The sequence below is a fragment of the Suricata suricatta genome, chromosome 16 (assembly GCF_006229205.1).
Source record: "Suricata suricatta isolate VVHF042 chromosome 16, meerkat_22Aug2017_6uvM2_HiC, whole genome shotgun sequence".
NCBI classification, from domain to species: domain Eukaryota; kingdom Metazoa; phylum Chordata; class Mammalia; order Carnivora; family Herpestidae; genus Suricata; species Suricata suricatta.
In genome coordinates this window covers 20,022,834-20,094,922 of record NC_043715.1, presented here as the reverse complement: position 1 = coordinate 20,094,922, position 72,089 = coordinate 20,022,834, and the positions used below count along the sequence as shown (strand labels likewise).

Genomic DNA, 72,089 nt, shown 5'->3' with positions numbered 1-72,089 from the left:
CTTAACTCTTTTGCAGCTAAGGCATCTTATCTATAAAATGGGAGCAGTAGCTTCTCACTTTCTCTCTGGATTCTTGCAAGTATTAACTAAAACCATGACAATCAGCACCAAGCTGCAACAACAAACTTGCCTCTGTGTGTGTGTGTGTGTGTGTGTGTGTGTGTGTGTGTGTGTGTCTGACTCTGACATTCAAATCAAATTAAGTAGCAGTGAGTTAGATACCCAGGCAAGTCATGCTGTAATCAGGACTGTGTTTTCAGACTTCATAATTTTTCTGAAATTTTTACAAGACGGGGAACTGGGGATCAACCAAAGAGCAGAGTAAATACAGTTAAACGGCTTTGAACAGATTCGGCTTGTGCGCCTGTAAGTAGCTTATCCACTCTAGTTTTAGGAAAACAGGAAGTAATAAGATTAAGGATCTAAAGCTCAAATGAAAACATAATGTCAAACCTAGTCCAAGTAGGATTTGGGTTCAGGAAAGAGATTGAAATACTCCATAAAATTAAAGGGCAATGAACAGCCTTTCAGTAAACCTGATGCACACGCTCTCCCTGTATTTTGTAAACTCCTAATGGAGCACTCCATGAAAAATAATAAATTGAGAAGGTTTATTAAGAAAGTCCGGGGCTGAGCAGGAAATACAGGCCAGGAATTTTCAGGATATGCACACTAACGATTTGTATGCAGCTTTTACCAGTAGGGACTTAGCAAGGATTAGAGAAGTGACCTGCAAACTTTATGATCAAAGGGCACTCAGTAGGGCAAAAATCTCTAGCCCTACTTACCCAGTTCATCCCTGTTTGAAAGATCTTGGTTATACAGTTGGAGGGAAATAGCCCCCATGGCTTATAATGTCTATCAGAAAGTATAGGTGATGGGGTGCCTGGGTGGCTCAGTCAGTTAAGTGTCTGACTCTTGATTTCAGCTCAAGTCATGATCTCGTGGTCTTGAGATCAAGCCCGAGTCAGGCTCCCACTTGGGGTGGAGGCTGTGTAAGATTCTCTCTTCTCTTTCTCTCCCTCTCTCTCTCCATCTCAATAAATAAATAAATAAATAAGAGTAATTGAAAAAAAGATACCGTTTTGTATATATGATTTAGAGTGCAAAACAGTGATTCAGGCTTTAAAATAACAAATTCACTTTATTTATGACATAAATTTTTAAATAATTAAATTTCAGAAATAGTGCATTAATAAAAAATCACTGCACAAGCATGTTTAAGGTAGTTGTAGTTATTAGCTTTAGAAATGGGTATAGATCATAATATAGTTAAACTGCAGCTCATACACATTATAAAGTCCCCTTAAAATAATGCTATAAGCATGTTTTCACAAATATGCATTATTCTCCTTCTAAGGACAACTGAACACAATAAACTAAATTGCTAGTTAAGAAAGTAAACCTATAGTGACTTGTAGTGAAAATCAAACACAGCAGAAATTCCCTCACCAATTGAAAGCAAACCTGATGTTACATCAGTGAAAAAGCCTTTTTGATCAAGTCTTAAAGTTCTCAAAGTCTCTTTTATTTTTTATGCTTATTCATTTTGAGAGAGAGAGAGGAGAGAGCACAGGGAAGGGGCAGCAAGAGAGGGAGAGAGAGAGAATCCTAAGCAGGCTTTCCTGTGTTAGTGCACCTGAGCCACTAGTAGGAGTCAGACACTTAACCAACTGAACCCCACCAGGCACCCTCGAAATCTCTTTTCTAAGTGTGCACGTATGTGCTTTAGAACTTACAAAGTACTGCATGTTAGTCAAACTTCTTAAGACACTACCAAAGACTCCTCAGGAAATTCTAACTTTTATGAGACATTTCAATTTTTATCAACTACTATTCATACATTGAGTGGGTTACTAGCAAATAATATCTAATTGATTATTTAATTTTTAAAAACATGCAAAAAATAAAGATAACAAATACAATAAAGATCACTTATCAACTTAGTAGGTCAATGCACTCACAGAATCAGGACTAGAATGAATGAAAGAATGAATGAAGGGATGAACAAACATCTGGGACTCATTTAGCATTGAGTATGAACCACACACTGTTCTAAGTACTTTGTGTGCATTTATTAACTATCATATAATCCTTCAAATTCTTCTAACATATCGGTGTAGTAGATATTAATATCAACTCATTCAAAGATAAGGGAAGTAAGAGGTTACATTCCCTAATCTAGACTGAGAACTTCACGGTTTCCAGTTCTGTCTCCACCCATTTTCTGACCTTTACAAGTCACACAATTTTTCTGGCCTCTGTCTCCACCTGTGTGAAGTATCTGAGTTTTACACAAATAACACGTGTACAATTGTTTCACCCAAGTGCATACTAGCTATTGAGTAAATGTTAATCTGAATCTTAAATTGAATTTGGCAAGAAAGAAAAAGAGCTATTCAGATCCTTTAATCTGTGGCTTTTATATTTAAATAAATCTAAATAAATTTTTATCATATGTGTTTCTTGAGACGTTTTACATTATGCTTTGCAATATCTTTATTTTACTAACGAGCACTAAATATATGGATATTAGCAGTCTATCCTACTGAAGTATATACTTTAAATGTAGGAAAAGTGTTTCTCCTTTTTGGATAAGATAAGGAAACTGGATAGAATTTAGCATTGATTCACTTACCCAAAGACATATTGAAAGTATTGTATATTTAATTTTATATTCACCATGGGAAATCCAAAGGAGATTTTAATAGGGGTATGTATGTGATTTGAATGGTATTAACTGCCATTCTGAAAGGTGGGTAGCAAGAGATACAGGAGTGCTGATGCATAAGGGCACATGTACCCCAATGTTCATAGCAGCACTTTCAACAATAGCCAAATCATGGAAGGAGCCTAAATGTGCATCAACTGATAAGTAGATAAGAAGATGCGGCTTATACATACAATGGAATACTACATGGCAATGAGAAAGAATGAAATCTGGCCATTTGTGGCAACATGGCTGGAACTCGAGGGTGTCATGCTAAGTGAAATAAGTCAAACAGAGAAGGACAGATACCATATGTTTTCACTCATACGTGGAACAGGGGAAACTTAACAGAGGACCATGGGGGAGGGGAAGGGGGAAAAATAGTAGGGGAGTGGGAGGGAAGCAAACCATAAGAGACTCTTGAATACTGAGAACAAACTGAGGGCTGATGGGGGGGGGGGGGGGGGAAGGGAGGTGATGGGCATGGAGGAAGGCACTTGTGGGGATGAGCACTGTGTGTATTATGGAAACCAACTTGACAATAAACTGTAAAGGGAAAAAATAAAAAATAAACTACTTTTAATCAGTTTTTTAGAAAGAAAAAAAAATCAAAACTTAACGGTGTCCTGGGAGGCCTCCATCTTGGGCTGATCAGGGCCACAAATATGCCACAGCAGTGTTCCCACAGGGATCCCTAGAGAAACTGCTCATTAGCCTCTCAAAGGGAAAAAAAAGAAAGAAAGAAAGACGGGTAGTATTTGTGATGATGTCTTTAAAGGAAAGCACAACGTAATAATCATCTGGGACAAGGTTGCTGCTGAGACAAGACCCAGATAGGAATATTGGTGGATATTGGTGATTCTCACTCCATAGTTGGCATAAAACCATCTTAGCAGTGCACTCAAATATAATCAGACTCCAGGGGACTGTCCCTCATTAACCAAGTGCCTAAAACACTGACAGGAAAAAATATTCCATTATATTAACTAAAACTCAGCATTATCATTGCCAGGGGGTCTTGAATGCAAGCATTTGTGTTCCTAAATTTAATTCCCTGATTATAGTAATTCTTTTGAATAACAAACAATAGGTATCTTAATTTAGTTATTCGTTCATTCAAGACATTGAGATATGTACTTGGTATATAATTATAACAAAAGTAGATACTCTCCTTGGTCCTTGTCCTTTTAAGATTTACATACTAGTGAAAATGATAGATGTCCACAAAAATTTACACAAATTATTGTGATCTGCCCAAATCTACAAAAAGTAGTACATGATATAATGTAGTGTGAGCCATAACACTTTATAGTCAAACAAGTGTAAAGGCATTGACTTCTCACCTATAAAACCCTGGTGCCTTTATGCCTCCATTTTTGTAGATAAAAAGTCCTCTGATCAGGCTTCCTTTCAGCTGAAGGAGAAAGAGCATTCCCAATTCTGCATATATTAAGCATAGATTTCTACATTTCTGCACTGACCACTCCTTTTCTCTGATCATATTCCCAACTGAGATGTGAATGAAATAAATTGGACTAGAGTTTGAGAGTCACCCCTGGCTGTCCCTGCTTCATCAATGTGTCTTTTTCAGGCACTCTACAGAAAACTGGACTCAGCCATAAGATGGTAGTATTCCCAGGGTCGCAGATGTCATGCTCTTTGGCAAAGTTTCACTAACTGTGTACATATAGAGATGACACATAATATGACCTCCAAGTAGAGAACCATGACTCTTGGCCCTTCATTTTTTTTTTCAGCTATGCAGTGAGAAATTTGATCAAGAAGGGTTTCCAAGGACCATTTCACAGAATCTTATAGGCCCTTCCAAGGACTGTTTCCTGGTGTAAAGCACATTACCTGGACCATCAGGTCATGAGGTAAAACAATACATAAGCAAGCCTCTTGAAAAAAGGCAGGTAGCTAAACTCCACAGAATTCTTAGAAGACCACACCTGCCTTCATTACCTTTTCGTCTAAACCTCTGCCACTGTGGTATAGCCTGAAGAGTCAGTGGAGTAGAATAAATAATGATCAGGGTTGGAGGTACCTGGGTGGTTCAGTTGGCTGAGCATCTGACTTCAGCTCAGGTTATGATCTCACAGTTTGTGAGTTCGAGGCCCACATTGGGCTCTGCACTGATGGTACAGAGCCTGCTTTTGATTCTCTGTCTCCCTCTCTCTGCCCCTCTCCTGCTTGTTCTCTCTCTCTCTCTCTCTCTCCTCCTCCCACCCTTCCTTCCTCCCTCTCCTTCTCCTCCCCCTTTCAAAAATAAACATAAAAAGGAAAAAATGATAAGGGTTGATGTCCATGAATGTGTTCTCCTATCAGTGGACATGTTTACAGAAGCTAACCCTAGCTATAAAGAAGGAAGAGTGCTTGATGTGTTATCTAGTCCACACTCACAACTATCACTGTAGAGCCAGCTGACACACTTCTGTAGGTTTTCATTTTTGTAAAGATATTTTAGACCCTAAATTAAAGATATAACCAATTGTAGGCTTTTGGGAAATCAGTTTGTAACCTGGAGCCTGCTTGGCTATATGGCAAATGCAAGAGAGCAAGAAAAAGTTATGTCTCCTTTTACAAAGATCTAGATACTTGAAAACTATCCCTTGCTGAAATTCATCATGGAGCCAGCCATGCCATCCTAATTAAGTTTACAATGTCTATTGTTAAAAAGAACAGTTCTTACTGTGTGGAAGAAATTATACCCAGCAATTCCAGCCTGTAATAGTCTGCAAAAATAACTCCTAATTGACTGTTGAGAGTAATGATAACATGATTTAAAACAACGTCGGCACCAGAAAATTTAGTGCAGAAGACCATCTGAGTGTTGAGCTGTCAGGAAAGCAGCCCATTGAATTTTTCTAAGTTAATTCAAATGAAAATGCTAAGATTAAAAGCGATAACACAGTGCCAATGAGATAAGAATTTCTGCAAAATTAGATTACAGCCTTCTCGTGGCCATAAAAACCATATTATCCTTGACACTACTAAATCAATCACTGCAAGAAAATTATCTTCACAAGTTCAACTCATGCTTCTTGTTTGAACCTGAGGAGTTTGGTCTGTTTTCCTGCTGTTTGAGAAACAGAAATGGTGCTTTCTGTTACATATTTCTTGTCTGAAGAGGGATGGATGTTTCAGAACCAGCTGAAATCACACCATTTGCCTAGAGTATCACCAAAGCTATCATTTAGTTTAAAAGGGGGATAAAAGAGTTTGCAAAGTATTAAATTGTGAAATGCAATAACTTTTACAGCTTGTTATTTAGCGACCTACAGGCAACCATTCACAACTTGTTAAAACATAAGTTTATTTTTGTGTTCCTCCAACATAGGTAGCCATTTCCTGATACTTCCATTAGTTTCTCAGCAACCTCAGACATCTTTGATGAATAGGTTTCATTTAGGATATTGTTTTCCCTGTTCAGGAAGTGTTCATTTTATTGAGAAGTAGTGGCCCTGGCCTAATTCTTCAGCAGGACGACAGAGAACAAGTAGGACTCTTGCATGGATATAAAATAGGCAAATTCCACACAACATGTTTAGGGCCATGACATCCTGACCATTGGCTGCTCCAGAGCAAAATGTAGATAATAAGAGCACAGACTCAGAATTAGAGAAAACCAAGGTTGAATTTCAGCTACATTGCATGGTAGCAGTATGAGCTTGAGCCACATAATCTCTCTGCTCTGAGTTGCTTATTAGTAAAACTGATATAATAATTATTGTAGGGCTGGTATGAGAATTAAGTACAAACTATGATGCTTGATATATAGAGAACATGATATATCAAATCATTATTATTATTAGCATTTCATTATTACCATCATCAGTATTTTTTACATCCAACTTGTTTTCTTGTTTTCACTGGGTATAGTAACTACTGGTTGGCTTCTCTTTTAACCTAAGTTTTAATTTTTCATGGATAAAGATCTATTCTAATTCATGTTTGTCTTAAAGTTTTATACAACTACAGAATCTGGCATATAATAGGTGTTCAGTGTTTGCTGAAAATGTGGCTGTATGGAATTCTTTCTTTTTAATTTTTTAAAATGTTTTTTATTTATTTTTGAGAGACAGAGAGAGACAGTGTGAGGAGGGGGAGGTCAGATAGAGAAGGAGATACAGAATCCGAAGCTGGCTCCATGCTCTGAGCTGGAAGCATAGAGCCCGAGGTGGAGCTTGAACTCACAAACCATGAGATCATGACCTGAGCCAAAGCCGGACACTTAACTGACTGAGCCACCCAGGCCCCCCTGGAATTCTATATTTTTAAAATACTTTATAATTAGGGCACCTGACTATCTCAATTAGAGAAGCATGCAGCTCTTAATCTCAGGGTTGTGAGTTTGAGTCCTGTGTTGGGTATAGAGATTTCTAATATATATATATGTATATGCACATGTATACATATACAGTAAAACCTTGGATTGCAAGTAACTTGTTCGGCAAGTGTCCCACAAGATGAGCAAGCATTTCTAAATAATTTTAACTTGATAAATAAGCAATGTTTTGCAATGCAAGTAGTGTGATACCAAATGTCACATGATTACAACTGAGCAAATAGTTCTTCTCTCTCTCTCACTCGCTCGCTCGCTCACTCGCTGTGGCATTGTGGGTGATCATTTCCCATGCTTGGATGCTCAGCCAGGCCATGGTGTTTGGCAGAAATCAGTGATTTTTCAAAATCTTCAAAGGTGTAGTAACACTAGTATATTGTTTGTCACTTCAAAGCACCCGTGGACAGTCCTTTGCTTTTCCATACAAGGATAAGTTTAGGAATGCTTTTCTTCACTCTAGATCAGGCTCCTTTTCCTCTGCTGCTTTATTGCCGGTTATATTAAATACATCATATGACAAGTGTTTATTAATACTGTACTGTAGTCAACATCCAGGTGAGCATACACAATGGCCCCCGTACAGAAAAAGATTACATTGAGCCAATAGATTCCAATTGCAGTGATTCCATTAGTGATAACGCAGGTCCTTCTTCACAATAACCCTCTTCTCTTGTTTCCCTCACACCAGCCACAAAGGTTTTCAAAGGAAAGTGCAAACTATTTTGTCTTTTTTTATACTTTGCATTTTCTTTATGATCCTGTATTTTATTACAGTATTGCAATCATTTTTATATGAATAGTTATCGGTTGTGGAACAACTCCTCTGAGTTTCCATTGTTTCTTATGGAGAAATTTGCTTTGATATACAAGTGCTTTGAATTATAAGAATGTTTCTGGAACAAATTATGCTTGGAAATCAATGTCTGTCTGTCTGTCTCTCTCTCTATATATATATGTATATGTATATGTATATGTATAATTTAGTGGAAATTTAGTGGAAAATACAAAGAGTTCCCATATCTGACCCCCCCTACTATCAACATTCTCCACCAGAGTGGGTTTTTTGTTGTAATTGATTAACCTACATTGACACATTGTGATTAACCAGTCCATAGTTTGCATTAGGGATCGCTTTTGGTGCCGTATATTCTATGGAGTTTGACAGATGTATAATGATAGGTATCCACCATTACAGTAGTATGCAGAATAGTTTCCCTGCCCCAAATTCTCTCTACCTCACCTACTTATGACTCCACAAACTCCTGGTATCCGCTGATTTTTTTTTACTGTCTCCATGGGTTTTCTTTTTTTTGGAATATCATACCATTGAAATCATACACACTGTAGCCTTTTCAAATTGGCTTGTTTCACTTGGTAATATGCATTTAAGTTTCCATATCTTTTCATAGTCTTGACAATTCATTTTTTAGCACTAAATAGTATTTCACTGTCTGGCTGTACCACAGTTTGTTTATCCATTCACCTACTCAGGGACAGCTTGGTTGATTCCAAGTTTGGGCAATTATGAACAAAGTTGCTATAAATACCCATGTGCATATTTTTCTGTGGATATAAGTTTTGAACTCATATGGGTAAAGACAAGGAGTATTTTTATTGGATCATATTGTAAGAAAATGTTTAGATTGGAGGAAACTGTCAAACTGGCTTCCAGAGTGTCTGTACCATTTTGTATTCCTTTTAGCAATGAATGAAAGCTCCAGTTGCTCCAGCTCCATCATTGTCAGTCTTTTGTTGGTCTTTTGCACTTATAGCCATTCTAATAGGTGTGTAGGAATATCTAATTTCTGCTCTAATTTGAAACTCTATGGTGACATCTAATTTGGACATATTATCTATCTGCCATATTTGTATCTCCTTGGATGAGGTGTCTATTCAGGTCTTTTGACCTTTTCTTAATTGGATTGTCTTGTTTCTTATTGTTAAGTTTTACAACTTCCTTGTATACTTTGGATATCCATCCTTTATAAGATGTATTTTGCAAATATTTTCTCTCATTCTGTGGTTTGTTGTCTCTTGTTGTCTTTCACAGAGCACAAAAGTTAATTTTAGAAAATAAAATTTTAATGTTAATTTATTTTTGAGAGAGACAGAGACAGAGCGTGAGTGGAGAGGGGCAAAGAGAGAGACACACACACAGAATCTGAAGCAGGTTCCAGGCTCTGAGCTGTCAGCACAGAGCCCAACATGGGGCTCAAACTCATGGACTGTGAGATCATGACCTGAGCCAAAGTCAGTTGCACCACGCAAGCACCCCAGAAAATTTTAATTTGAACGTAATTCAGCTTATCAATTATTTCTTTCATAGAACATACCTTTACTTTTATATCCAAGAAGGCATTGCCATCCTGAAGTCATCTAGATTTTTTTTCCTGGTAGGTTTTATAGTTTTACATTAAATTTATGTCTATGGTCCATTTTGAACTAATTTTTGTGAAGGGTATATTATGAACTGAATGGTATCTTCCAGAATCCACAGGTTCAAGCAATTACCTTCAATGTGGCTATATTTAGAAATCGGACCTTGTAAGAAGTTATTAAAGTTAAGCATAGTCAAAGGGTGGGCCCCTATTCCAACAGGAATAGTATCCTTATAGGAGGAAGAGCCACCAGAGATGTGCACACACAGAGAAAAGCCCATGTGAAGATGCAGCAAGAAAGAAGTAATCAGTAAGCCAAGGAGAGGGGTCTTAGAAAAGTTAATTCTGTTATCACCTTGATCTTGGACTTGCAGTGACCCAGTCTGTATCAGACTAATGCTGCCCTATCAGACTAATGAAGATTGTAACGTCTGTTTCTAGATTTTTTTTTTTTTGCCTGTGGATGTCTAGTTGTCCCAACACCGTTTGTTGAAAAGACTGCCTTTTCTTCTTTGTATTACGTTATCAAAGGTCGGTTGACTTTGTTCATATTGGTTTCTATTTCTGGAGTATCTATTCTGTTCCATTGATCTATATGTATATCCTTATGCCAATATCACACTGCCTTGTTTATTATAGCTTTACTAAGTCTTGAAGTGGACTAGTGTCAGTCCTTCCTCAATATTGTGTTGGATACACTAGGTTTTTGCCTCTCTATATAAACCTTATAACCAGTTCATCAATAACCACAGAATAATTTGCTAGGACTTTGGTTGAGGTGTCATTGAACCTCATGTTTAATGTCATGTTGGGAAAAACTGTCACCCTGATCATCCTGATCATCTTCATGAACATGGAATATCTCCCCATTTATTTATTTCTTTAACTTCTTTCATCAGAATTTTATTGATTTTTTTATATAGATATCAAATACATTTTATTAGATTTATATATAAGTAGTTCATTTTGTGGGGTACTAATGTAAATGGTATTGTGTTTTTAACTTTAAATTCCATTTGTCCATTGCTGGTGTATATGAAAGCAAGGGACTTTTTTATGCTAACATTTTATCCTACAACTTTGCTATTATCGCTTATTAGTTACAGGGTTTTTTGTTGTTGTTGTTGTTACTTTGGATTTTCTACATAGGCAATTATGTCATCTCCAGACAAAGGCACTTTTATTCCTTCCTTCTCAATTTGTATATATTTTCTTTGCTTTTCTGTTCTTAGTGCGTTAGCTAGGACTTCCTGTAAGATGCTGAAAAGGAATGCTCAGAGCAGATATCCTCGCCTTGTTTCCAAGCTTATCAGGAAAGCTTCTAGGTTCTCATCACATTTTAATTTTTTATAATTATTTCACGTGTCAGAATCATACGAAGCCATGGAAAATGTTTCAAATTAAGTTAATTGCTTGTGCTTCAAAAGTATATGTTTAACCATAAATTGCTGCATATTCTTACCTGTCATGCACTTAGAAAGGACCACCTCAGTCTTGACTAGAGTTTTTTCCCTAATGAAACTAAAATGTATTCCAGAAGTAGAGAATATCATATTTTTCCTTACCACTTAGTTTTACAAATTCTTGGCTTTAAGAATCTGATCATTATATCTTATTTGATTTATACTCTCACTTTAGTCCTGTCCATTCTTCTACAAGGAGGGTACAACATAGAATCTGAGGGTTCCTTAACCCCCCCCCCTTAATTCTGCCTTTCTTAAGATGTAAAGCAACACTGCATTAAATTATAAATGAAATTTAAAGCAAATGCAACGGCTCTGGTTTAAACGTGTCTTTCTTGTAGACAAATGGACAGTTAGGTTAAAAATTAACAAAACAACTTTAGTGCTATACACTTGGGAAATAGTACTGTAGGCTTAGGTAACAACAGCAAAGAAGAGAGTGAGATGGAGAGAAAATTATTTTGATTTAAATTCCAAGATAGCAAAATAATTGAAAAATTTATAAATTATTTTCGAGTTCCACATAATAGATTGGGCATTTAATCTCATTTTATTATATGCAGGTCACAAGTTGGAGGCTGCAGTCTGCATTACTTATAGCCATAAAGGGGTTGATCGTGTATTCCATATGTGGAAACTAAAACATTGTGATAAATCTTGCAAATTATTTTATTTTTTAAAATACAATTAATGATACTCTTAGATTGCAACTTGGTTGTGTTACTAAAAGGTACCAAAAAAACTTTACGCTAACATTAATACAACTAAAGTAAAGAGATACTAAATTAGAAACCTAGAGAAGACTTTCATGACTCAAATTTGGTTGGTTATATGAGAACAAGAAAGTGTACCTAAGTTCCACAGTGTGAGCAGAGCCTCAAGTTTTCATTTCAGAAAGAAAAAAAACAGCCCATAAGAAAATTAATATTTTTAAAAAAAATTTTTCATCCCATCTTTCAAGTATGATTTTAAGCCTTATTAGTCTTTAAAAGAATGGTGTTTATGCCTTATTTGTGCATATACCAGGAAAACATAGGAAAGTAGCCCCACAGTGGTTAAAATATTGAAGGTGTTATTTGCTTTGAATGTTTCTTGTGTTCATTAAACTTTACTAGATAGGGTAACCTTGAGCGGTGTCTGCATTTGATTGCTTAGAATTCCAAATCTGATCTGTAAAATCACCTCCAGTATGTGACTGGGTTTACTATGTAATTTTTCTTTTCAAATATGCCATTATTGTAGTCTTCCACCTAAAGCCTAAGAATGCTGTTATTAACTTGCTTTTAAGGTCCTCAATAAAGCAACATTTAGGATGTACATAAAAACACTGCATTTTTATTAAACAACCCTAGAGGAAGGAAAGGTTATTTTAACAGTCACATCAACAGTACAGTTCTCTGGTTCTATTCAATTAGCATTGACTTGCCAACCTCCTTAAGTACTGGCACCAGGTCCAAGTGTACTTATTAATAGGCTTTTCTTTCTTTACATTTTTCCCAATATCACAAACCTGTGGTAAGAACATTTCCTAGATTTTTCAAGGTAATACTATCTCTATCCTCAATCCCTCTCACTGTCACTATCTCTCTCACCCCTTTCTCTTCATTCCCTCTCTTTCTTAACCCTTAAGGATAAAACACACACAGAGGGAGGAATAGAGATGATAGATACATAGAAAGAAAGATAGATAAGAAAGACAGATAATAAATGGAACCATAAAATTATATCAACTAGGGAAAATTTAATGGTTAAGGGAAAGAGAACAGATTTGAAAACTTTTTAAATTTAAAATTAATAGAATTAGATGATTGTTATGGAGGTGAGCAAATGTAAGAAGTCAAAAATTAGTAATATAAATGAATTAGCAGGTTCAAAGGAGATGCGTTTAATATAGCTCAGTTTCATTTAAGCAGTAGTATGTGTCATATACTGTACTGAATGTGTTTTTATATTCTCTTCCATTGATCCACACAACCTCTTAGTAAAGAAACTGAGTTCCAGGGAGGTTAAGAAACTTTCTGAAGGTCATATCTAAAAAAAGTGCTGAGTAGAAATACACAGACAGACATTCTGAGGCCAGAGACTACTCTGTTAATAAACATCAGCTTCTGGCATGCTGAGTTTGCGATGCCGAGCTCACCAAGGTAGAAATGTCCAATAGTATGTTGGGTACAGGATTCTAAAACCAGAGAGGATGGGTTTTGTCATTTGATAGAGTTTCCCAGGGGGCAAGAACATGGTTAAAGTCATGGTGCACAGGATAGAGTGCTGGGAAATATCAACATTTAGTGAAGAGAGAAAATGCAGTAATGAGACAGAGAAGTAATATTCACAGAAAAGAGAAGAGGGGTCAGAGAATTCAGAGTAAACAATGTCAAGGGTGGTAGGTAGTTTCTAGACAATGTATACTGCAACATCAATGCATCCTACAGCATATAACAGAACAATTAGTTCTAAGAAAGGAACCTCATGTTTATTGGGTATAGAAACCTAGAAGACCCTTTCCAACATTTGCCAAGGACAGTTCTAAAGAATTGGAGAAAGATGAAGGGAATGAAGAGAGTAGGTTGTTGGAGAAGAATTGTGAGGTTTTAGAGGACTAAGATTATGAGAGCCCAGCAACTGCTTTTACACAGTGTGATTATCATAAGCATTATTATGTTCAGACATATTCGTTTTTTGCGGTAGAGACTGTGCTTGGAGTATCATGCAGAAAGTTCATGCGGAGATGCCCCAAAAAATAACCTAGACTGTGACCTCTAAACTTTGAGCATTGGGGGCATGTTTTAATGGAATCACATTTTGAAGATTTTTTTTTTATTTAAGCCTCAGAATATGCAAAAGATATATTTCAGTCACCAAAAGAACTTCAATTTGGTAAAGCAAAAATGCCACAATCTTTTAAAACTGGTACTTTTCTAAAACTGAAAACTTCACACATTTTACATTTCATTTGCTAACTTTCACAGCAGGCCTCCCAAAACCCAACTTCCTACTGAAGTGTGTTTCCAAGCAATTTAATTTGGAAATTGAGAGCTGTCTTGACCTTTTCATGGGTTTTAAACTCTGTCCTGAAAGACTTCAGAGACAACACTCCACAGGTGACCAAACATTCCAGAATAATAGTGCTCCTATTTTTAGACAGCATTTTCTATAACTAAGAATTAGTCAATCATTTCTCTTTTAAAAGGTCTTCTGGACAAGCAGTTTATACATTTGAGTTTGTATGACATTTACCACATTGTGTGTTCCATTAAGTATTATTGCAAGGTGTTTTACATCTATGAATGCATGGCGCAGAAACAGAAAACTCCAGTTGTCCCCTCTGGATTCAAGGCTCTGAATCAAGAATCACAAAACTCTAGAAAGTTAGCACTTTAAGATGCTCTGTGCTGTAAGGATACTTAGCCCTTCTCAGATGTTTGCTGAGGTTCTGCTCAGAGTAAAATAAGCTTTACTAAACAGTAAAGATTTGAGCTGAGGAAACCACTCATCACTTCCACATGTTTTATTTATTCAAGTTTTCCAGAGCTCATTTTTTAAAGAAAAAGTTTTGTTTTATAAGTGATTTAAAAATATGAATCTGGATAACTAGCCTCATTTGAGGCACAATGAGACCTAAAGACAGAAGACGGCTTGCTGTAGGTCACATCATCAGTTAGTAGCAGAATGTGTTTTAAAAAAAAGTTTTTTGAGCTGCAAGCTAAAGGAACCAACTTTAACCTACTCAAGAAAAAATGACAATTCCTTGGGAGGATACTAGAGTAGCTGACAGAATCAAGAGAAAAAATTAACAACCATAGCATAGGTGGGAAGAAACTAGGGTGGCTGCAGAAACAGCAGTTGTCAGACCTTCTGTCCAGAATATGGCCATTAAGAGACTCTGCCTCTACAGCATCCACCGATGTGGTCCACTTTCTGCTTAAGCTTCAAGGTTCCACATGGAAAAATCTCATTGGCCAAGCTTTATTGGCAGGCATATCTGCTCTGTGTCTCAGGTCTGTGGCCTGGGATTGGCAGAGCAATGCCCAAATTCTTTTAAGTTTCATACTCAACTATGGTTCACATGTGGCATGGTGTCCATATTGCCTGGTCTCCTTCTAGCATTGTCTTTGCTGATACAGCATCACTTGTGGGGCTTTTAAAAAATATTAGTACTTAGGCCCTTCCCCCATATATATATTTCACTTACTCTGAGTAAGGCTGGGACCTGTTCATTTGTCTGAGATGATCCTGCCTCCAGCAGAAGTTAAGGAAAAAGGAAAGGAGTAATGATTGAAAGAGGATGACCTCTGTTGCTTGACAAAGAACTCAGAGACCATCCAGCCCCTGTGTCTATAGTGCAGGTCAGATTAAACAAGGGAACCTGTTTTAAAATTCTGATTGCAAAGTCCCATTCCAAACCCACTGAGAAAGTGAATATGTAAGAAGCATCCCATGGAACCTGTATTTTTAAAATTCTACGTAGGTGCTTCTCGTATAGACCTATCTGTGGTTTACCTGTAATGTAACCAGCCCTGGACCTGTAATTCTGAGGTCTAGATCCAGTACTGTGATCATTCTAGGCCAGTGGTGCTTACATGTGAGCACCCATCAGAATCGCCCACATGGCTTGTGAAAACACAGCTTGCTGAGCCTTGCCCTCAGGATTCCTGATTCAGTACATCTGAGAATTTGCATTTCTAGTCAGTACCCTGGTGATTCAGGGGCTGCTGGCTCAGAAACCACATTTTGAAAGTCATACCCTTAAGAGATTAGAGCTTATTCTCTCATGGAACCCTGATTGGAAAAGTCTTCTAAAGTCAAATAAGTGACAGTGATCCTGGAGGAAGGCAACAGGAGGGAGAGCTCCTGCAGAAGAAGAGGAGGAAGCAGCAAAATCAGTGAAAAAAATAAACAGTTCATGCATGTTGAAACTACTGTTCCATTGCACACTGTGAGGCAGTACTGAACCCACAGTCTTCTAAGCAGGCATGTCTTGAATGCACCCAACATGGTTGATGAAAATACTTGGCACACACTTTTTGAAATGAGTCCTGCTACACAGTTCTAGATCTTTCTAAGAGAAGACCAGTGCTTTTGGACACTGATCATACCATCTCTTTCCAAATGTATATCATGAGTTTTTATCAATATCTCAATGGGTATTCATTAAATTATCCTAAATCATTAATTTGATCATGACTCATTCATTACTTCTCCATTTCTCATTGCTCTGAATGTAGATTCTGCACTGTGCTGGGCACTGAGAAAACACCATGAAAATGAGATATTGTTCTTTTAAAGATACATCACCTATATAAATACACACTTCTGTGTGACACACATTTTTTATATACCTGTGCAATGAAGTATAAATAAAGGACTGGTCAATACTATAAAAAGATGCCACGTATCTGGAAAGGTCAGAGAAGCTTTCATATAATTCAGTATTTAAATGTAGGTAAGTTGATATAGTGGATGAAGGGAATTATCCCAGAAGAGGTTAACAGCATAAATAAAGTCAGAGACATCCAGACAGCCAACAAACACATGAAAAGATGCTCAACATTGCTCATCATCAGGGAAATACAAATCAAAATCACAATGAGATACCACCTCACACCAGTGTGAGCTTCAGCTTTTTACCAGTCTGAGCCTCAGTGTGCTCACTCTTACATTTGGAAGAAGATACATGTGTCTGGGGATACTTTTAGAGACAGAGTAAGATGTCTGATGTTACAGCGCCCCCAGCCCTCGTCCCTCCACACCACACACTCCATCACTTATGAAATTCTGAGCAGTGATTTTGCTTTGGTTCCTGTTGGGTCTGCCATATCTGAAAAGGACATCTTCAATGATGGAAGAAATGAATTTGTAAAACACTTATCATGTATCTGAAACCTGGTATGTGGTACTTACTTCTGTATTTTTATCTTTTGCATACTTAATTGTAAAAGTCTCTAAGGACATGATTTTATAGTCTACTTTGTCTGGCAGACACAAATTTCTCTAGTAACCTCAGCAGAAATCAAACACATGGATTGACTGCACATCCATGGGGGACAGCTGGTATCTGAGGCAGTGCATAAATAATAAATTTAGCATTTGAAAATCTCACATAGGTCTTCTGATTATATTAACCTAGACAACTTATAATAATTATGATAAACAGACATTGTCATTTAATATAGCAGCCATTTGATAAGATTAAGCATAATGTAATACGTCTTCCTTTCCTCCCAGTTCAGTATAATAAATTACCCTTAGGCTCCTAAATGAAGCATTTTATAATTGAGCAAAACAGATCGATTTTTAGGGGTCCTTATTTATATGCAAAACAGACTTTTTGAGAATGGTAAACTTGATTAAAATCTCTCTAAGTGCAAATCACAAATAACTTCTTCTCACAAGCCATAACTATCCTATTAATGTATAATTTATTGCATACAAGGATAGTAAAATTCTAATGTGTTTATGATCCAGATGGAAGAAAGAGTTAAATAGAGAAAATAACAAACATTACAAAATGGGAAGAAAATTGAATTGAAATTTGACAAATATTGCACAAGATAGTATCCCAGCTGGTACAGATGCTATAGAAAAACAGAGACTGGAACAGAATATCACAGTCAGGTCAATGTCAGGAGAATGTATAAAGAGGGAAGCTTCCACAGAAGTTCTGGACTTAGAGAGGAAAATTAGATGTGGAAAACAACTTAGGAAATGTGTCCTCTCTGAGTCTGTTTGTGCCTCCTTAAAATCACAGGTCCCCTGGGGTGCTTGGGTGACCAGTCAATTATCTCACAGTCTCACAGTTTGTGAGATCGAGCCCCACATCTGGTTCTATGCTGACTACATGGAGTTTCCTTGGGATTCTCTCTCTCTCTCTCTCTCTCTCTCTTCCCCCCCCCTCTCTCTCTCCTCTCTTTGCCTCTTCCGTATTTGGTCTCTCCCTCTGTCTCCCTCTCTCAAAATAAACAAACATTAAGAAAAATAAAATCACAGGTCCCTTTGGCAACTACCCAACAACTAAAAGATGGTGTCCTAGGTGAGTAGACTTTTACCCAAGTGCACGCCATTCATACACAAAAAAAGGAAATATATGGCTTTTAACCAAAAGCACTCATGAGTAACAGGATTTTCCCATGTCTCATTAAAAGACAAGCCTCAATTTGTGTCAGTCATGACCTGTGCAAATACCCCCATTAGACCAATATGGCTATCCTGGGTCTTTCTTAAGAAGTGAATCCAAAGGAGGTGTTCTGGAAAGAAGACTTACAGATTCAAACTATCTGATACATGGCCTCTAACCAGCCTCTTCATGGACATACATGTTATACTCACATAAAATTAATTCTATTCCCTATTCAAAAACAGGAACTAACAACAAGCATACCCATTATTGAGTCAGAGCACATAATACTATTTCTTCTCTAATAAAAGTGTGCATTTGAAAAGGACCTTCAGATTCCCCCATGCTTGTGGGCACATGTTCACAAAGTGGGATGGCTTCCCTTTCTGATTTGCCTTCATCAGTGCTTGAAATCCTTGCACTGTTCGCAATTCAATATTTATCTCTTCACTCAAAAATGCTTATTTGTCAACAGTGTGTGTGGTTTTTCATCGTGTATGCTAAGAGAATTTTTTAAATTATTTCAAATAGTTTTAAGTTATGATACATTTCAACTGTACACAAAGAACTAAAATCATAAATAAGACCTACAGTTGATACAAATCTATTTTATTTAATACGCATTTGTTAGGCCTGTGCACTGGGGGGCTGTGGGGGAGGGACTAGCTCTGGGGATGCAATGATGAGCAAGAAGGACATGGCCCCACCCTTAAGACAGGCAGTTGAAGATGATAGGCAATAGCTTCTTCTCAGTGAAATGACACTCAAAGCCCAGGGCAATGGGACCATATGGCAGAGTGAAGGAAGGCTGCCTGGAGGGTGAAACAGGAGTTAGTCAAGCTAATATATCTTTCTTTCATCTGTACTCAGCATAATAGATTGCACTTAAATTGTAGAATGAAGCAGTTTATAATGGAGCAAAACAAATCAATTTAGAGTCTATATTCCAAAGGAAAAGTAGGATTTTTGAGACTGATTAACACTGAGTTAGGGCAATCTTGCATGCTCCAGGAGGATGGAATGAGGTGTGCAAAGGCCGCTGCTCTTCTCACCCCAAGATGACTCAGGTAAGCAGTGATGGAGGAAGTGCTCAGTGTTGTGTCTGGACAAGGAACCCCTATACAGAAAGGGTACAATGCAGGTACAGGTGCTGTCAGCCTAATCACGATCGGTTCTTTTCAAATGAAATATCTTAGAAACATTTAACCCCCTGACAAGCTCAGAACAGGATATTTTGATAAGATGGATCTATTTAAATTTAAATGTTATCCCAGAACACTCATTTTTCTAGCTAAATAGGATTGTTTGGGCTCACTGCTTCTATTTTGATAGATGGCAGTGGAGAGAAAGGATGCTTGATGCTACATGTCTTTAAACAGTTTTAGGTTTGAACAGCTCCGCAAAGGGTAGGTTGTAATGGCTTTAGCAAGTGTATGTAGGAGGCGGAGAGAGAGCTGGACTACAGTTGGAATGCTTGGGTTTGAATTCTCAGCGATGTATTTTATGTGGTCTTTCATAGCCGCCATTATGAAAGTTTAGTTTGCTCATTGGTAAGGTGGACATAGAAATGCATTCCTGTCGGAGGGTTTATAGCAGCACCAAACAACACAAGGCCTATAAAATGTATTTGTGCTCTAAAAGTAGTACAAAAGTTTTGGATCGTTGGGTTCAAGTCAGAGCTCCTGAGAGAGCAGGGTTTTCCAAGCTAATTCATTAACCTGTAAATTTGCACTATGGACAATTCCCAATTGAGGCCGTTTTGCACAACACCTAACCAATCTTTCAAATTGTCAAGTTCATCAAAAACAAGGAAAGTCTGATGAACTGTTACAGGCAAGAGGAGCCTAAAGAGACATGAGGAGTAAGTGTTATGTGGTGTCCTGGATGATATCCTGGGACATACAAAGGGCAGAAGATAAAATCAAGGAAATCTAGCACAGCCTTTGGTTAATAATAATGTCTCAATGTTGGTTCATTCATTTTACCATATGTAACGTGACATAAGATGTTAATAATAGAAGAAGTGGTTGAGTGGAGTATACGGGAAGTCCAGATCTTCATAATTTTTCTGTAAGTCTAAACCCCTTTTTAAGTAGAAAGTTTATTTTATATTTTATTGAATTGTTAATTTTTTTAGATATATTTTTGAGACACAGAGACAGAGGTCAAGCAGAGGAGGGGCAGAGAGAGAGAGAGGGAGACACAGAATCTGAAGCAGGCTCCAGGCTCTGAGCTATCAGCATAGAGCCCGATGCAGGATTTGAATTCATGAATTATAAGATCATGACCTGAGCCAAAGTCAAATTCTTAACTTATTGAGACACCCAGGCACACCTAGAAAGTTTATTTTAAGCATTTTTTGAATAGGATTATGAAGAATACCCGTTCAGTGATTTAGCCAACAGATGTGTATTGGGTAACTACATGTCCCAAACACACTGTCCTAGGAGCTGCTGATAAATAAGTAAAGTCCTTGCCCTCCCAAAAAAGTTTATACATCAGTGTGGGAAGGAAAATAAAATATAAATATAAATTATGTTGTGTAGTGCTAAATGGTGTGAGAAAAGAAGCAGCATTAGAGTTATAGGGGAAAGAGATCGACAAGGTGGGCAAGACCACAGGGTATGGGATGGGGTGAGGATGTAGGTGGCCGTGCCAATTCCTAGGAGGAGAGCATTCCAGGCAGAAGTAACAAGAATTGTGACATCTCTGATACCAGCACAGGCCAGGGGAGACCTAGGAATAGGAAGGAACCCACTGTCACTGAGAAAAAGGCCAGGTAGGGTCAGAATGTAAGCAGATGAAGTCAGAGAGGTAGCCAGATGCCATTATTGTGCAGGACCTTACAGTAAAAAATCAGTTACTTTTCATTCTGAGTATGCGGAGAAGAATGTAGATTTTGCACAGGAGAGAGAAGTGGTATTTCCATTTACCATTATTTCACTATGAAAAATGTCAATCGCACCAAAAGTTGAATAAATTTTACAGTGAATACCCAGGTATCCATCACTAAGATTCTATAGTTGTTTTGCTATAGTTGTTGTAGCACATATCTATCTATCCATCCGTCCATTCATCCATCAATCTATCTTATTTTTTGATACACCTCAAATGAAGTTTCAGACATCAGTACAATTCCTCCCGAATACTTCAGCATGATACCATTAACTAAAGTTCAGCATTTGTTTATGGCATTTTGTATCTGGAATAAAATTTACACATATTAAAATGCACAAACCTTAGGTATATCAATTCCATGAGCCTTGACAAATGTAGACATCTGTGAAATCAAACTCCTTTTCATATATAAAATGTCACATCACCCCAGAAAATTATCTCAAGCCCTTCCCACCCATCTTCATCCCCACTCACATTTTTGTTCCAGATTTATTGACTTATAATTGACAAGCTATTTAAGGTTCACAGTGTAATTATTTGATACACATATACATTGTAAATAGACTCCCCCCATCAAGTTAATTAACATATCCTTCACCTCATGCATTATCTTTTCAGTTTTTGTTGTTGTTGAGAACATTTAAGTTCTGTTCTCTTAGCACATTTCAATTATACAATACAATATAATCCCCATAATATACATTAGATCCTCAGATATTATAACTGAAAAGTTTATACCTTTTACCATCTCCCTATTTCCCCCAACACCCCTCCCCCCCAACTACTGGCAACAACTTTTCCAGTCTGTTGCTATCACTTCATCCTTTTTTTCCAGATTCCATATATAAGTAATACCACATGGTATTTGTTATTCTCTGGCTTATTTTACTCACCACAGCGCCCACCAGGTCCATCCATGTTGTCATAAATAGCAAGATTCCCTTCTTTTTTAAAGTTGAATATATTCCTCTGTGTGTGTGTGTGTGTGTGTGATTTTATTTACTCATCCATCACTGGACATTCAGCTTATTTCCATACCTTGGCTATCATGGATAATGCAGTTGCAGTTGTGAACGTGGGGTGCATATATCTCTTTGAGATAATGACCTCACTTCCTTTGGATGTGTACCCAGAAGAGTAGTAGCTAGATCAGATGGTAGTTGTGATTATTGGTGTACTCTCCATCATGTTTTCCATAGTAGCTGTGCCAGTTTAGAATGAGTGTAAACTGACAGTCTACAAGGATTTCTCTTTCTCAGCATCCTCACAGCATGCATTATGTCTTATCTTTTTGATAAAAACTATTCTAACAAGTGTGAAGTGCTATCTCTTGATGATTTTGGATTGCATTTCCCTGAAGATTAGTGATGTTGAATACCTTTCCATGTACCTGTTGGCCATTTGTACATCTTCTTTGGAAAAAAATATCCATTCAGGTCCTTTACCCATTTTTAACTGAATTAGTTGGTTTTTCCTATTGAGCCGTATAGGTGCCCCCTCCCTCTTTTAGAGGCAACCGATGATACAGTAATTCCAATTATGGGTATTTAACCAAGAGAAATGAAAATATAGCCACAAAAAGATGTATTTGAGAAAGTTTATAGCAGCCTTATTGATAATATTCCAAACTATAAACCTCCCAGTTCTACTATCAATAGATAAATCTATACGAATGTGGTATATTCATACAATGGAATGCTCATAATATTAAAAAGAAACAAACTACTAAAGCAGAGAATAATCTCAAACACATTGTACTCAGTTAAAGAAGCCAGACAAAAGAATACATATACTGTGCAATCTTTTTTCAGTGGAGTTTATGAACAAGAAAAGCTATTTCAGAGTAAAAAATTAATTAATTAACCAGAATTCAACTTTGAAAGAAACTTTTCACAGCTTTGGGCAGAAAAGACTTCTCTCCAGATAAATGAAAGTAAAATTGCTTCCTGTTTTTAAGCAACTGCCTTGATTCTGCAGAATGGTGCTCAGTACTTGTAGAATAAGTAAAGGAAGAGCTAAATAAAATGACCTAGGAACCAAGGCATTCTTCTCTAAAGATGACAGTCTTTAAGATAAACCTAGTTTTCCATCCTCAGGCAGAAATTCTCCTCTCTGAAACCCTTGAGGCAGCAGCTACACACTGCCCTCTTTCTTTTCTCCTTCTCCTCTCAAACCTTTCCCCAACATTTGTTCATTGACCTGAAACACACATGCTGATTGCCAGGCAGTGCTTTTACAGGCTTCTTCTTCATCTCCATCCCAGGCACTAAGTTACAACACTTTGTGTTTCGCAGCATGTATGACACTCACTACACACTCAGTCCTGAGGCCAGGTGTCAGGGAGACAGAAGGAGACCATACAGGATCTCTCCTCGAGAAGGCCATATTGGGAGAAACACAAAAATGATATTGTAATAACAGTCTTGGTAGAAGTAGGAACAGAGGCATCTAAACCAGACTGGAGCAGGAACGTAATCAGATAAGCCTTTTTGTTTGGGAATCAGTACAAAACGTTTTAACATCATTTAAAAAAAATATGATACCCACGTAAGAGTTTGACAAGCAAGCATTCAAGTCTCTTATTACAGGTGTTATGGGAACTCAGAAGTATCCTTTGTGCATCTCCGGTAAGATTGCATGTAAGGCTCAGGCTTAATTAGATCTTCCTTTGTTCTTAGACTAAGTTGAAGATTTATATTTAAAAAAATGTTCATTTACATAAACAAAAATTCACATATAACTGTACCACCCAACCATGTATAACCACTGTCAATATTTAATATCCACCTATATATTTTCATTGTGTATATGAGATTATATTCTATAGGTATTTGGGGACTTACTTTTTGGCATATATTTAATATTACCTACAATTTTCCAAGCCAGTTAATATGTCTACATTGTCACTTTAATTGATTACATAAAATTCTATGGCATGAATATTATATGATTTATGTCATCAACCCCTTATTGGTGAACATTTAGGTTATTTCCAGTTCTACTTTTATGACATGGGCTTCTTAATTTTGCCTGGAAATGAGGCTTGGCTAGATGATTGGCCCTGTATTACTTTCAGAATGCCATTAAAGTTTTTTTCCTTGTTCCCCTCTAATGGAAGGTTATAAATGGCACTGCTTAGTGAACAGAAAGGGTTTCTAAAAGCTCAGGTGCTACCTAGCAGCTGATGCTTGCAGGATTTCAGCTAACCTAATGCAGAGCTCATTAATCAAGGCATAGGGTACAACCCATGAAAAAGCACTTGGAGGAGAAAGTCATCTGGCCTGAGTACAGGTAACTGGTCATGTTAGCTCTGTGACCTTCCATAAGTTATTTAGCCTTTCCAAAGCTTTATTTCCACATCTATGAAATGGAAATAGTAATCCTTGATTCCCGTGTAGCTGCTGAGGGAATCATGAAATAAGGACTGGATAAACTTAAATGAATTTCCCAAGGCTATTTAGTGTTTATCTATGACTTTGTCCACATCTCCTGACATTCCAGTGAATATCTACCACATACAGTAAAACTTTTGCAAATGTTAAATTGTTTAATAAACAAAAATCCATCAAACTATATTACGTAAATCTAATGTAATAATAGTTTTCATATAGGTGTTCAGATTTCCTAGGGAACTTCAGCATGCAAAGGCTGTTATACATAAACAGGAAGCTTGCCTACACCTCACTCACCTCCTGATGTTGGTTAGGCCAGGTGTGTGATGAGGCAGGCTTATCTCTTACGTCCTCCAAAGAAGGACCAGACATTGACAAGTAGGATGTGTGATGGTGTACTCAAGACAGAGAACTTTTATTTTACTCTTACTTTCTCCTTCTTGCTAATGGCCATCATAAAACCATTTATGTTTACTCAGTTATCAAATTGGACCACCAGAACTAGCATGGATGGCCATACAGAAATTAAGCTGCTTCCATCCACCTCCTTAAACTTAGCACCTAGCTAAGAAGAAGATCAAATGACCATGTTGGGCGAAGCCTGCTCCAAATGTGGTGCAGGAACAGTAAAATGTTTTCCTCATTATTGACTTACTTGGTTTTCCTTAGAGTTAGCCTCACATATTGGCAACCTAGAGCTTTATGGTTTACAAAGAATAGTGCAGGCATTATTTCATTTAATCCTCACTTTATATAAAATACGTGTTATTGGATTCATTTTAGACATTATAATGTAATGTCCAGAGTGCATGTACCAGCTGGATCAGTTCTCTGCATCAGAGCCTAGCATTGCTGAAAACTTTTCATACCATGTATGTGGGAGAATGTGATACAATGATTCCGTAGAGGGAAGGAAGTGATTTCCCTCTACCCTTCTAGGTTCTTGGCTAAGACTCCCTTGTAATGAAAGATAGATTAATAGGAGAAAAATAAGCTTAATTACATATACACATATATTCGTAGGTACATATGGGACCCACAAAGACATAAGACTTAAAAGGTGGCTAGATATTTGAAATTCATATGCCATCCCAAATGAAGGGAAGCTTTAAAGGGTCTGGGACTTCACAGGGGAAGGTGAGAAGGGGAATGTTTGTTAAAAACAAAGGTTGTCATGCCATGCTCCTGAATCTCTCAGGTGAAAAGTTTACCTCTGGTAATAGCTGTCTTCCTGGTACTAGCCAGCTTCCTAACAAACTTCCCCTACAAAGGATAACTTCCACTACATTTTAAAAGTTTCTGTGTCTGCAGTTTTTCAAAACAATCCTTTTGCCAAAGAGGCTCCTCTCGGGGTGGGGCATATTCTACCCTTCAAGTGTCTGGAATCTAAGTGAACAGATAGTGATCAGGGAGCCATCCTGAGCCAAGTGCTGCCCCAGACACTGGGGATGAAGTAGTAAACTAGATACAGTTTCTACTTTCGTGGGGAAAATGTCCCTTCTCACTGCCCTCCCCCCTAAATTAAGGGCAGTCCTATCTAGGCCATACTGCTTAGTCTGCCCCCGCTCTCCTTTTTGGTGGAACCTCACCAAAGAAAGCCACAGATGCATGACACGGCCTGAGGATGAACACACAACACACACCAGGACAACCAACTTCTGTCTTAGGAAATCCAACCTAAGAAATGTAGAAATCATGTAATTATCCAAGAGAGAGCGGGCCCCGAAAGACCTGGTTAGGGCAGTATGGCCAGTGAGGCTTTCGGGTGTGAACAGCCGTTGTGTGGGCAGAAGAGCATGAGAGCAAGAATGTGTGGAAAGAGAGGAGAAGAGGCTGAGTTGGAGGAAGAGCCCCAAGGGGAATGTCCACTCCTTCTAGTTCCTAGGGTCCTGTGAGCAGATTTCACTCCAGAGTTAATTGTCCTGGAGGAGAGTCCCTACAGTTTCTGGGACCTGATTGATCAGCTCTTACTTGATTCCTCAACATGTGTATACTGAATGTAACTCCTCCACTTGTTATGTGAAATAATTTGACTGAATTTCAGTTTCTTATATGCAAAAACCTTAAATGCTAAATTATCTACTCATGTGCCAATTGCAGCATTATTTGATACACCATTGGGAAACAAATAGCCATCATTATCGGGCTGGTCATATAAACTCTGGTATTAACTTTCTAATGAATACAGTACAGCAATAAGGAAATTGTATTTTCTTTTATTGCTGTCATGTGTTATGTTCCATAAAAATTTCATGTGTATGTATCAATATACAAATACATGGTATATATGTATTAATATGTAATATATATAATTGAGTTTTTGTATATAAATACATACAATGTAATATGTATCATATTCCATAAACATATATAATATTGTATAATATAATATAATATTGTTAAGTGAAACAAATCATATGCTCAGTGCACACATAAAAAGAAAACCTATGAATTCATGTGTATTTTTATTTATTCATTTATTTATTATTATTATTTATTTATTTTTTAGAGACAGAGAGAGACAGTGCGAGCAGGGGAGGGTCAGAGAGAGAGGGAGACACAGAATCCGAAGCAGGCTCCAGGCTCTGAGCTAGCTGTCAGCACAGAGCCCGACGCGGGGCTCGAACCCATGAACTGTGAGATCATGAGCTGAGCCGGTGCTTAACCGACTGAGCCACCCCAGCATCCCTATTTATTTATTTATATAATGCATATAAATAGTTTGTAAGGACACATATTAGATTGAAAACAGGCTATCCTGTAGGAGAAGGTTACAACTGTAAACAAAGAGTCAAAGGGAATGATCTGTATGTATATTTCTTTTATCATTTATTTTTGTAATTAAACTGATCCAAAAAAAATATTTTAAAAGAAAACCAAGCAAATGAACCACCAATTACCACTTTCATGTTTTGTTCCATATTGTTTGGATTTTCCTCCTCCTAGCCACACTGCTCAGTATGGGGTGAATAAGGTCATTTAGTGTCCAATTTCCACTTCCGTGTTTTAAACCAAGAGGATAAAGGAGAATATTAAGTCATAGTGAAGTCTGTGCCTGCTGAGATTTTTTTTTGTAATTTCAACAATATAGACATGGATAAAAGTACATTCTAAGGCTTGAGCATTTGAATTTTTCATTAAAATAATACCAGTCATAGGCTACTTTGCAAACCATTTACCGAATGACCCAGAAGATGCTTATTTCAACTTGCAAATAGTAATTTTTATAATAATCTTTGAAAAACTCTCTTAAAAATAGTGTCACTATAAATCTATTTTGAATGTTTACTACATATCTTTTTTATGAGAATGTGTCTTCCTCTTCATGAAAATGAACATATTTTAGTTAGCAAAGGAGAAATCCTCTGGGTCTAGAATGCAACAATTGAACAAAATTTTAAAATTTAAGACTGTTTATTCTTGTATATAACCCTATATGCACATGGACATCGAGCTTTTGAAAACTCATCCTCTGAATGTAGAAGAGTTCAGATATTCAAGTAGGTGTGCATGTGAGCAACATGCAAAGGTCAGGGGGTTAGAACAGATACACGACGTGGAAGAAGGGCCTCATCAATGAGGGCATCACAGATATCTGGGACCACTCGTTAAGTCAGTTGGTAAAAGCAGAGTCCTGAGTGAATTTATAATAATGGGGTCCAGATAAGGGCCAGAGAACTAACAGGAAATGGGGAGAGAGTCCAGATTCTGGCAAGACCATGGCAGAGGACAAGACCTCTGAATCGTAGAGGGAGAACTCAGATAATGACCTGAGAGCTATCTTGCCTGGGCCTACAAAGTGGACAGCAGGACTCAGCATCTGGGGTACGACAGCAATGGTCTAAGCTCACAATTATCCAGCCCATCTCAGGTTCATGGGGAAAAAAGTCAAAGAAACAAAAATGCTGATACCAAGGACCACACACTGATGTGGCAGGAGTGCCTCATGCACCTCCTCCTTGGGTCAGGAATATTTTAATAGCTGGCAGGGGACAGGGCTTGATGGTTGGTACCAAAGTGGGCACTCAGTGGAAAAACTGACTGCCAGTTTTGGGGGTGCAGCTAATATTCCTTGTAGACATGTCATATCTGCCATTGTCTTGGTACTTTTTATATTCACTCAGAAGGCCTGTAGTCTGGTCAGTAATAAAAATAAAACTCACTTCAATGTTCTGTTACCATAATGGTCCCAACTGTCTCCCCCTTCAGAGTCCTCTCAACTTGCAAGATCTCAATCACCATTTTGCAGAGACTCAAAGGCACTTGTTGGCATAACATACTAATGTTATAAGAAGAATAACTAAAGTCCAGAGTGGTTAGGAGACATGATCTGGGCCACACAGCCAGTGATGCTAAACCCAGAACTTGCATGTAGACCTCATCTCCCAAGGGAAACTTCCTTCCACTCTACCTTGTCACCTTTCTGTAGGATTTTTTTTTTTATCACCTCCCTCATTCGGTTTAATTCCACCTGCACAATATTGGTAGACTCAGCTCACTGTTGACAGCTGATTATTTTTTCTAAAGGGAAAAAACGATCACCCAAAACCGAGAATCCACTTCCCGAAGCTCCATCAAAGTGATCTGCATCTTGTGTGATATTTGCAAAAGCTGCCACTCTACAAAAGGTCACCAGAGAAATCTAGTTTAATTCCCCTTGTGGTGATAGGCATACTGCCACCCATATGCCCAGCCCTTGTGTCTGGATTTTAAAAGGCACTTAGCAACAAGCTTCTCATTGACCTACATGTTCTTATAACTATTGGTTCTCTACAATTGAGATCATTCTTTTTGAGTCACCTCTTGTATGTACTGAATATTTTTTTTGCAGCTTCTGGATACCTAATGAACTTGCGTGGAGACCAGGTGAAATATATTTTTGGAGCATGATCACCCTGTACTTTGCAGGTCATGAATTTCTTTATTATTTCCATGGCAGGCGTTGCTACCCAAAAAGTTATTATCTACTCAATCTCAGTTCTAACCTGCAAGCAGATCTGTCTGAGGAGCCAATTTATTACTGATGTAACAGCACCAGCGAAGATGAGTTTGCTTGTTTAAAGAGATGAGCAGCATTGGCAACGCTATCAATTTTCACATGCAGAAATCCCATACATGGGATTTTTGTAGTTATTAAAAAATCATGCATAGCAATGTTTCTATCCTTCATCGTGCATTTGTGGGACTTGAGCATCCATCATAGCTTGTTGCTCTCTTAATGGGCTTGTCTCTCAGAAATTGGTAGCTTTGCAGGGGTTCTGCCAAGCAGTAAGTTGTGGGACTGGAAAGGTCATGATTCCATCTACTTTTGGCTCTGTGTTTGCCGTGAATGGCACATATGTTGCCCTTTGCATGAAATGTAACCTCTTTGGTTATCAATTTTGTGTCCATTCATTCATTTATTTAATGGCATTAGACTTAGGCTAGGCTTTCCAAACTGGGAGAGGGTGTGGGATATTGGATAGCATTATGGAATAGAGATAACTGTAATATTGGCTAAAATCACACACACACACACACACACACACACACACACACACACAACTAAGACAGACATGGGTTGTAAACCTGCTTTCTATTCACTTGCTGTAAGGATTTGGATATATCACTTACCTTTATTCAGTTTATTTTTTGTTTAATCTATAAAATGGAATAATAAACCCTCCTTATAGCATATTTTAGTTATTAAAATAACTAAATAGCACATACGTATCAGTTAGCACAAGTTATGGCATATAACAAGTATTAATCACAATATTAATGATAAATATTTAAGATGCTCCCTTTTGAAATAGATAATCTAACACTAGACAGAAGGTGGGCACAGACATGCATTCAATTAACCATAAAACCAGTCAGTAAAAGAGAAAACCTCAATAGAAGGGGAAGAAAACATACTCTGTTGGTGTTCCACGGCTAAAGAAATCAAAGATGATATGGGGAAATATAAACTGAGGACGATTTTGAAGGACTGAGTATTTGGGACTTTTTGACTTGGAAGTGAGAGAAACTGAACTCCAACCAAGTAAAGCCAAAAAGGGAAATCTAAGGCTCAGCTTCAAGCACAATTAGATCAAGTGCTCAAATTAAGTTTAAAAGGCTCCAACATCTTTGTGTCTGAGTTCCAAATCCCTCTGTGTGTCAGGAAAACCATGCCATACTTAAATTTTGACTCACTATCCCAAAGAAAAGAGAATGTTTCTCTGCCAGAATTCATATACTAAATCTTAGAGAAGGCTGTGATTGACCCTTCCTGGGGCAGTGTCTTCCCGAGCCCAGTTGCTATGACCAGGAACGATAGAGTGCTCTGATTGTACAGCCCGGGTCGTGTTCTGATCTCTGTGGGGGGAGGTTGTGTGCTGTGACTCACAGGCCCGCCAGGGCTACCTGTGGTGATGACAGATGGCTTCTCAAAGAAGAGCAGGGTTCTTAGAGGAGAATAAAAAGATATGGGATGAGGAGAAAAAGAAAACATAAGATTAGGAATACTAAAATTATAGGTCCCTATAGTAAAGGAGACCATAAGACATGTAGAGGTTCAGGACGTGGAGGACCTATGAGGGAAAGCTACTGAGGAAGAAAATTTGCATAGAGAGAGCACAGCCAATCATTGATCACATATTCTACCAAGCTGGGCATGCTCACCTGTCTTCCCTCACTGAATCAAACAATGCTCAATTCATAAACCAGACAGAGTCAATACTTAATTTTGCTCAATGAGTGAATACAAGAATGGATACGGGGCCAAAGGATATCTACCGTTTTCACCTTAGAATTCTATTATTCCCATTTTACAGGTAATGAAACTGAGTTGGGGAAGTTTAGTGGCTCACTTGAGGCTATGCAGCGAAGAGCTTTCAGAACTTGGTTTTATCTCTGTCAGTCCTGGCTCCAAGCTGGGTTTCTTGCCACCCTCCCACGACTTTCTTTTCTTCCATCTGTTGCTGTTTCTCAGGCTGACTCAGACACCTGTACCCTTGGGACTCATTGGCCAAATTTTATTTCCAACACATTTCTGATGTTCCTTAATCTCTTAGTTAAGGCCTTGAGCTAAGTTGTGTTTCTTTTTCTTTTTCTTTTTCTTTTTTTTTTTACATTTTATTTATTTTTGAGAGACAGAGCATGAACAGGGGAGAGGCAGAGATAGAAACAGACACAGAATCCGAAGCAGGCTCCAGGCTCCAAGCTAGAGGTCAGCACAGAGCCCAACGCAGGGCTCGAACCCAGAACCGTGAGATCATGACCTGAGCCAAAGTTGGACGCTCAACTGACCTAGCCACCCAGGTGCCCCGTTAAGTTGTGTTTCTATCCCAGTAACTCACAGACATCTAGGCACATTAGTGTTGGAGGGGACCTTGGAAACCATCTAGTCCAAAGGACATCACACAGTAAACTGCAGTTAAGTGACCATTTGAATCAGAGAGTGTGGAGTGGAGAGCTGAGTTCACTCTTTTCTGTTTTCCAGTGACTGAGTTACTGCTCTGACTATCCGAGTGATTTCCCTCTAACAAATGCTCAACAGGCTCTCACTTGAATAGAGTTGCTGGAGTTCAGAGAAATAATGAAGAAACAGCAAGCCTCTCCTCCTAGCGCGAATACGAGAACACGGTTCCCCTGGGTACAGGGAAGCTGCCGCCCACTGGGACCCGACATATGGAACACCCACATTTAAAAATAACAAGATTGAAGACTGCTGTATTGCTTTTACTGCCCCCATACCAGCCCCCTCTTCACATCCCTCTATCCCCTTATCATTTAATAAAGACAGCCACCTATTTGGCTTAACAAAGTGAGCCAGCTGGGCTGAAGAGGAAGAGGGTGTGTGTGTGTGGACAGGGAGCTCCTCTGTGTGTGGTCTCTCCCATTTTGCTTTCATTTTATGCTGAAGACAGAGGCAACCTGCTTCTTCTACCTCTTCATCCTCAGTCCTCACTCAGTTTTAAGGAAATTGTCACATTTTTGCCATGAATAGCATGATTCCACACCTCCAGCTTCAAATGGAGTTTAGGGTAACCTTTTGTTCTCTCTTTGTGGCAGTGTTTATCCAAGCATTGCATGGCCCTCCCCTTCCACTGAAAACCCCTGGGTGCCTGTTAAACATTCAGACTCTAGAACCCCTGCCAAACTTACTGAAATACCATCTCTGCACACCCCAAAGTATTTTAGAACTCCCTGAGAGATTCGTAGACCAACTAGACTGTGAGATCTTTAGCCTCTCATTGCCCTGCAATGTCTTCACTTTAGATGAACCCTCTCATACATCAAAAGAGGTGAGAAGACAGACCTGGAGAAGCAGAGTGACAGTGAGAGATGTATCCTGGGGAAAGGGCTTATGGAAAAGTCTCTCCCAACAACCCCTGGGGTAAGCCTAAGACCAAGGAGAACTTCAAGTCAGTTGTGGTGCAGCCCTTTTCATTAGGGCAGGAGAATTTACAGGGATGTTGGAACAAAGCTTAGATGTAATGAGAATGCATGTGGAATGCATTGTGTACCATATATTGATCTCCAGCAAATTTTTTCAATTTTCCGGTCGAGACCCATTGAAGGCAATGAAATCAGTTTAGTAGATCATGGCCATTTTAAAATAAAAATAAGTCATAGTCTAATGTTTTACTTTGAATCTTTAATTATAGGACATCACACTCTCAATTTTAAAAAAATAGGAGAATACATTGTGCACTGTGAGAATAAGGATTGTTTTCTGAAACTTGTGTGTCAAGTGTAGGTGTGTGTATGTCCTGAGTTAAGAACTACTTCCAAAGTTTGAGCATCATTGAGGTAGGGAATCCCAGTGCTAGGTGATTCACTATAAGTTTCTAAGTTTATTATTCCCATTTTGTAGATGGGAACACTGAGGCTGAGATACAGTAGTAAAGACAGAGAGACAATCAATACTGTCTCATTGTCACAAGTCCACCTAGGATCTTATTTGCCATTTAGCTATATCACTTAAATAACCATATCATTTAAACTTGTACCCCTCATTCTGGCCTTTACCCTGTGGTGTCCTAAATATATCATTGAGGAGCCATTCCACACCATAAAAGATCTGCACATCAATTGCTATGCAGTGTTGCGCTTTTAATGCTGTTTAACAGGAACTTGTGAGGAGTTGATAGAGTCTTGTTTGTTAGCTTTTACTGAAGGTCAGAACCAAGATTCACTGCCCTCACTGGAGAACTGGCATTAATATTCAGATGCTCTCTCTAATATCAAAGGCTCCTTGTTAAGGGCTCTTCCACGGACCATCAATGGCAGCTTTGTTTATTGCCTTGAGAATCTCTTCAACAAATTAACCAATATCTACTTAACACATAAGACTTGGTTGGTGGCAAGTGACAGAAAACTAGACTCAAACTGGTTTGAGCAGAGACAAGAACTCTATTTTTTTTCAAGTAAGGTAAGCAAGTGGGCGGATGGGAAGAACTGAATAGATTCAGGTTTGGATCCAACTGGGCACAGTTAAACGGAATAGGATCATTCCCCCTCCGTGTTTCAGTTCTGCTTCTCCTGTGTTGAATCCATACTGTGAGATGATATCTCATGGTTGGAAAAGGATTAGCATCACATCCTTGTTAAGACGTGAGAATCAGATTCTCTCTGAAATCGCTGACTTCAGTTGAATGACCTGCCTATTCTTGAACCATCACATAATTACTGGACTATGCAGCATAATATGTTGATTGATGGAATCCTACATAAAGAAATTACAGTTAACCAAGAGGAATTCCCACCTTCCCACCCCAAAGGAATATTAGGTAGCAATTACCAGCCTAAATAAATTCTAGGCATCAGTAGTTCAGGCCTTATGCTAGGGACTCTGCAGTAGGAACCCCTGCCCTTGGAAAGCTTACATTCATGAGTTCAGTCACGTCGGGGTTACTGTGTGTGTGTGTGTGTGTGTGTGTGTGTGTGTGTGTGTGTTTGTGTATGCACACACGCACACACACATTTCCTGTGCACATTCAGGTGCAGAGCAATATGAGAGATCTCTAGATAAATGGAAAGTGTTCTTCCTAAGACACCTTGCAGTCTAATGTCAAAGAAAATATGTGCAGACATCATTAGTAGTCTAAATTTAATGAAGAAAAATTAGAAATTTCCATTAATTCTTCTATCTGGGGGAAATTGTGGAAGGCAGAACATATAAGGCACAGGGCACAGCTTTCGGTACAGGTGGGATTTGGATATTAAGGGAAGATCCATGTGCATGGATTGGCCAGGCGTGGTGAGTGCAGCAGGGAGCAGAGGGCTGTGACACTTGGTGCCTATAGGAAAACATTGCCAGGGAGGAGAAGGATTTGAAAGGGGAGGGGCCAGAATAGAGAATGCCAGGCCTTGGTGTTGGTGCATAGGTTTGAGATCACTGTGGAGTAAGTCCAGCTTTACAAGAGGGGACATACAGAAGTCACTTTGATGGCAGTAATAATGATCCTCTTGAGGAGAGCATATTGTCAGTAGGGTGGTTACTAATCCACACTAGAGATTATGTGAGCATGAATTTAACAGCTGTGACAGATCTACAAAGGGAAAATGGTCATAAATATGACAGAGACACATGACAGGACCTCACAGTACCTTAGGTGTGAATAGCACCTGGAAAGAGGTGAAATCTGGGCTCAATGTCCATCTTCTTTGATTGCAAAAAAACATGGTCCTCTGAGTGGTGTCTTCTTGGGAGGAGGGCATTTGACAGTGGATGTGTCTCCCAGGTTTATAACCAGGTTTCTGGGACTGGAGGGAGGCTAGAGGGACTTTGCAGGCATCCCGGAAGAACTGCCACATATGCAAGTCAGTCCTTTAGGTTGACAGACTCCTGAAATTTGAAGACCATCAGACCCGAGTTCAACCCTGATTCTGTTGGGCCAGTCATCTAATATCAGTGTCTATCCTTGAAAATGACACCAACTCCCTGGGATTATTGTGAGGTTTGAATAGGAAATGGATAAACAATGCCCAGTCAATAAGTGTTAACTCAGTAACATATATGCAGAGCAATACTCAAATAAGGTATTACCAATACTTTCACTTGAGATTATATAAGAAGACCAGGGAGAGAGAATACAGGAGAATGAGGCATTCAGATTCTTTACAGCTAGCAAGTGGCAAAAGTAGGGTTCAAACCTGGTGGATCTGAGTGAAAAGTCTGAGCTCTTTCTGTTGCTCTTTGCAGAATTGCCTTCTTAGTTATGTTTTCAAACATCTTACAACTGACTATATATCACCAGTGAAAATGAACATGATATCTGTATGATGGTCAATAAATTATGTAGCCTACATATCTTTTAGGCCAGCTCGTGTTTTGTTTTTTTTAACATAACATAAGCATTAGCAATATTGCTTGATTACCTTAGTGGATGTATTATGGGAATGGCAACTCTTTCAGTAGATGTCAGTTAGCATCTTTGTTACACAGATGTTCCAGGATTGAAGGAGAAATATACTGATTAATATCTCTCTCAAATCCTGGGATAAAGATGAAAGTATTATATTATCCGCTTGCTGGCCAGCACAACAAATGAGATTAAAGAAGAAATGAGAAGCCATCCTCCCTCCCCGGCTTAATGAAATATGGGTTTAGCAGAAGAAGCTGGCTAGGGCTGAGCCTCCTCAAATAGACATCTGTTTCCCAGCAATGTTTTTGTTTTGTTCTGTCTTCTCTCTGTGTTATGATTAACCCTGATGGTGACCCAACCTCCTTCTTGCTGGCTTTGGGTTCTAAAGATGTAAAACAACCAACATAGAATAGACGTAATCCCAATGATTAAACTATGCGAAGAGAAGGGAGAATAAGTTGGATCAAGTTGTGGACAGGGTGCAAACTCATAATGCCAAAAGGAAACATGAAAAAGATGACTACAACCTAGGGGAGCTACAACAGCACACAGCACATGCACTCTCCCAGGAGACAAGGGATTGGGAGGCTCCTGTTTGCTTATAAGTGGCTACTTTTTTCTCTGCAAAGAGAATTCACTACGAAGACTGTAGCTTCAGTAGGACTTGAAAGACATTCATGGGTATTGATGTTAAAATATAGTCTTTTATCTTGCTACAAATATGTATAATAAATGCAGTTCAAAGCATCATCTATGTATCTCCCTTAAAATTCTAACTTTCTTACTTTAAGAGGTAATAGTATCCTTTTACTAAATGAAATTGCAGCAAAAAAATTTTTTACAATGGTCCAAAAGACCCTAAGTATTGTGACCTCAGCCCACTTTTTCTGTTTAATGTTGCCCCACTTCCTGCTCACTTACTCCCTCTCAACTGACCCCTTTCACTTCCTTCAACTGCAGGACATTTGAACATATTGATTCCTACATCTGACCATTCCTTTTCCGCATCATTTGCCTGCCTTTCTCCACATCCAGCCACTTCTCAGAGGTACCATCCTTAAACATCTCGAATCCTTACATTTCTTCCCATCCCCATTCTATGGCCAATGATTCTCCTAGGGACAAAGCTGTGTACCTCCTTTGTATAAATTACTTCTAGGTGTGCATAATCAGTTTCCTTTTCACACTAGCTAAAATTGAACACTCACTATGTGTCAGCAACTTCTGTGTATTTATGGTTATTAAAGCCTTTGACCATCATACTAGAATGAAATTGGTGACATACTAGACCCCCTTTCCCGAGGCCAAGAAACAGATTTCCTGAGGTTGATTTATTTACCAATGTCTTATAACCAAATAGAGGAGTCAGAATTTGAACTCAAGAAGACTTGATCCAGAGTGTATGCTCTTAATTGCAGTCCTATATGCCTCCCAGTCCTGTGTATCATTCATCTCCCACAACTGAAAAATAAACATCTCAAGGATTATTGTACACACATGCACTATTTCACTATATCCTTATTTAAAATGTAGACATGCACATAATGATTCACAGACTTCGCTTTTCTCAATTGTTAACATGTATCTACAAACTCACCTGTAGCTAAATATATACACACATACATATACACACACACATATATATATACATATATGTAAGAAAATATATACTTACATATAAAACATAACTATATATCAGGCACAGTTCTGCTCACATTAATATTCATAACCCAGGACTCAAAGTCACATTAAAAAAGGGGAAGAGCAGAATTCACTGAGGAGCTACAAATGACTATAAACCCATAAGCAAATGTTCAGCCTTACTACTCATTAATGAAATAAGATACCATTTCCTACCTCTCTAATTAGCAAGGATTAAAAAATAAATAATACTCACTGTTGGCAGGGGTACAGGGAAAGGACTTTGTCATACATTAGTGGTAGGAGGAAAAAATGTTTACAGCCTCAGTGCAATGCAAATTTGGCAACGTGTATCAAAGGATTGCAACTTTACCTTGGCCTTTGATCCAAAAAATCCACTTCTAGTAAATTAACTTAAAAAAAAAAAAAAAAAAGCAAAGAGCCGGACTAAGATTTGGGTTGAAAAATGCTCCCTGCAGGGCTGCAGCTCTGCATCTGTATCTGTGTGTGAGCAACAATGGCGATGCTATCTAGCTACGGCCAGTTGGCAAACATTTCCTGAATATCTACTATGTGCAAGGCCTTGAGTGAGGGGCCGGGGATGTGATGGTAAATGAGGAGAAGGGGGTGTGGTCCTTACCTCGTTGGAGTACAGACCCACCTTGGACTCAGCACATACTATAAAATCTGCAGTGAGGATCACTAATTAACTATGGCAATGACATCATAATGAAGACATCCCAAACCATGTTTTTGGAGAATAAATACAGATGACTAAAGACCTGTAAAAAAGAATCGTAGTAAAGTTAGATAGTGAAAGAGGCTACTTTTCAGAACATGGAGAACCAGTAGTGCATACAGATACCTAAACAAATTCGGAAAGAAAACCATAGATTAAAAAAGTCACCAAAATGTCAAAGGTGACTATTGCTAGGAAGCTGAATTAAAGGCATTTTTCTTTTCTTTATTTAAGTTTTCCATCATAAAACGTACAGATATTTTATGAAGGGAAATAATACTATTGATACCAAAAAGTTCCAGTGTGAAAAAAATGTTATTAATAGTATTCCATAGAATTTGCCTTTCCCAAGTTTCTGGCTCTCTCTGTAGAAAAACACAGAAAGCCTATTTCTTCTTCTGTTCATTGGTTGACAGTTCATTCCTCTGAATGTAGGAAAAGCATAACTCTTCCTAAAACCACCGCAGAGTCCTGTGTATCAGACGCAGTCAGGTGGTGTCACCTTCCAGGCTTCATTGAAGCTGGTTTGTTCCTCCCACTCCCCTTCAACGGGAGCTCTGGAAGGGCACAAAAGCACCCAACTCTGAGCTGGAACTCAAGAGTGCATAGAATTACTTATAGCATATTAGTTTATTAATAACATAAAAGATTCAGGCCAAGGAAATGCTGGTGATTAATACAAAGTAACACATCATTAAAAGGGAACCAGCTCTGTATTGTAAAAAAGCACTTCAATATGTCACACCTGGGGCTCAAGCCCACCCATGGCACTTTATCTGTAAGATTTCAGACCCCTTGGAGCCTTCACTTCCTCCTACACAAACCATGAGAGAATGGTGGGAACATCCCAGCAAACTTGGAGTCAGTATTTGTCCTGTAGGAGTCGAGAGTGCTCTAGTAGAATGTCCTTTTCTAGTTTATATTCAATTCAGAATATGGTCTACTGTCTTTTTTCACTGCCTTCTCTTTGATTTTTAACTTCCAAATTGACTGACTGGTACTCATTTAACAGTTGAAGTGTGTGTGTCTAAAAAGTTAGTGTTCGGTGCACCTGGGTGGCTCAGTCGGTTAAACCTCCGACTTCGGCTCAGGTCAGATCTCACATTCGTGGGTTTGAGCCCCGCATCGGGCTCTGTGCTGGCAGCTCAGAGCCTGGAGCCTGCTTCTGGTTCTGTGTCTCCTTCTCTCTCTGCCCCTCCCTCTCTCATGCTCTGTCTCTTTCTCTCTATCAAAAATAAATAAAACATTAAAAAAATTTATAAAAAGTTAGTGTTCTAGACCAACGTTTAACAGAGAAATATTAACAGGTGCACAGTGCACAACGAGCTTTCTAAAGGTGACAAAAGACAGAAAACTAGCAAAAATGACAAAACGAAGGAACTCTCCCCTGGAGAACCTCCAAGAGGAAGTCACAGCCACAGAACTGCTCAAGACAGATCTAGACAATATACCGGATCAAGGATTTAAAAAACTTGTCATAAATTACAAAAGTGCAGGGATGCCTGGGTGGCTCAGTCCATTAAGCGTCCCCTGCTTCAGATTCTGTATCTCTGTCTGTCTGCCCTTACCCTACTCGCACTGTCTTTCTCTGTCTCTCTCATTCTCTCTCAAAACTAATATAAGCATTAAAAACAATTTTTTAAAAAATGAATAAATTACAAAAGAGCAAACTTAAGTTTCAGAAAGAGATGTGTGTGCATGTATGTGATTTCATTTATTCATACCACAGTTTCCTTGTCAAATAAGATTCTGCTGGAATCAGGATCCTTTGTTTATAGGCAAAGAAATGCAGGGATATGAAAGGAAAATGAAATTTGTTTTAATTGACAAAATGACATTCCAATATTGTCATTTAATCCTTACAAAAATCCCATGTGACATGCAGTGTCCTCCTCAACTTTTCCATAGGAACAAATCCTGAAAGCTTGGAGAGGTTCAGTGGCATTGCCAAGGTTCTCAGGTAGTCGGTATTAAAAGCTGGATTCAAAATCAGATCTGAGTCAGAAATCAGCACTGAGAGATCCTGTGTGTCCCAACTTCCAGTCTTCGTCCCCAGCCTTCTGCCTTTGCATAACTTTGCAGCAGAGACAAGAGTAACCTATGACCCTACTCTCCACCCATCTGCTAACAATCCTGTTTGGAGACACCACTTCCATCTGTAACCCATTGTGAAGGCATGTCATTAATGAGACTCTGGGAACAAACAGAAATCCTGCTTCTTCTCGCAGCTCTGCTACAAGCTGCCTAATTAGGATTTATGAGTGGCCATGATAAAAATGTCTGCATAGTAAAGTTCTGAGATTTCTCTTGAACTCTTAAATAATAGCCAAACAGAGCCTAATGACTGAAGGGACAGGTCAAACACTCCTCCACATTGCCAAGTATGTGAGGTGGAGGGGCAGGCATGATGTGTGTCAGGGAGCAGAAGAGACAGCTTGTTTACATACATTAGGCTAATATGAAAGTTCAGCTTCAAGTAATGTCTGTTCTTTGTTAATTCAGACCTGAAGTGGATGAAGTTCAAGCCTTCCGCCCAATGCCATTGAAGAGCTATTCACCCGTGTAGAGCTCGGTGGTTGTTTCCCGAAGTACATCCTCACTGCGGGTGTAGAGTTGGCTGTATTGCCTTTGGAGCCCAGGACAAGTGGTTCCACCTCAGGGGAATGCCTCTCTCCCCTCTTGAGCAAGAACGTGAAACAACAATTATCAGGATGACACTGGCAGCTATGATGCGTCATCTCTAATAGGTATGAAACAGCCTCATATTCGTTACATCTCGTATTATCCAACCACCCGATAGGGGGTCTAGAAATGCATTCATTTTGTGCTGAGAAGAATTGCTTGGTGAGTGGGACTAACTTGCTCCTGGGCAAAGAGCAATAATGTGGACAAAGTTGGTTTCTGTAACAAGTTTTTCACCATTACTTAAGATTTTTAACCACATGAATTTATTAAGGTTTTTTTTTAATTAGATATAGCCAGAAAAGCATCAACTGTTAATTGAGGGAATCTATGAGGAGTCAAAGGAAAAGAAAGCATGTGAGCTTGGCCTAGATGATCCAGGACAATTTAAGTGGTGGTATGGGAGAAGGTGGGAGTGAGAATTGAAGGCAAAATGTTCATGGCACATGGGGAAATGCCTGTAGGACTTATAATATTATTAATACCCAGAACCCCTCCCAAAAAAACACCCTTCCTGGTTTATGGTTGTCACAATCATCTACCAAGTCACTCAGACCAACACCACAGGGGTCATCCTCAATCCCTCTTTCTCTTTCAGAGCCCACATCTGAACCATCAACACCCATCACTGACACCCTGGCCAGTCCGTGATCATTTCTGACCTCCATGACTGCACAGCCTCCTGCCCTGCCTCTCCACTGCCAGCTGCTGGGACCCCCTGCCTCGCACACTGCCCTCCACAGAGGATCTAAGGTGAGATTCCTACAAGGTGAACCAGGCAAGTTGATCTTTCTGCTTAAAACCTTTCAGTACAGTTGATGGTATGACACGATTTTTGTTCATCTGAAGATTAATGATGACATTAATGTTATGCCTAAAAAGCAGTTGTATTCAGAAGATTTCAAAATAGGAATATTTGGAGATGATATTTCAGTGTGCCTGGGATTTGCTTCAAGTAATCGAGGGTGAAGAATGTGAATAGAAATATAGATAGATGAGACTGGCCCGGGAAAGCAGGGTAATTCACTACATTAACACAGGGTAACTTCTTCCACTATTTTATCCCCTTACCTTTGAAATTGTGTGTAAAAAAGTATCTACAAAAAACTCCTGATGGATGGCCACTGAACCAGAATACTAATTTCCCTCCATAGCCTACAATGTCATGTGTGATCTGGTTCAACCTGCTTCCCACATCTCTTTGTGTTCCTGTCTACTTACTAGTCACTCTGTTCCAGCTCCAGGGACCTTTCTAGCCTTCAGAGACAGCAAGCTCTTCCTACTTCTTAGGGCTCTGAAAGTGCTTCTGCTTGAGATTTTCTTTCTCTTAACCTTGAGGTGACTACTTCTGTTCAACATTAGGTTTCAATTCAATGCAACATCCATGGATAAGTTTTTCCTGATTGCTCTGGAAAAAGCACATGCACTGTTCCCTTCACTCCCCACTGAATCATCCTGTTCCATCCTCTATTGCATTTGAAACTGCTAGAAGTGTTCTGTTGCTCTATACTTTTATTTTTTTTAATCTATCACAGTGTAACTCCCTTCAAGGCAGGAGCTCTGTTTGGTTCACTCAGACTATCCAGTATTACAAGACTTCCTGGAGTTTAGTAGTTGTTCAAAACATACTCGTGGGGTATTTATGCATTGCTAACAGTGATGCTCAAGCTGAGTGCTCCCAGGAGACTGTTTTAAATTGTTTTCACAATGACTGAGCAACACCACTGGTATTTAGGACCCAAGGAGCCAAAGGTACAAAGAGCTTTTCAGTGCCTGGACAATGTCCTGTCCAGTGAAGAATTCCCTGTCCCAAATTCCAAGACTGTCCTCTTTGAAAAAGTCAGGGCCTGAGAATGGCAGTCAGAGCTGGTGATTTGAGAGGAGAGGAGAGCTTGACATTGCAGGGAGTAGTACGGAATGAAGCCCTAGAGAAAATCAGAGTGAGACCTGGACGGGCCTTCATTAACACCATGTTAAAAAATGTGAAATTTACTTATTTTTTTTAAGTTGTATTTGTCTCCCATTTGTGCCGTAACAAATTACCATGAACCTAGTAGCTTAAAACAATCCAAATTTATTATCCCACAGTTTTGTTAGTCAGAAGTCTGGGTGAAGTTGGTTGGGTACTCTGATTAGGGTTTGGGAAGGTCAAAGCAGTGGAACATGGACTGGGTTCTTACCTGCAGGTTGTGGAAAATGACTTATCCTTGTGTTCATTCACATTCAGGAATCCAAGTCTTTGTGGTTGTAGAGCTGAAATGCCTGTTTCCTTGGTGTTAGCAGCAGGAGGCTTGTCTTTGCTCATTGATGATGTTCACATTTTTTTCTTATGCTTGCCAAGGAATCACTTCCAGCAAATGGGGCGAAGTCCCTCTCATGCTTTGAATCCCCTTGACTTTTCCTTCTTGGTATAAACTGGTACCTCTAGCTACAAAAGTTCTCCATTTTTTAAAGGCTTAGGTAATTAGACCTGGCCACCTGGATAATCCAGGTTTACTCTCACCGTTTCAAAGTCCACAGTATCCTGAATTATATCAACAAGGTCCCTTGTGGTATTAAGGTAACACACTCACAGGATCTAGGGATTAGGGTGTGGACACATTTGATAAACCATTCTGCTTACCATAGGGGTCATTGAATGTCTTTAGAGAGGCAAATTAAATTACCTACACCTGTTTAAATAAACATTCCTTTCTCCATGGCTATCTTTTAGCAATAGACTCCCTCTTCCTCTAGAAAGTATGACTGTGATGCCTGCAGGGACTCTGCTGGGAAAGCCATTATAAGCCAGCAGCCACATGTCAAGCCAAGTGGCGCTATGGCCCTAGCTCCAAACAGATAAAGCTGAGAGAAGGGAGTGTGCCTGCTTCCACGACTGGTAGGGCTCAGCTGCATCCCCATTTCTGGGAGAATTTATGAGAGGAGCACATGCCAGAGGGCATGGAAAGCTTCTCTCCCACAAGCAGATGCTGCTGATCCCCACACAGAAGCCACCTCACTCTCCAGCACTCCCAGACACTCCTGCCAGATGGCCACAGCTGAATCCACAGCTGAATAGATAGCTGCTGTTGGCACCAAATACACCTCTGTGGGGCTGGTTAAGGACCCAAGGTGGTATGGCAGGACATCAAATACACTTGAACAGTACAAATGCTTAGGATGCGCCAGGCACTGCTAAGCACACTGTAGGCATTAACTCAACCTACACAGTATTCTCAAGTGGAGGGTGTGATTCTTATGCTCATTTTATACAAGAAGAGACCAAGGCTTGAAGAGGTTGGGTACCTTGCCCAAGATGATCAAACCAGTAACCAGCAAAGGTGGAATTGGAATGGAGGCAGATAGCATGTGATCACAGTCTCCAGAATCATGACCTTAGACACTGCACTCGCTATACCTGACTTAGCCTCTTCCCTGGGCTGTTTTATCCCACATCACTTTGCACTAGCTCAGATATGCCCATGTTTGAACAGGTGACATCTGCAAAGCCATTTATAGGTCACTGACCCTGTAATATCTGTCTCCTGTGGAATGTCCTGTAAACCTAAGGAGAGGAAAATTGAAGCTGACCCTAAAAAGGATACCTGTTGCCAAGACAAATTGGAAGGCCCAAAGCCAAATGTAAGAATGACCACGGAAGAGAGTGGAAAATGGGAAAAGTGATATCTGACTCAAGACTCACCTTAGGAACCATGAGTACCCAGGGTGAAGGTGTGCATGAAAGGCAGACATTATCATCCCAAGCAGGCACTGAGTACTTGACATACAGGAGGAACTAAATTATACCCATTACATAGATGGCCTCATATAATACTTCCATCATCTTTATGAGACAAATTATTATACCTGGTTTATATATTGAAAGCCTGAAGACTGAATAATGTTAAGTAACCTGTTTCAGGAATCACAGCTGATAAAAGGCAATTCTGAGATTTACACCCAGGCAGTCTGACATGAAAAATGACTTAAGTCCCATATTTTCTGTTCTAAAATGTTGCAGGGTATTTTTCAGTTAGTTCTTTGGGTATTGAGTTGAATCAGGGTAGAAACACAGCCTGTCTTAGCACGATGCTGAAATCAGAGTGAGTCAGGAGAGCATATGCTTCAAGGTTAAGAGATGTTCTATTTTCTACTAATACACCAAGATATAGGTTGCATTTCATGAGTGATTATTGAAGGAATGAATTGACTCAAACCAAAAGAGTAAAGGCATTGGATAGATAAAACCTATTGTTGGACTGCCAAATCTGAGAGAAAATCATGGTAAGTATATGGAACATAATCCAGAGGGAAAGGTGAGGTTTTATCTTGAGATTAAGGTAAATCAGGTACAAGGTACTATTAAGTGGAGCCATTTAGGTGTGAAATGCTGTGACTTGGAGCACTTCTTTAGCTTGCTATCAGGTATATACTGCAGATGCCGGTATGGGAATACAGAGAAATACCAACCCTGGCTGGACCCTATGATCATTATCTCTCAGACTGTAACAGGGTATGTTTGGAGAGATGAAAAGAATAGAAATACCAAGTCTTCTCGGGAAACATAGTAACTACTATGGTATGCACATTACAGACACACATCTGAGCAGAGTACATGATGATCATTGCATATATGCAAGATAGCAATGCATATATAGCAATACTGGCAAATGAAGGGCACACATCTAAAATGTCTTACCTGAAAATGGAGACAATGTACTACCCCCTTAGAGTTGTGATAGTTAAATAAATACACTTAGAAACATGCCTGATACAAAGGAAGTAGGATTTATATAGTTTGAATGGGTTATTTAACTACAAATAGCTCCAATAGAACATAGTAGGCATAGATTAAAAGTCGGTTTTCTTCCCCTCCTTTTCCTTTTCAAATTATCCTGTTTCAGTTGCTATAGCTACTTCATAAAAGTTAAGGGTGTAAAACAAGCATTTTTCATACTACTAGATAATGTGTTTCACAGACCATAACACGTCACAACTGTGTGGAGTTGTTTCTGCTCAATAATATCAGAATCTTGAAGGCTAGGACTAGAATCAATCTAAAAAAGCTTTGTCACTTACATATCTATCTGAGATGCTGTCTGTATCAAATATGATATCTAGTAATTTATGACATCTAGATGGCATCGAACATCTAGCACTACACCAGAGTAGTGGCTATGGATTGGAGCTTTATCTCTTTATGAGACCATTTAAACAGTCAGCTGAAACATCGACAAGTTGCCTCTTCATGCGGCCTTTGTTTCCTCCCAATATGGTGGCCATGTCTTCCCTGGGAGGAAGACAGGTTGAAGCTGTACTCTGGTAGGGCCCCTCTGAGATTTAAGGGAAGAGAAGTAGTCTCCAGCTATCGATGGGGAATGGCAAGGCTCTAGAAGAATATACAGAACTGCAAATTTTGTTGTGGCCATTTTTGGAAAATATCATCTGCCATGCACTCCAATATCTGAATCCCCATGGGTATCATCCATCTGATTTATTATAAAAAGAAACAAGGAGAATATTTTTTTATGTTTACCTGTATCACTCTTCTAGTGTATTTAAATCTTGACAAAATTATACTCTAAAAATTCTAAAGGGAGTTTGGTTTAAGAATACGTCTTTATTGTTTTTGGTCCGATGTCCTATCCATGCCCCAAATTGAAAATTAGAAAAGTAAAAGTATAGATTTTTTATTAGGCAAGAATAATAAGTCCCCCAGTGAATCAGCAGTGCTTTTCATGCTACACATTTTCTCATTCTCACATATGGTTGGTTATAGCTCCATATTTCTTTCTAATTCAAACATTACATTTAGGGAAAACATATAACTGGCCTCTCTTTGGCCCAGTTCCCTCATCTGTCAAATGGAAAAGAATGGGATACATAAGCAGTTCACCAAATGCACTCATTGGCATGCTAATTATGATAACAAAGAAAGGGTACTGTGATTAAGTAATTTAAACAGAGAGTGATAGAATTTGTGTTCTAAGGTTTCTCGGAGCCCTTAATATTTATTTGAAAATTCTTTGTTTCTTTCTTTGTTTCATTCTTTCTTTGTATCTTTCTTTCTTTGTTTCTTTCTTTTGTCCTTCCTTTCTTTCTTTCCTTCTTTCTTTCTTCCTTCCTTCCTTTCTTTTTCTTTCTTCCTTCCTTCCTTTTCTTTCTTCTTTCTTCCTGTCTTCCTTGCTGACCATGGACTTTATTTTCTATTTTTTTGCAAGTTCACCTTGAAGTGTCCCTGAACTATTCTTTCAAAAATCCTGAAATGGGCCAACCATTCTTAATTTGTATCTCTGTACAACACTGTTTTATAGAGAATGGTATTCTTTTTCCCAAAGCTCAGAAAGGAAAAATGGAAAGAATAATCTCAGTGTTACATATGTATCTCCTTATTTATTTCTAACCATTTTGGAATCTATTACATCTTCCTTATTGGCTTATTTATTAATTTCTTATTACTTCATCATTGGCTGTAGAGCTTGACTTTTGACAAAATTGCTTTTTAGTAATAGCAATTATCATTTATTGATTACATATCATGGGTTAGACTCATAGAAAGCACTTTCCATGAATGACTTCATTTAATTCTCTAAATGACCTTAAGAAGTCAGAAGTGTTACTATCCCCATTTTTCAGTTGGTGAAACTGAGGCTCCAAAATAGTAAGGAACTTGTCTCAGGTCACCAGTAAGGAGCAGAGACAGAACTTAAAACCAGGTCTCAAGAAGTCCAATGAACTATGTTCATACTTTGCAGTCTAGTGTTTTTACCACACAGCTGCCTCTGCACAAATGATGGGCGAGACTTCATACCCCACAGACTACTTGTAGTGTTAGTACTTGATCTAACGTTCCAGCTCATCCTGCATGCCAATTCCTGATCTATCTCCACCTTCTCAGATTGTGGAACTCTCAACTGGATGATAATAAAACATGATGTTTATGTGGCCACAACTTCTGCTGCTGATAATGGTGATGGCTTATTTATTAATTTCTTATTACTTCATCATTGGCTGTAGAGCTTGACTTTTGACATTGCTTTTCTTCTGCAGGTATGGCTTTCTTCCTTATCTAAAATTTCAACTCACTCTCATTAGTTAGGGGACATTTTGCAGTTCTGGGTTCAGAACTGATCCATCCTAACCCCGGGAGTCTTCCTCTCAGTGCCGGCTGTCCACTGGGTGCATCGTTATTCAGGTTCAACTTAGCCTATGTGCACTGTTCGGGTTCACAGTCCCCATGGGGCAACTGTAGGGTGTTTCCACAAAGAACTCCATCAAGATGCACTGCCATGAAAACGAGATTGAGAATTGGCACGAACTGCTTTGGTATTTATTGACCACTACTATGTGGTGAGTCCTTAGCAGGGGATACAGAGGTGAACAAGAACAGAACCACTCTTGTCATGAAAGTGGCCATTGAGTAGGGGAGACCAGCACTAGTGCCATGCTCATGGAAGTAGATATATAAAAGCAAACTGAGATAAGTCAACTGAGGTGAAGGGACAGGAGTCCACAAAGCTGCAAACCAAACCTGATTTTCTGTAAGGGGTCAGAGAACTCTTATTTGAGAGTGTGAACCTGTAGTTGAGATCTAAAGGGCAAGTAGCATTAATGAGGTAAAAGTGTGAGATATCCCAAAACAGGAAGGGACAGCATGTACAAAGGCCCTGGGGTACACTGAAACATGGGCTTTGAGGTGTGAAAGCTGACTCCTGTATCTCCTTTGACATTCAGAGCCTTGTGAGCTAAGAAAAGGATTTTATTATAAGAGCAAGGAGATGCTGCTGGTATCTCAAGCAGGAAGCTGAAATTAACTTAAGTGCATTTTTTAAGAAAATCACTTTGGGGCACCTGGGTGGCTCAGTTGGTTAAGCATCTGACTTCAGCTCAGGTCATGATCTCATGGCTCATTGTGAGTTCAAGCCCCTTGTCAGGCTCTGTGCTGACTGTTCAGAGCCTGTAGCCTGCTTCACATTCTGTGTGTGTCTCTCTCTGCTCCTCTCCTACTTGTGATGTGTCTCTCTGTGTCTCTCAAAAATAAATAAATGTTTATTTTAAAAAAATCACTTCAACTACAGTCACGAAAGAGAACTGGAAGGGTCAGGGTGGATTTAGGGAGCCCAGTGGCACAGGCTGTGATTGTAATCTGAGAGAAGACTGTTGACAGCTGATCTAAGGGTCTTTTCTGCTCTTACCTTCAGTGGTTTTCTGTTTATCTAGCAGCAATTTTGGACACTATTGACCTACACTTATTTGAAACAAACATTAAGATTTATTTAATTTTTATACAATTCCTTAGGAGATATATCTTATTTTAAATCAGGCAGCCTGCTCTGTCAAACTGTCTCTACAGCTAGGGGCCCCTTCACTGAGTGTGATTGTTAAAGAAGCAACCCAGCCAATCAATTTTTTACGAAGTCAAACCATGTAGGGTGTGGGGTGTGTATTGTAATTAATGAGGGGGGAATGTTCTTGAGGAGATGGGGAACAGAGAGGAGATATATGCATTTGGGGAGGTAATGTCCTTCACTGAATAAATATTAATCAAGAATATTTATCGAGCCCTTACTATGTGCTCAAAGCTGTTCTGGCCTCGAGATTAAAGTATCATGAAACAAACAAGGCCTCTCTCTCTCTCTCTCTCTCTCTCTCTCTTCCTCTCTGTCTCTGTCTCTCTCTCTCTGTCTCTCTCTCTGTCTCTCTGTCTCTCAACTGTTTGAAGGAATGCAGTATTTGGGTACACACAGATATGACTTTTGGTTCCATCCCCACAACTGTGTGACCTTGAATAAGTCACCTTTCTGAAATTAATGTCTCTTATCTCTAATTCAAGGAGAATAACACCTAATGAGTTCAAGAATAACGTCTAAGGACTTTCTGAGTTGAGGTAACAGGTCAGTCACCTCACACAGTGTCTGCCACCCTTTCAATCTCAAATTGAGATTCTACTGTATTGCTTTTGGCACTTGTATTCATGCTTGGCAGTAATTTTAATAACCTCACCAAAAACTACTCTTTTCATTGAGAGATACCAGTTTGGCATATTTTATTACTTTAAAAACTCCCATATTTGGGCAAAAACTTCAGCTTATGATTGTACGTTATGACGCAAATGGCCTTAAATTATGCCAATATTTTGTTCTTTCTCTCTTTGAAATCTTCAAGACTGTTGTCAAAAATTACACACGCATGAATACATACACAAACACCTATAAATATACAGGCACATACATAGGCGCACAGCCATACACACCAGCAGGGTGTGGGGGACACCTTTGATATTGTCATCAGTTTATATTTTAAATGTATTATCAAAGTCCTGAAATAATTTCTGAAGCCTTGAAATAGTAGTGCTGCTGGCAATTTAAGCCTCACTTTACTCACTAATTCTGCCCCAGGCTACAAAAATACAGCATTGTTCATGGGTCATTTCCCTCTCCCTCCTGCTGCAAACAAAATGGATACTTTCTTTAAACTTAGAAAACACACTGTCTGGCATTGCTCACTTCAATTGGCAATGGCCTCCATATGATCAAAGTCATAGCCTGCAGAGAGACAGCTCCTTTCTCTTTGAAAAAAGACTCAGTGGTCCCTAATTCACAGGCTTGTACCTACCAAGGTTGTTATACATTTACTGTCACTAAAGTAGGATCAGCAATACCCTGTATGTCCAAATATAAGTCGATCTTCATTTTTTCCCAATGTGGAGAATCCAAGGAGACGTCAAGCATCAACCTAAGTTCTTGAATGAATTAATTCAGTTATGGATTCTTTTTATCATTCAAATGAGCATCAGACTCTTCTCATCCTTTTCAAGATTAGTATTTTTGTGCCATTCTCCCAGTACTTCACAACATTTAATTTTCACTTTTATCAAGGTCACCTAAAAGACAGAGATTCTGAGCCCCTATATGATGATGCCTCTTGCTTCCAGTGACCACTCTGTAATATGTTTTTCTATTGTGTTTCTCTGTTCTTCCTCCTAGCATGTATTTCTGACCTCCATGATGTCACTGCTTACTTTATTTCTTTTTAAAAGTCATCTTTAAGAGGCTTGTTTACAACGGCATCTAAGCTTCCAATTATGAGTGAGAGCCCCAGGAATAATTGCTAAATTGTGTTAAATTCCCTTGCCTTTTTATTTTTTTAAGCTGATTCTGCCAGTGACCTCTTTAAGCAATCCAAACTAGTATTGATTGAGGTCCTTTCAGGCTAATGTGTGGTGCTTTGTTCAAGCTACAGTAATTGAGAAAGTGCTCAGTAATGTGAGATATTTTATTAGGACTCAAATAGGAAACTTCTACTGGAGCAATGTTTCTCAGGGGAAAATAAAATCTTATTTTGTAGGTAAACTGTAAGTTTCATTGCATAAAAGCTGCTATTCCCCCTCCCTCCTCCTTGCCTTTGAAAAATAATGTTTTTTTAAATGGTTGTTTGTTTATTTGTTTAGAGAGCATGTGTGCCTGTGTGTGTTGGGGGGCAAGGGTGGCAGAGGGAGATGGAGAGAGAGAATCTCAAGCAGGCTCTGAGCTGTCAGTGCAGAGACTGATGTGGGACTCGGTTTCACCAATCATGAGATCGTGACCTAAGCCGAAATCAAAAGTCAGATGCTTAACCAACTGAGCCACCCAGCTGCCCCGAAAAAGAATGATTTTAATACTTCATGGCATTCTTCAGTGTTGAGACCAGCCTCCATGTTTCATACAGTGATTTGTAGACAACCCGTTTTGTAACCCATTCTGAGTCTTACTGTGTTGTGTATATTTAGCCATTTAGTATTTACTATGTGTTAGACTTTGGGATAAATGCTTTCCAGTTTTTTTTAATCTCACTACGGTGCTCACAACAAACTCTGTGGCAGGTATTTCTGTTCTCTCCATTTTGCAGATGCAAAGAACTGAGGTTTAGAGAAATTAAGTAACTTGCCAAAGATCACACCTAATCAGTGGCAGAGCTGAGCCTCACACTCAGGTCTGTCTGATTTCAAAACTGAATGCTTTTCTGAAGAGAATATTTATATAGGCATCCATACCATATTGCCATTGAAAGTAGTTTAGACATCTCTTGGAGAGAGAAAGATTGTCTTATTATTAGGAAATGCATTATTTAATGGGCCCTGTTCCTGTATTTTAAAAATCGAAGGATGACCCTGCAGTTTTAGCCCTGGATTTTTTAATAAATAAGAGAAATGAAGCATATGTTCACACCAAAACGTGTACGTAAATGGTCTTTCCACTTTTACTCATAATAGTCTCAGAGTGGAAGCCATCATATATTTATCTGCAAATACCCACTAACAGGTGAATTATTGTACAAGTTGTGTTACAGTTCCAAGGAATACTATTCAGAAATTTTTAAAAAAAGAACAATTGATACTTGTAACACATGAATCTAAGGAACATGTTGAACGAACGCAAAGTCTAAGACTATATAATGAATGATTCCTTTTACATGAACTTCACAAACAGGCAAAACTAACTTACAAGAATAGAAACGAGATCAGTCATTACCTCAAGTAAGGGCTAGAGGTGACTGTAGAGGGGCCCTGGGGAACCTTGGGGATGGTACAGGTTTTCCATATCGTGATTGTAGCTGTGCTCATGTGTGCGTGTATACGTGTTAAAACTCACTTGTAATGCACATTTGAATGGGGACCTTTTATTTTATGTAAAATATGCCTCAATAAAGTTGCTCAAAAAGTTAAAGAAGGAAATTTATGATTAAAACTAGGAATACTTAGACATTTAAAAAATGAAGACTGGCTAATTTGAGGACAAAAGTGTTGAGAACTGAAAGTTAGTTAACAAAGGCAATAAGAAATGAGAGATATTTGACCTTGAAAATAGACAAGTCAAGGGTAAAGGTGGGCTGACTTCAAACATGAGACACAAGGTTATATGTAAGAGGGAAGAATGGCAACAGTCATGAGACATGTCAGGAGTGACAATCTTAGTTCAACCCAAGGAAACCTTTCTAACAACTACAGTTACCCAGTGAAGTGGGCTGTCCTTTGTGGTGGCAAACCCCAATAGACGTGCTCAGTACAAGTTGGGTAAGTAACAATCAACAGTGATGTTCAACAGATCCTTAAAATAGATAAGGATAAATTAGAAAACTTTTTTTATTTCTTTTTTTTAGTTTATTTATTTATTTTGAAAGAGACAGCATGAGTGAGAGAGGAACAGATAGAGAGGGAGAGAGAGAGACTCCCAAGCTGGCTTCAAGCTGTCAGCTCTGATGCAGAGCCTTATGCAGGACTTGAACTCACGTACTGTGAGGTCATAACCTGAGCCAAAATCAAGAGTACAATGTTCAACTCACTGAGCCTCCCAGGTGCCCCTAGAAAACTTTTAAATAAATATTCCATCTATGTTATGAAAAGCTCAACTTCTTTTAAGTTGTCTGTAAAGTCCATTTCAATTCAGAAACCACGTATGGACAAGTCTAATTGAGGGGCAGCTGTCCATGTATCAACATTTGGAATGGTTCATTAAAATGCATAGAAAATTGGCCTTAATTCTAAGAAGGCATTTGGGTCTCCTTATAAATAAAATACATTTATTCTTTCCCCAACCCCCCCATCTGTGAACTGCTTCATTTCATCAAATTTTGTAGTGCTTTTAATGAAGGCTGGAAAATGTGTTCCAAATTACAGGGAATACACATATATACACAGAGTGTCAATGCCAATCCAGTTGTGGAGCAAAGGCTGACACATATTATAACTGCAGTTAGGTGTTAACTCAAAGAATACCAAACACCAACTGCCCTGGAGGGTCAATGCCTGCAAGAACCATTGTTACTTCCATCAAGATATAACAGTCCTTCAAAATCAACGTGGTGAAAACCCAACTTAATATCTTCTCGGTCAGCCTTCTCTTCTTATACACCCCAAACCTGAGTCTATGATACACTCTTGTTTCTCATTCATGCCCCCGTCACTCCCACATCATCCAACTGCTATTTTGGTGGTCATTAGTTTTGCTGATTTACCTCTTTAGCATGTCTCCTATCCCACATTTTTTCTTTTCATTCTCACTGCTATTGTCTTTCATCAGGCACCCATAATTTATTCCCTGGTTTAATGAAATGCCTTTCTAAATAGCCTCCCTGTGCCCAATTCACCTCTTCTGGGCAGGGAAGCAATTTCAGCAAAGCATTTAAGCCCATCTGGATCTAAACCTTGTCCACTTTACTCTCTGACCCAATCTCACAGCTTTCCCCCTTTAACTCTGCTTCGATAATAGTTGATTGAAAGTTCTATCCCTGGTTCTGGTTACTTCCAAGGCTAATATCTTGCTGCATATGGATTTGCCCATATTTAATCTGGAGACTCGTACCATGGAAACCTTAAGCAAGAGAAGCCATAAGAAAATAAAGTATTCTGTTAGTGGTGGTTGAGCCAGGAGAGTAGAATGATGTGGTTTGAGATCTCCTCCACCTTCATTCTAGGGCATTGCTTTTAGATAAATCCTTAAAATCACTAGACTGAAAGGAAGCTGTGAGAGAGAGCACATTTACTCCAGCAAATTTCAAATTGTGCTCTATGAACATTTGTTCTGCTGAGTAGATCATACCTAATTTATTCAACCAGTTACAGATGTCTAGAAGGTGGAGAAGAGAGAGACCTGACCTTAGCTACTATGGCATAAAGGAGACACTGAGGAAAATCTGGGAACACAAAAATTTTGTTGAGAAATAGCAGAAACAGGTAGAAGCAGAATTGAGCAAAAAGAGCCTCAAACCAAGGTGCAAATCTAATAGCCCAAAGAGAAGACTGCATTGAGTGGAAATGGCTATGCCTTTGTTACCACTCTTTGCTTAGTCATTACTCAGAGAACACTCCAAAAAGAGTGTGATTTCAGCTCAAAAGAAGAGGCGGACCCTGGAGGAGTTAACACATTGAGACTGTCAGCTAACCACTTGCTTCCCAGATGGAAGCAAGTCCTTTCTTGAAGTGGAAGCAGAGCAGTGCATTTCTGAAACTGTCACAGTTTACCCGTGGTGCTGCATGACTCTTCTGCAAAAATATCAAAGGATCTGGAGGTGGGGGGGCCTCCCTTTCTGAGAAGACACTTAGAAGGTGGAGACTGCCCAGATGAATTACAGTCCTTGTTGCTGTAGTCCTTCTCAGGGCTATAACTGGTACTCATTTTCTCTCCCCTCAACTATCTATTCTAAATTCCCCCTCTTGCTCAGCTACCTGATAAATTAAACCTCATCTGAGCTCCTTATGATTATACCCTTCTCAGGCAGAGTCTTTGCTCCTGTCCATTCTCTATCGCAAATAGGCAAGAAGGAACCAAGAGGCACCCAAATAGGTTATCTGAGTTCCATAGATATCCCTCTTACCACCATGGTGTGTCAGTAGCCTATATCCTACTGCTGATCAGGATCAACTACTCCTGACAAGATGTTTATTTTCTTAATGCCTCATAGTCACTGGACACAAATAGCCCAAAGTGCCCAAGTGACAGCCATAACTCATAGCGCAGTGTGGGAGTTGTTGAGTCTCATGGGATTATCTCAAGGGTTAATCTGCTGACTGGGCCCTCTAACCCTGTCATGCTCTGAGTTTCAGAGATGAAAAGTGCAGTTTCCCCTGGGGGTCATTGGGAATGATGGTAGTAAGTACAGCTGCCTCTGCTTCCACCTAAACCATGTCATCTTCATATAGAGAACACAGAATAATAATAATAATAGCTTGAATTCTGTGGATACACCACATTCTAGAGGAAGGCTATCCATCTTAGCAGAGTACTTCTCCATGACAGTTTCCTCATCTGTACAAACAGGTGGATCGATTCGATTATGTGAAAGTTCCCTCCTTCTAAAACCCATAACTCTACTTCTCTAAGATGTTAAAGAACTTCCTTGAGAACTATCTGAACATTTGTGAAGTCACTAAAACAGTTGATTTTAATGAGTTTTCTTGCACGTGGCATGCATCTATATATTGTATTCCCATACAGCTACTTGTTGCAGTGAATTTTGTATTACTTTTGAATCGCTTCACATGTGAAACAACCTCTATGTGAAATCTTAGCTTTTTCAAGATTGCCATTAGGATTCAAAGGAAAGTAATTTTCCTGCCAAGATTTCTCCCTTTGTTATCTCATCTTTCCATCAGAGGCTCCATTCAGTCTGTTACAGAAGTCAGGCAGTGCTTAGGGTTGCCCCCTTGCATGGAGCATTGAATCATTGGCCATCTTTTCCAATGTATTTGCACACAAAGGTTTGGCATAAAGGTTAAGAATCCATCTCGATATTATCACTTGGGTAATCAAAGAAGTAATTACAAAAATGCTCTTGGAAGAGAGGCAGCATGATTTGGTCTTGGAAAAGCAATTTATTTTCTGCTTTTTTTTAAGAGATTTGGCATGGGTCCATGATTAATTTAACATTTACTCAACGTAGCAATGAAGGGGACCTCTTTTTATTACAGACAAGTTATTACAATCAAGTTGAGAAATGATTGCATGTTTAAACATGTGATTATATCATAGTTCATATGCTGAATATATGAATTACTAATTAAGACAATTCTAATGCTTAGGGCATAGCAAATATACCCATGCAATACTGTTTTGTTTCCAGTCTTACTGATGAGTCACTTTGCACTAAATCATAAATCCATAAAATTGCAAGACTGGAAGAAAGCCATGAGGGCATCTACTCCAGTAATTTTCAAAGTGTGCTCTGTGGAACCCTAAGGTTCCCCCAAAATGAATCAGGAGAGTCACAGGAAAGAAAAGGAAGGCGAAGTAAGTGAAGTTCCAAGTCCTATGACCTGCTTCAACTTCAGCAGCCCTTTTCATAAAGTTTGAAGGCTAATTGTGTTAACTAAAGAAGTTTATTTTTTTTTCTAGTTTAGTTTTTCTAAATATAAAATTCCCTTATGTCACCTTCCCTCCACTTGGCTATCTGACTGCTGGAGTTGCTCATGTGACAGGACTCTCTCGACTTCTGAGGCTGTCAATTCTATTCTCAGAAAGGTCTTATGAGGTCTTTTGTGGTTTGGACAAGAAGATGTATCCCTACAGTATACATTTTGTACTTGAGTGGGTTGTTTAGAGTCAATTTACAAAGATTTCATTATGTGTGTAATAGGTTGGGTTCAGAGATGGAGGTTAGTATGCATGATGTTGATTAGGGAATGCCCTTGGAATTGATCCCTGGAAGGGTGGGAAAGGATTCAGAAAAGGAAGAAGTCAAGCTGTGATGCATGCGCAAAACTAATCCTACAAGGAGTTCTGGAACTAAAAGCGAACAAACTCCTTGGTTAAGCAAACTCAGAATCCAACTCTGTATGTTCTACCCAATTCTTGCTATTGTTATATGCTTGGAGTTCCTTTAGGGAATGGTCTTTTGCCTTTTTTATTATATTCAGCGTATCTAAAGCTGTACTATGAGGCAACCTAACCTGATTACAGATCGAGTGTCCATGAAGGGAATGAAGGAACATCCTTAGGAACCATTGTTATCTTTTGGAGGAGAGGTCTCTAAATTAGCTTCAAGGAAAGAGAATGTGCTAGCTTTTAAACAGGAAAGGGGGACCACTACTGCAAATGCAGTAGATGATTCAGGGAAATGTGGGAAATCAAGATTTTCAGGTTCATCAACCTAGATGTTCCCATTCCATTTTTTCCCCAGCCAGTGTTATGAACTTTGCATAGCAGAAATGTCACATTGTGGTTTTTGTTTGTTTGTGTGTGTGTTTGTTTTAGAGAAGCTTTAAGTTCGGGGCACCTAGGTGGCTCAGTTGGTTAAGCATCCGACTTTGGCCCAGGTCATGATCTCACAGTTTGTGGGTTTGAGCCCCGCATCCGGCTTTGTGCTGACAGCTACCTTAGAGCCCAGAGCCTGCTTCAGATTCTGTATCTCCCTCTCTCTCTGCCCCTCCCCTGCTCGCACTGTCTCTTTCTGTCTCTCAAAAATGAACAAAAAGCATTAAAAAAACGAGAGTAGCTTTAGGTTCATAGTAAAATTAAGAGGAAGGTACAGATATTTTCCATACACTTCTTACCCCCACATGTTTATAGCTTCCCGCATTATCAATATGCCTTACTAAAGTGGAACACTTGTTACAACTGAAGAAACTACCTCAACACATCATAATCACCTAAAGTGTATAGTTTACGTTAGAGTTCACTCTTGGTGTTGTACATTCTATGATTGTGGGCAAATGTTTAATAGCATGGATCCGTCATTATAGTATCATGCAGAGTATTGTCACTGCCCTAAAAGTTCTGTGTGCTCTGCTTGTTCATCTCCCCTTGCCCAGACCCCTGAGAACCATTCATCTTTTTACTGTCTCCATAGTTTTACCTTTTCCAGAATGTCATATAATTGGAAACACACAATGTATAGTCTTATTAGATTGGCTTCCTTCACTAGTAATATGCATTTAAATTTCTACCAGGTCTTTACACAGCTTGACAACTCATTCCTTTTTAGCGCTTAATAATATTCCAGTTTTCTGGATGCCTCACAGCTTATTAAGCTATTCACCAACTGAAGGATATCTTGGTTGCTTCTAATTTGGGAGAATTAGGAATAAAACTGCTATATACATCCATGTGCAAGTTTTTGCATGGACCTAAGTTTTCAACTTCTTTGGGTAAATACCAAGGAATGTGATTTCTGGATCATAAGAATATGTTTAGTCTTCTAAAAAAGCATAAAACCATCTTCCAACAGCAATAAATGAGACTTCTTGTTGCTCACATCCTTGTCAGCATCTGATGTTATCAGTGTTTTGTGCTCTCTGTCATTCTAGTAGGTGTGTTGTAATATCTTTTTGTGTTAATTTTTAATTCCCTATTTACATATGATGAGAGGCATCTTTTTGTAATCTTACTTGCCTTCTGTTTATCTTCTTTGGTGAAGTGTCTGTTAAGATCTTTGGCCCATTTTTAATCAGGTTCTTTATCTTTATTGTTGAGTTTTAAGAGTTTTGGCATTTTAAAAACTATTTTGGATAACAGTCCTTGATCAAATATGGCTTTTGCAAAAATATTTTCTTCCAACCTATGGCTTTACTTTTTGTTCTCTTGATACTGCCTTTCACAGAATAGAGGTTTTAATGTTAATGAAGCCCAGCATATCAATTATTATTTTTATGAGTGGTGTTGTATCTAAAAAATTCATTTTAGAATTTTCTTATCTAAGTATTCTCTTATTTTCTAGGAGTTTTACAGTTTGTATTTTACATTTAGGTATATAAGCATTTGAGTTCATTTTTGTAAAGGATGTGAAACCCATTTCCAGATTCTTTTTTTTTTTCCTTGCATGTAGATGTCCAGTTGTTACAGCACCATTTTTTTGAAAAGACTATTTTTGCTCCATTTTATTGCTAGTTTTAAGTTATGTTGCTAAATAGATGCTGGCCCCCTTATATTGCTTAGGTTTCTCTGCTATCTAATTTCAGGAAATGAGGACCTCTTTGAACACTGCCAAGGATGTCCTCTGGCTTTTTATTGTCCATTAATCACTCTCAGCATTTGCCATGTTTGTTTAGGAAGAGGAACTTCCCATCTTCTACTGTGATTATGGTTATTATATCCCCCACTTTAATCAGAGCCCAATATGCTGCAGGAACTAATGCATTTCTTTTTAACAGTGTACAATCCCCATTCACCATGAGCAAAAGTTTAGTGATTGGACTGCCAGGTTGTGCCAGGAGCTACCTGTGTTCTGCTTACCACTGTTAAGTTCTCCGTGCCAGCCAGGCAGCTGGTGATCTAGGTCCAAAGTACCACTTTACCCACTGCCATCTCAGACCACTCTTGATACTGACTTTGTAAGCTCATTTCTCCAGGAAGACAGTATTTGTTGGGACGTGCTCTTGGCATCAACAAATGTGGGAGAAGGAGGAAGGAAGCAGGATTGGGCAAAGTGAGATGTCAAGCTGAAATGCTGGCTCGGTATCAGTCTTGACGAATCTCGTTGGAATTCCTGTAGTTAAAATGGCCCGTTAGCTTTGTAACCACTGAACTGAAATAGCCTAGCCTTTATAGTCCCATCTCAGTGAGACATTGGATGTGAGCCACTCCAGGAAGAATGTGACCATGAGCAGAGTTGCTCTCTGCAGACATTATGCTGGTGGCTTTATCTCATTTAGTACTCACATTGAAAATGAAAGTTTTACTTTCATTCAATTTTTCATTCATTGATTCAAGTATTCAAAAACTTTAAATTTGTGAATATAGTAGTAGGAATATATATACGTAAGAATATACTTATGTAGTGGGAAACTAGAGATAAATGACCTATTTCTGCTTACGGGTTCTTACAGGAGTTGACAATTCAGCTGAGTCTTGAGGAACAAGAAGCCTTTGCAAGATCACTACCATCGCTACACAAATATTGAACCGATATCTCTAACCTTAACAGGTTTAAACTGAATCTCATCCCCTTCCTTTTCTCAGTGATGGCAACTCCACCTACCAATGGTTTATGTCAAAATCTTCAGAATGACTCTTCACTCCCATCATTCTGTGTGTCCTTCTTCATGTCATCATGTTGGCTCTACCTTCAGAATCCAGCAGGAATCCAGCCACATCCCACCAGACTCAATGCCATCACCCTGGTCTAGGGCCTCATTTTCTGTCATCAAGATTAAGTCAGTCTCCCTGATTCTATCTTTGACTATGTACAATCTATTCCCAATACATCAACTAGAATGATGGTTTTATACTCAAAAATTATAATTGACTCCCCACGCCACTTAAAACATAACATTAAAACCCTTCCCGTGGCCTGCAAGGCCCAAATGATCCACTTTCCACTATCTGTGTGATCTCATTGTCTGATACCCTCTTTTTTCTTCATTCCATTTCTGGCACACAGGTTGAAATAACACAGGTATCAATCAGTGGTGAAAAATGATCCAATGCTGGATAAAGCAGAGAAGAAAGGAATTTGCATGGTAATAGCAAGGCACATGGACATTTATCTCTTTAGAAGTAGTAGAAAACATTTGAAGCATTTCAAGTAAGAAAGTAAAATGTTTAGAAATTTGTTTTGAAAAGATAAGCTGATAGCGCATGTCAAAGATGGACTAAAGGAGTAAAACACAAGAGTCAAGGAAGATAGAGGTGTTTCAGTCACACAAATGAGAGATTAGAGCCTAAGAAGGAGCTCTAGCAGCAGATATAAGAGGAGACAATCAGAGTGGGGCATGGTCTGAGCTTGAGAGATACTTAATGTGTATATAATTAGCTTTTTGAGTAATTGAATGATGTCTACAGAAAGATGAATAAAGAAGGATTGCCAGGATCCTGGATTGCACAACTGGGAGGATGTGGGTTCCATTTATTAAGATAAGCAATGAAGGGGGCGCCTGGGTGGCTCAGTTGGTTAAGCTCCGGCTTCAGCTCAGGTCAGATCTCACGGTTCGTGGGTTCAAGCCCCGCGTCAGGCTCTGTGCTGATTGCTAGCTTAGAGCCTGGAGCCTGTTTCAGATTCTGTATCTCCCTCTCTCTCTGACCCTCCCCTGCTCGCACTGTCTCTTTCTGTCTCTCAAAAATAAATAAAAAGCATAAAAATAAATAAATAAATAAATAAATAAATAAAAGATAAGCAACGAAGGAAGAATACATTGGAGAAGAAGATGCTTTCTATTGGGAATGTGTTGGCTTGAATGCACCAGCTCATCCTGTAAGTGAGATATTTTAGGAAGAAGTCAATTGAACAGTTGAAATTACAGAACTGAAATACAGAAAATTGATCAAAGCTGGACATAATAGCTCTTGGAAGTCAGTTTAGAATGGCTATTGAAATAATGAAGAGAGCTTTGGAAATATCAATATTTAAGTATAAGTAGATGTAGAGGATCAAATAGGTACAATTGACAAGAAGAAGCTGTTGAAGTTTGGAGTCCAAATTAGTCACCTTTTATCCTCTCCAGGTTATAACTGGTAGAGAAAAAACAGAGAACCTATGTAGTAAATCAGCTTTATTTATGTTTCAATAACTCTTAAAACATAGTACTCCTTAGAAAAGTTGAATTTGCCCACAACCCTACCTGTGAATGTCTCCTGTAAACTCTGTTTTCCATGCTACCATGCCAATGTATTTCTGAGTGTATTTGGCCAATGGGTAATATTGGTGGAGATTGAAGGGGATGGTTTAGGTGCATTTTATGAAAATAGTTGTGTATCCCAGTGGTTCCAGCTTCTGAGTACTCCTTTATCTAATGGAATGAGGAAGCTTGCTCTGATTTTAGCTCCCACAAGAAAGTCTCAGCTACTGGGTTCTGTTAACACCTCCTTCTTCTCTTCGTCCCTTCAGCCCTAGGGATAGAAGCAGATTCCCAGTGTTGCCAAAATCTCTTTTGTTTTTTTACCTTTCACCATGAGCTAATTGGCTTCTCAGCGCTGTATCACTTATGTAATAACCCATTAAACCTGTTTACATTAACCTGTCCTAAATTTGAATTACCTAGAGTGGTCTCTGTTTTCTTCATTTGATGTGACAATGACTCAGATATTTCAAAAGCACATCTGGAGCCTAAAGCCAAAAACTTAGAGGCCTCCTGTCACAGACAGTAACCCCAAACAAAAGGGGGTGCATTTTCCTATTTTTAACAGGCTTGATCTGCCAGAACTATCCAGTAAACAAAAGAAAAAAAAAAACTCCGGGAAGAGGGCAGAGAGAACAGGTCTGTTTCCCACCTGAAGACTAGGAGCACAATTTGAGTCAATATCTATGGACAGAAAAAGAGCCATGAGCTTCCTTTATGAGCTGAGAAATTACCCTCTGATAAATGAAATCCAGGGTCTCAGCTATCTCCCCAGTCAGATATGTCATCCCCAAGGTGAGTGGATTAGTCCTGCATGCCTTCCCTGTGAAGGACCGAGCCACAGGGGAAAGGGGGTACTTGATGCCCACTCTTACCAGACTATTTTTGAAGGAACAGAGTAGCTAGCACTTTCCCTTTATTGAAAGCTATGGTGTGGAAAATTAATTCTTTCCTGCAAGTAACTAGGAAGACAGGAAAAACTGGTGTGGCTGAGTCCAAAGAGAAAGTGAACTTCAATAAGAAGGAGAGATCAATAAGATTAAATGTTCCAGAAACCTCAAGTTAAGATAGCAATTGAAAATTAGTTATTGGATTCACCAACTAGGAGGGCTTTCATGAGTTATAATGAGAAGCTTCAGAGATATAATGGAGGCATTAACCAGACTCCAATGACTTGGGAATTGAATAGTGAGGAAGTGGTTCCAGTGTGGCTGGACATTTCTTTCAAGTAGTTTAGCAGGGAAGGGTGCATAAGGTTGAACAAAGGAATGGAAAGAAGAATAGAAAGGACTTTTTTAATTAAAAATGCTTGTATATGGTTGTATGCCGATAGGAAAGAGCCCATAAAGAGAAAAAAGTTTTAAGATAGAGGAAAAAGAGATTTTACTGATGAAGCAAAATCACTCAAGGGATAAGGGAAAATAGGATGAAAAATATAGTGGCTACATGAAGTATGAAAGGAAGGAACTTCACTCTTTTCTTGAGACGTGATATAGAGAATTAGAGAGAAGTAAAGATGATTTGTTGAATTAAACATCTTTAATCATTTTCCTTTTATAATTAATTCAAATTAATTAATTCTCATCAAAGATCTTGGATAGTATACAAAATCAAAATTTAAAAAATAGTCACATTAGTAATGTTTTCTCTTTGGTTTGATAGAATCACAGCCAAAAGTAATATATATTCCCAATTTCATCTGGTGGGTGAAGCCAGTCTTCCTTACTGTTTCCCTCACCTTGCACATCTCTTTCATTTTGTACCGTTGGTGGTAGTCCTAAATCAATGACAAACAGAGAAATTTGTTTCATTGGCATGTACATTAAACCAGCAGTTTCCATGATGTGCATATTAAGGAGTTACATGAAAAAAAATCTATGAGACAAACAGTATTAAATAGCTTATTGCAAAATACGTTGCATATTTTATCACTGATTGCCTTAGAATTACGCAAGATGCAGTGTTCTCTACCAACACTGGGCTGTGCACATTGTTACTTTGCAGATCACAAAGGACAAATATTCTGGAAGCATGTCTCTTTAGTAAAGTCATGCAGTATCCCACTTCTACCTTCTGGGTCCTTTCTATGTGAAAACAGTCCCAGGGATGTATTCCACTGGGCCCCAAACTCATTTCTAGGGAGGCCATAAAAGTACTCACATTATAATGACTTTGGCACACTCCTGTCAGCTACCAGATTGTAAGTGGTGCCTTGTGCACAAGAAATGTTCCACACCCATTATCAGAACCCACCTCTTCCCTAGTCTTTACTTCCAAGATCTCTAGAAAGCTATTTATTAAGCAGAAAACATCCCTAGAAGGATGACTCTCTTGGAAACAGCAAACCCTACAGCTGTCATCATGATGGTGTATTTTCCATGCTAATATATTAAGTTAAAAATCTTAGTGAAGATACCCTCATAATTTTATGATTAGCTTGGTTGGCTAGTTGCCTGCAGAGCTTCAAAATATCACAGTTGAAAAACATCCTATTATGTTTCTCAGAATGTGGTGCAAGAACCCATTTGAGTTGGAATTCCCCAGGTTGCTTATTTTGAAATAGACCCTGCTCTGATCCTAACAACAGTCTTCTCTGGAGATAGAACTCTAAAATCTGTTGTTTCAGTGAACTCCCCAGAATTTCTGTTTGTAAACTGAAGCTTCATAAATACTGCCTTTGAACATGCTCTACTCTGACTTTCATCACTTTTTTTTTCCTCAAAAATTTTTGAAAAATAACATACACAGAAAAGAATATAAATGCATGAATTTCAGTAGAATGAATACATCTATGTAATCAGGACTTCTTTCTGGAAACGGCAAGACCAGAATCCCAGAAGTCACCTGTGCCCCTCCCTTTCTCACCTACCTCTGTGGACTGTACCCAGCATCCTGACTTGTAACATCATCAGTGTGTTTTGCCTATTTCTGAACTTTCTTTAAGTGAAATAGAATAGTGTATACTTTGGAGAGACTGGCTTCTTTCACTCAACATTATTTGGTGAGATTCATTCATGCTGTTGTGTTCCATTGGAGTGTGTTACTGATCTTTCCAGGAAGCATTCTATTGCTTGGGCATACAAACGTAACTCTCCTTTTGATTGTTCACAAACATTTGGGTTGGTTTGGGCTATTTCAAATAATACTGCTATGAACACTTTTGTAACATGTCTTTGGCCCACATATGTACCCAAGCCTGGGGATGAAATAACTGGCTGGATCATAAAGCATGCTTTTCTGTTCAGCTTGAGGTTTTTTTATTTGTTGTATTTATTTCAAAATGATGGCACCAGTGTAACCCTAGCCATCAGGGTCTGAGTCTCCAGTTGCTCCACATTCTCTACCCCTCACTTAGCGCCGTCTGTCTTTTTCCATTTTACCCATTGCGGATGGGGTGTACAATATTACACTGCAATTTTAATTATATTTCCCTAATGACTAGTTAAGTACTGTTTATTATGTTTATTAGCTAGTTTAATATCCTCTTCTGTGAAGTAGTTGATCATGTCTTTTATCCATTTTTAAAAACTGTGTTGTCTGTCGTTTGCTTACTATAGTGGTCCTTTCTACATTTAAATTCATGTCCATTGTCAGGTTTATGTGTTGTAAGCATGGTCTCTAACTGTGTGGATTGCCTTTTCATCTCTAAAAGGATTTTTTTAAAAACAGAAATTCCTAATTCTTGATTTTAATATAGTCCAGTTTATTATTTATCATGTTTGTGCCTTTTTGTAAATGTTTATTTATTTTTGAGAGGAAGACAGAGTGCTAGTTGGGGAGGGTCAGAGAGAGAGGGAGATACAGAATTTGAAGCAGGCTGCAGGCTCTGAGCTGTCAGCACAGAGCCCTACTCAGGGCTCGGTTAAACCCACCAACCATGAGATCATGGCCTGAGCCCAAGTCAGATGATCAACCGACTAAGCCACCCAAGCAGTCACATTTTTGTGTCTTTTTCAGAATTATTTGCCCACCCCAAGTTCATGAAGATCTCCTCCTGCATTTTTTTTTTATTTTGAGAGAGAGAGAGAAAGCTTATGCTCAAGCAGGGGAGGGACAGAGACAAAGGGAGAGAGAAAATCCTAAGCAATCTGGGCTCTGTCAATGCAGATAACATCCTGGGGCTCGATCCCACAACCTTGGAATAGTGACCTGAGCCAAAATCCGGAATCCCAATGCTCAATCCACTAAGCTTTATTGTTTTATCTTTTACATCGAGGCGACTGACTGGAATTTATTTTATTATATTTTATTTTTTATATTGTGTGCAATAGGTATCTTCTTTCGCTATATATATACACATACATGTTTATGTATAGGAAATATATATATACATAATGAAAAATTATATATAAACATATATTTAATAAAATATATAAACATAATAAATACTTTAACAAATATTGTTATAAATTTGTTAAATTATTTACATACCTTGTTAAATGTGTATAATTTCATTTATATAATTTGTTAAAATTTGTATAATTTATTAAAAATTAGCAAATGTATATATTTAATTGCATTTTTTATATATGTGTATATATATATACACATAGACATATATGAATAAAACGAAGCCTAAAACAACAGCCAAATTTGCCCAAGATTGCCAAGATCTAGTACAGAGGAGACTAATTCTAATGTTAGAATCCACTCTGTTACCTTCTTTCTTTTATTGGTACAATTACGTTAGTTATTAGCATTGATTTCTCCAGTCCAAATAGCCTCACCAACTCAGGCCTTCAGTTAAGGCCTTATTTCCTGACCACCGTTCTGATCTAAACCACTTCTCACTTGCCTATTCTTTAAGCTTCTTACTGTATTCAGAGCAAAATAGAGATGTTGAAGGAAGCTCAGTCCCCTCACTGGTGGGTCACAGGTTTGGTGTTCGTAGTACCACTTTTCTTTCCTTTTTCTTTTTTAAGTTTTATTTATCTATTTTGGGATAGAGACAGACAAAATACACGAGTGGAGGAGGAGTGGAAAGAAAGGGAGAGAAAATTCCAAGCAGGCTCATCTCAGAGCCCACACCAGGCTCAAACTCATAAACCGTAAGACCATGGCCTGTGTCAAAACCAAGAGTCAGATGCTTAATGGACTGAGCCAGGCGCCCCTGTAGTGCCACTTTTCTAACATGATTTTAAGTCATGGCTCTAAAATACCCTGGTGTCTTGCTAATCTTGTCATTATTTAATAATCTAAAGAGAATAAGAAGTTCACCTCTGTTTTCTCATCTGTGAAAAGAAAGAGTAGATGAGATTAGTTCTATAGTCCCTTTTATTTCTATTAATTTTTTAAGAACTATGATTCCATAGTTATTTTATTTTCAAAATACCTCGTCTCTACATAATTATGGCAATGTAGGACACATTTTCTCCTTATTCATTCACTGCAAAATAAGAATGTCTGGATATTATTAAAACTTAAGGACATTCTGTGAAAGCAACTCAAAGTATTTAAATTCTTGCAATCCATAAAAAGTATCTTATCTCCGTATTGCAGTTTGCCAAAGGATTTCCATTTTAAAACCCAACTCCAGTCTGACACCTTCATTAACCACGCAGATGTGTTGTTTGATGTGTTATTCCCTTCTAAAAAATCCCAGTTTCCAACCAGACAGGAAAGACAGATTGAGAGTGAGTCCAAAGAATGAGTTTTATTAATGATTCCTGCCTGGTTTTGTATACATCTCTCAGCTCATATCCTGAGAAATTCTTTTTCACTCAATCTATTTCTATTACAGTCCTGTATTGTGTTACCACCTCATTATCTGTCTGAGAGACTGATTCAAAGTGAGGTTTAACATGCTGAGCATTTGGACAGCGAAGAGCAAGAATTTTCCTTTCCTTTCCTTTTCTTTTCTTTTTTTTTTTCTAGCAGGAAATTCCTGGGAGGTCTCTGGACACTTTCTTTTTATCGCTGACAACTTGGTTTTGATATTTGAGAATGTAGAGATCAATACTGACTTCGCCGTCAAAATGACTTGATGTAAGAGACTCTCTAATACTGTGCCAGGAATAATACCTTATATCTCCAACACCCATGCTATAAACTTTGCAACCATTTTTGTGTCCCCCCAGGGAAATCCCCTGGAATAACTTCAAGAGATTTAAGGAAATCATTCTGACCCAGTTCTAGACCAAACCAACTTATAGCCCTCAGATCCAAGTGCAGACTCCAAGGAGGGGAGTATTAGGACTCCATGAAATGTTGCCACTATTTTGTTTTATCATTTGTTTGTTTGTTTGTTTGTTTCCACTATTTAAAATGCCCTATGGGCACCTGGATGACTCAGTTGTTAAGCATTTAGCTTTGGCTCAGGTCATGATCTCAAGGTTTGTGAGTTCGAGACTCACATCGTGCTCTGGGTTGACAGGTTGGTATCTGGAACCTGCTTCAGATTCTGTGCCCCTCTCTCACTCTGTCCCTCTTCTGCTCATGTTCTGTCTCTCCCAAGAATAAATTAACATGAATGTTTTAATCAAATTAAAAGGAAAATAATATCTTGTGGACAATTGGGCTGCCCATGATAATTAAACTTAAACACTGTAACCATTAGAAACTTTTAACAAGTCATTTTAATTACACTGAATCTCTCATCCAGATTAGAAGATGCAATTGGAAGATAACTACTAGGAATAAAAAAATAAATAATGAATCAAGTGACACTAAACAAACAGAATTTGTTTAAAATTAGTCCTCAGTATTCTGTGCTGATTGCAATGACGGATACTATGGTAGTTACAAATGGCAATATGTGTGCATTTGTCAAAGCACATTGAGCTATAAACCAAAAAGGATAAATGTTATTGTATGTAAATATATAATTTTAAGTTAATATTTTCAAAACAAAATAAGAAAGCATTCTCCCAGATGGAGGACAGAGGGCTTTGTCCTAAAGTAACATGGTGGGGAGAGAGAATATCTTGACTGGAACTCAAGGAGCCAAGAGTCTTGATAGAAAGAGTACACAGATATGTTAGGGCTATAATACTGGAGAGATAGCATTGACCATCATTAGTCCTTGGAGAACCTAAGTGAGGTAGATAAAAGCCAGGAAGCAGAGATGAAACCTGAGGAGTCACATGGTGATTCTTCAGGAGGTTGAGGTAGTGGTGGCATGAAACAGCAGGGACTGAGGAAGAGCAGAGTCAGGTGGAAGCAGAGCCTGGAGCTAAGCCCATAAAGGAAGCCAAGGCAGGCTTTGTTTCACTCCATTATTTTAACAAAGTCTTCAAGTCAAGGAGTTTTAGCCTCCAGTTCTGAACTAGAGGCTGTATGAACTTGCTTCTTCTCTCTGGACTTCAGTTTTCTCATTACCAGAATAAGAAAGCAGGGATGGATCATCCTCCTGGTCCCTTCCAGCTGAGAGCATCAGATGGAACCATAGTAAGTTTGTTTCACATATGTGACACACAGACATCATAATACAGGCATATAAAAGTTACCCATGCGATAGAATCAAAGGCTTTCTACTTTTTTGGTTTGTTTTGTTTTCCTCTTGATCCCCCTTAATCTCTTTTTGTAAAGCAAAAGAAGCCAGTCATAAGGAGGGAAGTGAAATTAATGCAGTCTGAGAGCCTGCCACCATTTACTTTTGAATGCACTTTCTAATTTTATTTTTTTAATTGCTATATTTATGGATAGTGTAATCCCTGCTTTACAAATGATAAACTGGAGGCTCAGAAATGATAGATAACTTACCTAGCCAATAAGTGGCCAGATAATAATGTTCATCAGATTTATCTGAATTCTAGCCAATGCATTCTTTACGATAGCAATGTGGAGTGGAGGAAGATAGTAGGTGGCTGGGAGAACCTGCCCCATGCTTATGGTCTCACTCTCACAAGCTGGACAGAACTTTCCTAGGCCTATTATCTCTTGACCAGCTCCTATTCTTTCTCTCAATTTGTATCCTCTTGCATATCCATGCCTGCAATTAGCAAACATTTCTGAAGATGCTACCATAGTTCAGTAAAGAGCTGAAGATGCACAAGAAGAAAAGGAATATGCTGGCTGGCCCCACCCTGATGGATGCACAGCCCACTGAGGAAGACCATGCTGAACAGACAGTTGCAGTCCAAGATGAGTTTATGTGCAATACTGGAGACAGGACCAAGAGCTGGGACACAAGAGATTCTCTCTTCCTGGGGGTTCTAGGGAAGACTTCATAACAGAAGTTATATTTGAGAGATAGGCCTTGAAGACTGATGGAGAAAGAGGAACCTCATGGATGAATATTGTTAAACACACACACACACACATTTTGTTAACCTCTCTATGGGGGGTAACTATTTTTTCCTTGTCTAACATATTATATATGTCATATTCTCTCTCTTCCCATACCTCTCCTATTTTAATAAAAACTGTCCTTTAGAAAACCACCCCTCTTCTCTCTGTCCATAAGTTTCATCTTTGACCTCTGTCTAGTAAATCACAGTAAGACACTGATTCATTTAGGGGTTGACACATGACCTAAGTTTGACCAAGTAAGAATCATACCCATAATCTCTGCATTCATATTTCTCAGAAAATAAGGACTCTCTCAAGGTGTGTTATCTGGCGAGGCATGAGTCTTACCCTATCTGCTCTATGTGAACAACCAAGTGGACAGGACTTAACCTGAGAATGAAGTCTTTCAGAGCAGGTACAGAAAAGTTTGATGACTTTTTAAGTTATCTACATCAATCTGTGGCTGAATCTTCTATATTCCCTAGGTAAATTAACCAATCATATTTAAACTTGATAGATACTCTATACTAATATAGCGAATGCTATTTAAGTAACATTTGCACTTTATCTGAGACCTCCTAGAGGTACTTTCTTATGCATACTAACAGTGAAATTTTGGTATACACAAAAGGCATTCAAAAAGTATTTGTCAATCTAATCATCAACCATCAGCTGTGGAGATAAATAACAGGGAGCCTTTCCAGAAGCTCACAGCCCAGTGGTAGAGATAGGCATGAGGCAGTCAATCCCAATGCCACATTATACCATGAGAGAAAGTTTACTGGTGGCAAAAAGGAAGGAGAAAACTCTGGGTGAAGAGAAGGAAAGCTTCATGGAGGAGACCACATGTCTGATAAAGGAACACGAAGCAAGAGTTCACAGACAGGGAAGCAGTGAGAGCTTTCCAGAGACAGGATCAGCTTGCTTTTTAGGCAAGGCATAATAAATAGTGTGTTCAGGGAAGACACTTGGCTGGCAAGATTGGTTTGAAATGCATCTGAGAAGCATACTGAGTTTCAATGATGAAGAAATGTTTATGCTGCACCAATCAATCTTACCCTGTGAAAAATAGGAAGCCAGAAAAGGTTTTTAAAATAAGAATGGAATTGCTCAAATCTGAATTCTAAAAGATCCATCCAATAGTAAGAGGGGAGATTTCTTAGTGAGTAGGGAGAAATCAAACACTAACTGGGAGTGCAACTATCAGAGACTCTGAGAGATGATAGGGCACACCCAAGGCAGTTGTGAGTACATTGAGAAGAAGGAAGAAAGGAGAAAGGAAGTCAGGGGTAAGAAAAAGAATGGCAGAATGCTACATGAAAGACTGAGAGAGAGAAATGTTTACCTATTTAACTCTTTTTGAAATACAGATCAAAGTACCAGGAAGTAGTCGAGTTTTGGGTGAACTTGACCTATGTCTTCAAGCTGCAGACATTACAGTGGCAGGTGTTTCTGTGGCAAGCATTTAAGTGGCAGGGACATTCACTAATGTTTTTGGAGTAGTCAGTGAGAGGAATCACCTACATCTTTGAGGTCCTGCACCTACGTGAAGCAGGAGTCTTTCCTTAAAGCACTGTCCAGCTATGGTTCTTACCCTAAAATCACATCCCTAGAGCCTATACATCAGCTCGGCTGCACTGAGGTTTGGAAAATGCAGTCATCATCGTCCTCACTCAACATACACCTGTTCTGGGCCAGCTGCAGGCTGAGACCAGCCTCCTAAGCACTTTGCAGGTATTTCTCATGCACTTCTCCTGATCACTCCGTGAGACAAGCAGGGGTATTATCTCCACTTTCCAAATGAGGAATAGAAACTTAGAGTAATTTCACATTCTCTCTCTCTCTCTCTCTTAATTTTTTTTTTTTGCCTTTTTCTATTTAGATCATCTTGAATATAGACATTAGTATTTCCAGGAAAAAAAATCCTGGGTATGTTTCCACACTCATATAATATTTGGAACATAATTATGATTGAATACTATACACCCAGATAGATAATAGATATAACATTATTTGGGGAAATTTAATTCTCTTCCATTTTTTCTAGTATTATAAATAATGTTATGGCAAACATCCCTATTTATAAAAACAAAAAACTAATTTTCCTCTGCTTTTAATCTTAGAAGATTTACTAGTATGAACATGGAGTCATGGAATC

At 38.7% G+C, this 72,089-nt stretch overlaps 2 long non-coding RNA genes across 2 annotated transcripts in view; both read left to right on the top strand.

Annotated features, from left to right (window-relative positions):
- The window catches only part of LOC115280697, a 218,011-nt gene extending 213,430 nt beyond the window's left edge, over positions 1 to 4,581 (top strand). Inside the window, exon 7 of the long non-coding RNA XR_003903892.1 lies at positions 4,468 to 4,581. This is a non-coding gene — a long non-coding RNA (uncharacterized LOC115280697). The remainder of the gene's footprint in view (positions 1 to 4,467) is intronic.
- Positions 4,582 to 40,560: 35,979 nt separating this feature from the next.
- On the top strand, positions 40,561 to 60,410 carry LOC115280698. The gene is made up of 3 exons (XR_003903893.1): positions 40,561 to 40,763; positions 41,297 to 41,451; positions 59,975 to 60,410. It is a non-coding gene; the product is annotated as an uncharacterized LOC115280698 (long non-coding RNA).
- Positions 60,411 to 72,089: the final 11,679 nt, after the last annotated feature.